Source organism: Rattus norvegicus, chromosome 8 (assembly GCF_021556685.1).
Source record: "Rattus norvegicus strain SHRSP/BbbUtx chromosome 8, alternate assembly SHRSP_T2T, whole genome shotgun sequence".
NCBI classification, from domain to species: domain Eukaryota; kingdom Metazoa; phylum Chordata; class Mammalia; order Rodentia; family Muridae; genus Rattus; species Rattus norvegicus.
The window spans coordinates 3,320,738-3,392,826 of record NC_141541.1 but is presented as its reverse complement, the minus strand read 5'-3'; positions in this window follow the sequence as shown (position 1 = coordinate 3,392,826).

Here is a 72,089-nt window from a genome sequence, read left to right as displayed (position 1 = left end):
ATATATCCCGAACAGTCTACTTATTACTACTGAGCCCTATTGGGAAAAAACTGAATTCACCAAGTATCTGAGATTCGGCTCAACAAATTTTGATAAATCTTTAAATGTATACATATTACAAGAGCCTGCTAGTGGGAACTAACTAAATTCAAAAAGAAACAGTGTTTGAGTTCGTTAAAACGTTGCTCTATCTTGAATAACAAGCTTATTACATGCGAATCCTATTGGGAACCTACTGAAATCACCATGATACTTAGATTCCGTTCGTTAAACTGTTGGTATATAATGAAAAGCACACTCATAGAAGCGAGTCCCATTGGGAACTCACTGAATTCGCCTAGAAATTTTGATTCCATTCTTGAAAATTTTTCTATATCAGGAACAGTTCTCTTATTACTACTGCGGCCTTTTTGGAACTACCCGAAATCACGAAGTTACTGAGATTCGGCTCACCAAATTGTGATAAATCTTTAAAAGTACACATATTACAAGAGCCTGATACTGGGAACTAACTGAATTCACAAAGAAACAGTGTTTCAGTTAGTTAAAAGGTTGCTCTATCTTGAATATCATGCTTATACATGCGTATACTATTGGGAACCTACTGAATTCACCATGATACTAAAAACCGTTCCTTTAAATGTTGCTACATATTGAAAAGCACACTCATTCAAGCATGTCCCATTGGGATCTCACTGAATTCGCCTAGAAATTTTAATTCCATTCGTGAAAATTTTTCTATATCCCGAACAGTTCTCTTATTACTACTGCGGCCTATTGGGAAATAACCGACTTCACCAACTTACTGAGATTCGGCTCAACACATTTTGATAAATCTTTAAAAGCACACAATTACAAGAGCCTGCTACTGGGAACTAACTGAATTCAGAAAGAAACAGTGTTTCAGTTCGTTAAAACGTTGCTCTATCTTGAATAACAAGCTTATTACTTGTGAATCCTAATGGGAACCTATTGAATTCACCATGATACTTAGATTCCGGTCCTTAAAATGTTGGTATATATCGAAAAGCACACTCATACAAGCATGTCCCATTGGGAACTCACTGAATTCGCTTAGAAATTTTGATTCCATTCGTGAAAATTTTTCTATATTCCGAACAGTCCACTTATTACTACTGCGGCTTGTGGGAACTAAGTGAATGCAACAAGTTCCTGATTCGGCTCACCAAATTTTGATAAATCTTTAGAGTACACATATTACAAGAGCCTGCTACTGGGAACTAACTGAAATCACAAAGAAACAGTGTTTCAGTTAGTTAAAACTTTGCTCTATCTTGAATAACAAACTTATTACTTGCGAATCCATTGGGACCTATTGAATTCACCATGATACTTAGATTCCGTTCCTTAAAATGTTGCTATATATTGAAAAGCACACTCATAAAAGCATGTCCCATTGGGAATTCACTGAATTAGCCTAGAAATTTTGATTCCATTCGTGAAAAATTTTCTATATCCCGAACAGTCCACTTATTACTACTGCGGCCTGTTTGGAACTACCGGTATTAACGCAGTTACTGAGATTCGGCTCATCATATTTTGATAAATCTTTAAAAGTACACATATTACAAGAGCCTGCTACTGGGAACTAACTGAATTCACAGAGAAACAGTGTTTCAGTTCGTTAAAACTTTGCTCTATCTTGAATAACAAGCTTATTACTTAAGAATCCTATTGGGAACTTATTGAATTCACCATGATACTTAGATTCCGTCCCATAAAGGGTTCCTATATATTTAAAAGCACACTCATACAAGCATATCCCATTGGGAACTCACTGAATTCGCTTAGAAATTTTGATTCCATTCCTGAAAAATTTTCTATATCCCGAAAGTCCACTTATTACTACTGCGGCCTATTGGGAACTAAGTGAATTCACCACGTTCCTGAGATTTATCTCACCAAATTTTGATAAATCTTTAAAAGTGCACATATTAGAAGAGCCTGCTACTGGGAACTAACTGAATTCACAAAGAAACAGTGTTTCAGTTCGTTAATATGTTGCTCTATCTTGAAAAACAAGCTTATTACATGCGAATCCTATTGGGAACCTATTGAATTCACCATGATACTTAGATTCTGTTGCTTAAAATGTTGCTATATATTGAAAAGCACACTCATACAAGCATGTCCCATTGGGAACTCACTGAATTAGCCTAGAAATTTTGATTCCATTCGTGAAAAATTTTCTATATCCCGAATAGTCCACTTATTACTACTGCGGCCTGTTTGGAACTACCCGAATTAACGCAGTTACTGAGATTCGGCTCACCAAATTTTGATAAATCTTTAAAAGTACACATATCACAAGAGCCTGCTTTTGGAACTAACTGAATTCACAGAGAAACAGTGTTTCAGTTCGTTAAATCTTTGCTCTATCTTGAATAACATGCTTATTACTTACGAATCCTATTGGGAACCTATTGAATTCACTATGATACTTAGATTCCATTCCGTAAAGTGTTGCTATATATTGAAAAGCACAATCATACAAGCACATCCCATTGGGAACTCACTGAATTCGCTTAGAAATTTTGATTCCATTCGTGAAAATTTTTCTATATTCCGAACAGTCCACTTATTACTACTGCGGATTATTGGGAATTAACTGAATTCACCAAGTTACTCAGTTTTGGCTCATCAAATTTTGATAAATCTTTAAAAGTACATTTATTAAAAGATCAGGCTACTGGGAACTAACTGAATTCACAAAGAAACAGTGTTCAAGTTCGTAAAACGTTGCTCTATCTTGAATAACTAGCTTATTACTCGCGAATCCTATTAGGACCTATTGAATTCACGATGATACTTAGATTCCGTTCCTTAAAATGTTGCTATATATTGAAAAGCACACTCATACAAGCATGTCCCATTGGGAACTCCCTGAATTCACCTAAAATTTTTATTCCATTCCTGAAAATTTTTCTATATCCCGAACAATCCACTTAATATAACTGAGGCCTATTGGGTACCAACTGAATTCACAAAGTTACTGAGATTCGGCTCAAAAAATTTTGATAAATATTTAAAAGTACACATATTACAAGAGCCTGCTACTGGGATCTATCTGAATTCACAAAGAAACAGTGTTTCAGTTCGTTAAAACGTTGCTCTATCTTGAATAACAAGCTTATTACTTGCGAATCCTATTGGGAACCTACTGAATTCACCATGATACTTAGATTCCGTACCTTAAAATGTTGCTCTATTTTGAAAAGCAAACTCATACAAGCATGTCCCAATGGGAACTCACTGAATTCGCCTAGAAATTTTGATTCAATTCGTGAAAATTTTTCTATATCCCAAACAGTCCACTTATTACTACTGCGGCCTACTGGGAACTACCCGAATTAACGCAGTTACTGAGATTCGGCTCATCAAATTTTGATAAATCTTTAAAAGTACACATATTACAAGAGCCTGCTACTGGGAACTCACAAAGAAACAGTGTTTCAGTTCGTTAAAACATTGCTCTATCTTGAATAACAAGCTTATTACTTGCGAATCCTTTTGGGAACTTATTGAATTCACCATGATACTTAGATTCCGTTCCTTAAAATGTTGCTATATATTGAAAAGCACACTCATACAAGCATGTCCCATTGGCAACTCACTGAATTCGCTTAGAAATTTTGATTCCATTCCTGAAAAATTTTCTATATTCCGAACAGTCCACTTATTACTACTGCGGCCTTTGGGAATTAACTGAATTCACCAAATTACTCAGATTGGTATCATCAAATTTTGATAAATCTTTAAAAGTACACATATTACAAGAGCCTGCTACTGGGAACTAACTGAATTCACAAAGAAACAGTGATTCAGTTCGTTAAAACGTTGGTCTATCTTGAATAACAAGCTTATTACTTGCGATCCTATTGGGAACCTATTGAATTCACCATGATTCTTAGATTCCGTTCCTTAAAATGTTGCTATATATTGAAAAGCACACTCATACAAACATGTCCCATTGGGAACTCACTGAATTCGCCTAGAAATTTTGATTCCAATCGTGAAAATTTTTCTATATCCCGAACAGTCCACTTATTACTACTGCGGCCTATTTGGAACTAAGTGAATTCACAAAGTTACTGAGATTCATCTCACCAAATTTTGATAAATCTTTAAAAGTACACATAGTACAAGAGCTTGCTACTGGGAACTAACTGAATTCACAGAGAAACAGTGTTTCAGTTCGTTAAAACTTTGCTCTATCTTGAATAACCAGCTTATTACTTACGAATCCTATTGGGAACCTACTGAATTCACAACTATACTTAGATTCCGTTCGTTAAAGTTTTGCTATATATTGAAAAGCACACTGATACAAGCATGTCACATTGGGAACTCACTGAATTCGCTTAGATTTTGATTCCATTCGTGAAAAATTTTCTATATTCCGAACAATCCACTTATCACTACTGCGGCCTATTGGGAACAAAATGAATACACAAACTTACTGACATTCGGCTCACCAAATTTTGATAAATCTTTAAAAGCACACAATTACAAGAGCCTGCTACTGGGAACTAATTGAATTCACACAGAAACAGTGTTTCCGTTCGTTAAAACGTTGCTCTATCTTGAATAACAAGCTTATTACTGGCGAATCCTATTGGGACTTATTGAATTCAACATGATACTTAGATTCCGTTCCTTAAAATGTTGCTATATATTGAAAAGCACACTCATACAAGCATGTCCCATTGGGAACTCACTGAATTCGCCTAGAAATTTTGATTACATTCGTGAAAATTATTATATATCCCGAAGAGTCCACTTATTACTACTGCGGCCTATTGGGAAGTAAGTGAATTCACAAATTTTGAGATTCATCTCACCAAATTTTGATAAATCTCTAAAAGTACACATATTACAAGAGCCTCCTACTTGGAACTAACTGAATTCACAAAGAAACAGTGTTTCAGTTACTTAAGACGTTGCTCTACTTGAATAACGAGCTTATTACTTGCGAATCCATTGGACCTATTGAATTCACCATGATACTTAGATTCCGTTCCTTAAAGTGTTGCTATATATTGAAAAGCATACTCATACAAGCATGTCCCATTGGGAACTCACTGAATTCGCTTAGAAATTTTGATTCCATTCGTAAAAAATTTTCTATATTCCGAACAGTCCACTTATTACTACTGCGGCCTTTTGGGAATTAACTGAATTCACCAAGTTACTCAGTTTTGGCTCACCAAATTTTGATAAATCTTTAAAAGTACATTTATTACAAGATCAGGCTACTGGGAACTAACTGAATTCACAAAGAATCTGTGTTTCAGTTCGTTAAAACGTTGCTCTATCTTGACATACATGCTTATTACTCGCGAATCCTATTGGGACCTATTGAATTCACCATGATACTTAGATTCTGCTCCTTAAAATGTTGCTATATATTGAAAAGCACACTCATACAAGCATGTCCCATTGGGAACTCACTGAATTCGCCTAGAAATTTTGATTCCATTCGAAACTTTTTCTATATCCCGAAGAGTCCACTTATTACTACTGCGGCCTATTGGGAACTAAGTGAATTCACCAAGTTCCTGAGATTCATCACACCAAATTTTGATAAATCTTTAAAAGTACACATATTACAAGAGCCTGCTACTGGGAACTAACTGAATTCACAAAGCAACAGTGTTTCAGTTGGTTAAAACTTTGCTCTATCTTGAATAACAAGCTTATTTCTTGCGAATCCTATTGGGACCTATTGAATTCAACATGATACTTAGATTCCGTTCCTTAAAATGTTGCTATATATTGAAAAGCACACTCATACAGCATGTCCCATTGGGAACTCACTGAATTCGCTTAGAAATTTTGATTCCATTCCTAAAAAATTTTCTATATCCCGAACAGTCCACTTATTACTACTGCGGCCTATTGGGAATTAACTGAATTCACCAAGTTACTCAGAATGGGATCACCAAATTTTGATAAATCTTTAAAAGTACACATATTACAAGAGCCTGCTACTGGGAACTAACTTAATTCACAAAGAAACAGTGTTTCAGTTGTTAAAACTTTGCTCTATCTTCAATAAAATGCTTATTACTCGCGAATCCTATTGGGAAATTGAATTCACCATGATACTTAGATTCCTTTCCTTAAAATGTTGCTACATATTGAAAGCACACTCATACAAGCATGTCCAATTGGGAACTCACTGAATTCGCCTAGAAATTTTGATTGCATTCCTGAAAATTTTTCTATATCCCGACCAGTCCACATATTTCTACTGCCGCCTATTGGGAACTAAGTGAATTCACCAAGTTCCTGAGATTCATCTCACCAAATTTTGATAAATCTTTAAAAGTACACATATTAGAAGAGCCTGCTTCTGGGAAATAACTGAATTCACAAAGAAACAGTGTTTCAGTTCGTTAATACGTTGCTCTATCTTGAAAAACAAGCTTATTACATGCGAATCCTATTGGGAATCTATTGAATTCACCATGATACTTAGATTCCGTTCCTTAAAATGGTGCTATATATTGAAAAGCACACTCATACAAGGATGTCCAATTGGGAACTCACTGAATTCGCCTAGAAATTTTGATTCCATTCCTGAAAATTTTTCTATATCCCGAACAGTCCACTTATTACTACTGAGGCCTTTAGGGACCTAACCGAATTCACTAAGTTACTGAGATTCGGCTCACCAAATTTTGATAAATCTTTAAAAGGATACAATTAGAAGAGCCTGCTACTGGGAACTAACTGAATTCACACAGAAACAGTGTTTCAGTTGGTTAAAACGTTGCTCTATCTTGAATAACAAGCTTATTACATGTGAATCCTATTGGGAACCGACTGAATTCACATGATACTTAGAATCCGTTCCTTAAAGTGTTGCTATATATTGAAAAGCACACTCATACAAGCATGTCCCATTAGGAACTCACGGAATTCGCCTAGAAATTTTGATTCCATTCGTGAAAATTATTATATACCGAACAGTCCACTTATTACTACTGCGGCCTGTTGCGAACTAACCGAATTCACCAAGTTACTGAGATTCGGCTCACCAAATTTTGATAAAACTTTAAAAGCACACAATTACAAGAGCCTGCTGCTGGGAACTAACTGAATTCACAAAGAAACAGTGTTTCATTTCGTTCAAACGTTGCTCTATCTTGAGTAACAAGGTTATTACATGCCAATCGTATTGGGAACCTACTGAATTCACCATGATACTTAGATACTGCTCCTTAAAATGTTGCTATATATTGAAAAATACACTCATACAAGCATGTCCCATTGGGAACTCACTGAATTCGCCTAGAAATTTTGACTCCATTCATGAAAATTTTTCTATATCACGAAAAGTCCACTTATTACTACTGAGGCCTATTGGGAACTAAGTGCATTCACCAAGTTACTGAGATTCGGCTCACCAAATTTTGATAAATCTTTAAAAGTATACATATTACAAGAGCCTGCTACTGGGAACTAACTGAATTTACAAAAAAACATTGTTTCAGTTCCTTAAAACTTTGCTCTATCTTGAATGACAAGCCTATACATGCGAATCCTATTGGGAACCTACTGAATTCGCCATGATACTCAGAAACCGTTCCTTAAAATGTTGCTATATATTGAAAAGCACACTCATACATGCATGTCCCATTGGGAACCCACTGAATTCGCCTAGAAATTTTCATTCCATTCGTGACAATATGTCTATATCAAGAACAGTCCACTTATTACTACTGCGGCATATTGGGAACTAATTGAATTCACCAAGTTCCTGAGATTCGGTTCACCAAATTTTGATAAATCTTTAAAAGTACACATATTACAAGAGCGTGCTACTGGGAACTGACTGAATTCACAAAGAAACAGTATTTCAGTTCGTTAATATGTTGCTCAATCTTGAAAAACAAGCTTATTACATGCGAATCCTATTGGGAACCTATTGAATAAACCATGATACTTAGATTCCGTTCCTTAAAATGTTGCTATATATTTAAAAGCACACTCATACAAGCATGTCCCATTAGGAACTCATGGAATTCGCCTAGAAATTTTGATTCCATTCGTGGAAATTTTTCTATATCCCGAACAGTCCACTTATTACTACTGCGGCCTATTGGGAACTAAGTGAATTCACCAAGTCCCTGAGATTCATCTCACCAAATTTTATTAAATCTTTAAAAGTACACATATTACAAGAGCCTGCTACTGGGAACTAACTGAATTCACAAAGAAAAAGTGTTTCAGTTCGTTAAACCTTTGCTCTATCTTGCATAACAAGCTTATTACTCGCGAATCCTATAGGGACCTATTGAATTCAACATGATACTAGATTCCGTGCCTTAAAATGTTGCTATATATTGAAAAGCACACTCATACAAGCATATCCCATTGGGAACTCACTCAATTCACCTAGAAATTTTGATTCCATTCGTGAAAATTTTTATATATCCTGAACAGTGCACATATTACTTCTGAAGCCTATTGGGAAGAAACTGAATTCAACAAGTTACTGAGATTAGGCTCAACAAATTTTGATAAATCTTTAAAAGTATAAATATTACAAGAGACTGCTACTGGGTACTAACTGAACTCACAAAGAAACAGTGTTTCAGTTCGTTAAAACGTTGCTCTATCTTGAAAAACAAGCTAATTACATGCGAATCCTATAGAGAACCTACTGAATTCACCATGATACTTAGATTCCGTCCCCTAAACTGTTGCTATATATTGAAAAGCACACTCATACAAGCATGTCCCATTGGCAACTCACTGAATTCGCCTAGAAATTTTGATTCCATTCGTGAAATTTTTCTATATCCCGAACAGTCCACATAATACTACTGAGGACTACTGGGAACTAACCGAATTCACCAACTTACTGACATTCGGCTCACCAATTTTTGATATTCTTTAAAAGCACACAATTACAAGAGCCTGCTACTGGAAACTAACTGAATTCACAAAGAAACATTGTTTCAGTTCGTTAAAACGTTGCCCTATCTTGAATAACAAGCTTATTACATGCGAATCCTATGGGGAACCTACTGAATTCACCATGATACTTAGATTCCGTTCCTTAAAATGTTGCTATATATTGAAAAGCACACTCATACAAGCATATCCCATTGGGAACTCACTGAATTCGCCTAGAAATTTTGATTCCATTCCTGAAAATCTTTATATATCCCGAACAGTCCACTTATTACTACTGAGCCCTATTTGGAATAAACTGAATTCACCAAGTTACTGAGATTCAGCTCAACAAATTTTGATAAATCTTTAAAAGTATAAATATTACAAGAGCCTGCTACTGGGTACTAACTGAATTCACAAAGAAACAGTGTTTCAGGTCGTTAAAACGTTGCTCTATCTTGAAGAACAAGTTTATCACATGCGAATCCTATAGGGAACCTACTGAATTCACCATGATACTTAGATTCCGTCCCCTAAACTGTTGCTATATATTGAAAAGCACACTCATACAAGCATGTCCCTTTGGGAAATACCTGAATTCGCCTAGAAATATTGATTCCAATCCTGAAAATTTTTCTATATCCCGAAGAGTCCACTTATTACTACTGAAGCCTTTTGGGAACTAACTGAATTCACCCAGTTACTGAGATTCGGCTCACCAAATTTTGATAAATCTTTAAAAGTACACATATTACAAGAGCCTGCTACTGGGAACTAACTGAATTCACAAAGAAACAGTGTTTCAGTTCGTTAAAACGTTGCTCTATCTTGAATAACAAGCTTATTACTTGCGAATCCTATTGGGAAACTAATGAATTCACGATGATACTTAGATTCCGTTCCTTTAAATGATGCTCTATATTGAAAAGCACACTCATACAAGCATGTCCCATTGGGAACTCACTGAATTCGCCTGGGAATTTTGATTCAATTCGTGAAAATTTTTCTATATCCCGAACAGTCCACTTAATACTACTGAGGACTATTGGGAACTAACAGAATTCACAAACTTACTGACATTCGGCACACCAATTTTTGATAAATCTTTAAAAGCACACAATTACAAGAGCCTGCTACTGGGAAATAACTGAATTCAAAAGAAACAGTGTTTCAGTTCGTTAAAACTTTGCTCTATCTTGCATAACAAGCTTATTACATGCGAATCCTATGGGGAACCTACTGAATTCACAATCATACTTAGAATCCGTTCCTTAAAATGTTGCTATATATTTAAAAGCACACTCATACAAGCATGTCAAATTAGGAACTCACGGAATTCGCCTAGAAATTTTGATTCCATTCGTGAAAATTTTTCTATATCCCGAACAGTCCACTTATAACTACTGCGGCCTATTGGGAACTAAGTGAATTCACCAAGTTCCTGAGATTCATCTTACCAAATTTTGATAAATCTTTAAAAGTACACATATTACAAGAGCCTGCTTCTGGGAACTAACTGAATTCAGAAAGAAACAGTGTTTCAGTTGGTTAAAATGTTGCTCTATCTTGAATAACGAGCTTATTACTCACGAAACCTATTGGGACTTATTGAATTCAATATGATACTTAGATTCCGTTCCTTAAAATGTTGCTATATATTTAAAAGCACACTCATACAAGCATGTCCCATTGGGAACTCCCTGAACTCGCCTACAAATTTTTATTCCATTCCTGAAAATTTTTCTATGTCCCGAACCGTCCACTTATTACTACTGAGGACTATTGGGAACTAACAGAATTCACCAACTTACTGAGATTCGGCTCACCAAATTTTGATAAATCTTTAAAAGCACACAATTACAAGAGCCTGCTACTGGGCCTTACTGAATTCACAAAGAAACAGTGTTTCAGTTCGTTAAAACTTTGCTCTATCTTCAATAACAAGCTTATTACATGCAAATCCTATTGGGAACCTATTGAATTTACCAAGATACTTAGATTCCGTTCCTTAATATGTTGCTATATATTGAAAAGCACACTCATACAAGCATGTCCCATTGGGAACTCCCTGAATTCGCCTTAGAAATTTTGATTTCATTCGTGAAAATTTTTCTATATCCCGAACAGTCCACTTATTACTACTGAGCCCTATTGGGAAGAAACTGAATTCACCAAGTATCTGAGATTCTGCTCACCAAATTTTGATAAATCTTTAAAAGAACAAAATTACAAGAGCCTGCTACTTGGAACTAACTGAATTCACACAGAAACAGTGTTTCAGTTCGTTAAAACGTTGCTCTATCTTGAATAACAAGCTTATTACATGTGAATCCTATTGGGAACCGACTGAATTCACATGATACTTAGAATCCGTTCCTTAAAGTGTTGCTATATATTGAAAAGCACACTCATACAAGCATGTCCCATTAGGAAATCACGGAATTCGCCTAGAAATTTTGATTCCATTCGTGAAAATTATTATATACCGAACAGTCCACTTATTACTACTGCGGCCTGTTGCGAACTAACCGAATTCACCAAGTTACTGAGATTCGGCTCACCAAATTTTGATAAAACTTTAAAAGCACACAATTACAAGAGCCTGCTGCTGGGAACTATCTGAATTCACAAAGAAACAGTGTTTCATTTCGTTCAAACGTTGCTCTATCTTGAGTAACAAGGTTATTACATGCCAATCCTATTGGGAACCTACTGAATTCACCATGATACTTAGATACTGCTCCTTAAAATGTTGCTATATATTGAAAAATACACTCATACAAGCATGTCCCATTGGGAACTCACTGAATTCGCCTAGAAATTTTGACTCCATTCATGAAAATTTTTCTATATCACGAAAAGTCCACTTATTACTACTGCGGCCTATTGGGAACTAAGTGCATTCACCAAGTTACTGAGATTCGGCTCAACAAATTTTGATAAATCTTTAAAAGTATACATATTACAAGAGCCTGCTACTGGGAACTAACTGAATTTACAAAAAAACAGTGTTTCAGTTCGTTAAAACTTTGCTCTATCTTGAATGACAAGCCTATACATGCGAATCCTATTGGGAACCTACTGAATTCGCCATGATACTCAGAAACCGTTCCTTAAAATGTTGCTATATATTGAAAAGCACACTCATACATGCATGTCCCATTGGGAACCCACTGAATTCGCCTAGAAATTTTCATTCCATTCGTGACAATATGTCTATATCAAGAACAGTCCACTTATTACTACTGCGGCATATTGGGAACTAAGTGAATTCACCAAGTTCCTGAGATTCGGTTCACCAAATTTTGATAAATCTTTAAAAGTACACATATTACAAGAGCGTGCTACTGGGAACTGACTGAATTCACAAAGAAACAGTATTTCAGTTCGTTAATATGTTGCTCAATCTTGAAAAACAAGCTTATTACATGCGAATCCTATTGGGAACCTATTGAATAAACCATGATACTTAGATTCCGTTCCTTAAAATGTTGCTATATATTTAAAAGCACACTCATACAAGCATGTCCCATTAGGAACTCACGGAATTCGCCTAGAAATTTTGATTCCATTCGTGGAAATTTTTCTATATCCCGAACAGTCCACTTATTACTACTGCGGCCTATTGGGAACTAAGTGAATTCACCAAGTCCCTGAGATTCATCTCACCAAATTTTGATAAATCTTTAAAAGTACACATATTACAAGAGCCTGCTACTGGGAACTAACTGAATTCACAAAGAAAAAGTGTTTCAGTTCGTTAAACCTTTGCTCTATCTTGCATAACAAGCTTATTACTCGCGAATCCTATAGGGACCTATTGAATTCAACATGATACTAGATTCCGTGCCTTAAAATGTTGCTATATATTGAAAAGCACACTCATACAAGCATATCCCATTGGGAACTCACTCAATTCACCTAGAAATTTTGATTCCATTCGTGAAAATTTTTATATATCCTGAACAGTGCACATATTACTTCTGAAGCCTATTGGGAAGAAACTGAATTCAACAAGTTACTGAGATTAGGCTCAACAAATTTTGATAAATCTTTAAAAGTATAAATATTACAAGAGACTGCTACTGGGTACTAACTGAACTCACAAAGAAACAGTGTTTCAGTTCGTTAAAACGTTGCTCTATCTTGAAAAACAAGCTAATTACATGCGAATCCTATAGAGAACCTACTGAATTCACCATGATACTTAGATTCCGTCCCCTAAACTGTTGCTATATATTGAAAAGCACACTCATACAAGCATGTCCCATTGGCAACTCACTGAATTCGCCTAGAAATTTTGATTCCATTCGTGAAATTTTTCTATATCCCGAACAGTCCACTTAATACTACTGAGGACTACTGGGAACTAACCGAATTCACCAACTTACTGACATTCGGCTCACCAATTTTTGATATTCTTTAAAAGCACACAATTACAAGAGCCTGCTACTGGAAACTAACTGAATTCACAAAGAAACATTGTTTCAGTTCGTTAAAACGTTGCCCTATCTTGAATAACAAGCTTATTACATGCGAATCCTATGGGGAACCTACTGAATTCACCATGATACTTAGATTCCGTTCCTTAAAATGTTGCTATATATTGAAAAGCACACTCATACAAGCATATCCCATTGGGAACTCACTGAATTCGCCTAGAAATTTTGATTCCATTCCTGAAAATCTTTATATATCCCGAACAGTCCACTTATTACTACTGAGCCCTATTTGGAATAAACTGAATTCACCAAGTTACTGAGATTCAGCTCAACAAATTTTGATAAATCTTTAAAAGTATAAATATTACAAGAGCCTGCTACTGGGTACTAACTGAATTCACAAAGAAACAGTGTTTCAGGTCGTTAAAACGTTGCTCTATCTTGAAGAACAAGTTTATCACATGCGAATCCTATAGGGAACCTACTGAATTCACCATGATACTTAGATTCCGTCCCCTAAACTGTTGCTATATAATGAAAAGCACACTCATACAAGCATGTCCCTTTGGGAAATACCTGAATTCGCCTAGAAATATTGATTCCAATCCTGAAAATTTTTCTATATCCCGAAGAGTCCACTTATTACTACTGAGGCCTTTTGGGAACTAACTGAATTCACCCAGTTACTGAGATTCGGCTCACCAAATTTTGATAAATCTTTAAAAGTACACATATTACAAGAGCCTGCTACTGGGAACTAACTGAATTCACAAAGAAACAGTGTTTCAGTTCGTTAAAACGTTGCTCTATCTTGAATAACAAGCTTATTACTTGCGAATCCTATTGGGAAACTAATGAATTCACGATGATACTTAGATTCCGTTCCTTTAAATGATGCTCTATATTGAAAAGCACACTCATACAAGCATGTCCCATTGGGAACTCACTGAATTCGCCTGGGAATTTTGATTCAATTCGTGAAAATTTTTCTATATCCCGAACAGTCCACTTAATACTACTGAGGACTATTGGGAACTAACAGAATTCACAAACTTACTGACATTCGGCACACCAATTTTTGATAAATCTTTAAAAGCACACAATTACAAGAGCCTGCTACTGGGAAATAACTGAATTCAAAAGAAACAGTGTTTCAGTTCGTTAAAACTTTGCTCTATCTTGCATAACAAGCTTATTACATGCGAATCCTATGGGGAACCTACTGAATTCACAATCATACTTAGATTCCGTTCCTTAAAATGTTGCTATATATTTAAAAGCACACTCATACAAGCATGTCCCATTGGGAACTCACTGAATTCGCCTGGGAATTTTGATTCAATTCCTGAAAATTTTTCTATGTCCCGAACCGTCCACTTATTACTACTGAGGACTATTGGGAACTAACAGAATTCACCAACTTACTGAGATTCGGCTCACCAAATTTTGATAAATCTTTAAAAGCACACAATTACAAGAGCCTGCTACTGGGCCTTACTGAATTCACAAAGAAACAGTGTTTCAGTTCGTTAAAACTTTGCTCTATCTTCAATAACAAGCTTATTACATGCAAATCCTATTGGGAACCTATTGAATTTACCAAGATACTTAGATTCCGTTCCTTAATATGTTGCTATATATTGAAAAGCACACTCATACAAGCATGTCCCATTGGGAACTCCCTGAATTCGCCTTAGAAATTTTGATTTCATTCGTGAAAATTTTTCTATATCCCGAACAGTCCACTTATTACTACTGAGCCCTATTGGGAAGAAACTGAATTCACCAAGTATCTGAGATTCTGCTCACCAAATTTTGATAAATCTTTAAAAGAACAAAATTACAAGAGCCTGCTACTTGGAACTAAATGAATTCACACAGAAACAGTATTTCAGTTCGTTAAAAAGTTGCTCTATCTTGAATAACAAGCTATTACATGCGAATCCTTTTGGTAACCTACTGAATTCAACATGATACTTAGAATCCGTTCCTTAAAATTTTGCTATATATTGAAAAGCACACTCATACAAGCATGTCCCATTGGGAACTCACTGAATTTGCCTAAAAATTTTGATTCCATTCGTGAAAATTTTATTATATACCGAACAGTCCACTTATTACTACTGCGGCCTATTTGGAACTACCCGAATTCACGAAGTTACTAAGATTCGGCTCAGTAAATTTTGATACATCTTTAAAAGTTCTCATTTTACAAGAGCCTGCTACTGGGAACTAACTAAATTCACAAAGAAACAGTGTTTGAGTACGTTAAAACGTTGCTCTATCTTGAATTCCAAGCTTATTATTTGTGTATCCTATTGGGACCTACTGAATTCACCATGATACTTAGATTCCGTTCCTTAAAATGTTGCTATATATTGAATAGCACACTCATACAAGCATGTCCCATTGGGAACTCACTGAATTCGCCTAGAAATTTTGATTCCATTCCTGAAAATTTTTCTATATCCCGAACAGTCCACTTATTACTACTGAGCCTTACTGGAAGAAACTGAATTCACGAAGTATATGAGATTCGGCTCAACAAATTTTGATAAATCTTTAAAGTATACATATTACAAGAGCCTGCTACTGGGAACTAACTGAATTCACAAAGAAACAGTGCTTCAGTTCGTTAAAACATTGCTCTATCTGAATAACAAGCTTGTTAAATGCGAATGCTATTGGGAACCTACTGAATTCACCATGATACTTAGCTTCCGTTCGTTAAACTGTTGCTATATATTGAAAAGCACACTCATACAAGCATGTCCCATTGGGAACTCACCGAATTCGCCTAGAAATTTTGATTCCATTCCTGAAAATTGTTCTATATCCCGAAAAGTCCACTTATTGCTACTGCGGCCTATTGGGAACTAACCAAATACACCATGTTACTCAGATTAGGCTCACCAAATTTTGATAAATCTTTAAAGGAAACATATTACAAGAGCCTGCTACTGGGAACTAACTGAATTCACAAAGAAACAGTGTTTCAGTTCCTTAAAACTTTGCTCTATCTTGAATAACAAGCTTATTATTGCGAATCCTATTGGAGATCTACTGAAATCACAATGATACTGAGATTCGGTTACTTAAAATGTTGCTATATATTGAAAAGCACACTCATAGAAGCATGTCCCATTGGGAACTCCCTGAATTCGCCTACAAATTTTGATTCCATTCCTGAAAATTTTTCTATATCCCGAACAGTCCACTTATTACTACTGCGGCCTATTGGGAACTAACCGAATTCACCAACTTACTGAGATTCGGCTCACCACATTTTGATAAATCTTTAAAAGCACACAATTACAATAGCCTGCTACTGGGAACTCACTGAATTCACAAAAAAACAGTGTTTCAGTTCGTTAAAACGTTGCTCTATCTTGAATAACAAGCTTATTACATGCGAATCCTATTGGGAAACTACTGAATTCACCATGATACTTAGAACTCGTTCCTTAAAATGTTGCTATATATTGAAAAGCACACTCATACAAGCATGTCCCATTGGGAACTCAGTGATTTCGCATAGAAATTTTCATTCCATTCGTGAAAATTTTTCGATATCCCGAACAGTCCACTTATTACTAATGCGACCTATTGGGAACTAGGAGAATTCACAAAGTTACTGAGATTCGGCACACCAAATTACGATAAATCTTTAAAAGTACACATATTACAAGAGCTTGCTATTGGGAACTAACTGAATTTACAAAAAAACAGTGTTTCAATTCGTTAAAACATTGCTCTATCTTGAATAACAAGCTTATTACTTGCGAATCCTATTGGGACCTATTGAATTCACCATGATACTTAGATTCCGTTCCTTAAAATGTTGCTATATATTGAAAAGAACACTCATACAAGCATGTCCCATTGGAAACTCACTGAATTCGCCTAGAAATTTTGATTCCATTCCTGAAAATTTTTCTATATCCCGAACAGTCCACTTATTACTACTGAGCCCTATTGATAAGAAACTGAATTCAGGTAGTATGTGAGATTCGGCTCAACAAATTTTGATAAATCTTTAAAAGTATACATATTAAGGAGCCTGCTACTGGGAACTAACTGAGTTCACAAAGAAACAGTGCTTCAGTTCGTTAAAACGTTGCTCTTTCTTGAATAACAAGCTTATTACCTGCGAATCCAATTGGGAACCTACTGAATTCACCAGGATACTTAGATTCCGTTCGTTAAACTGTTGCTATATATTGAAAAGCACACTCATAAAAGCATGTCCCATTGGGAACTCACTGAATTCGCCTAGAAATTTTGATTCGATTCGTGATAATTTTTCTATATACCGAAGAGTCCACTTTTTACTACAGCGGCCTATTGGGTACTAACCGAATTCACCATGTTACTCAGATTCGGCTCACCAAATTTTGATAAATCTTTAAAAGTATACATATTACAAGAGCCTGGTACTGGGAGCTGACTGAATTCACAAAGAAACAGTGTTACAGTTCGTTAAAACGTTGCTCTGTCTTGAATAACAAGCTTATTACATGCGAATCCTATGGGGAACCTACTGAATTCACCATGATACTTAGATTCCGTTCCTTAAAATGTTGCTATATATTGAAAAGCACACTCATACAAGCATATCCCATTGGGAACTCACTGAATTCGCCTAGAAATTTTGATTCCATTCCTGAAAATCTTTATATATCCCGAACAGTCCACTTATTACTACTGAGCCCTATTTGGAATAAACTGAATTCACCAAGTTACTGAGATTCAGCTCAACAAATTTTGATAAATCTTTAAAAGTATAAATATTACAAGAGCCTGCTACTGGGTACTAACTGAATTCACAAAGAAACAGTGTTTCAGGTCGTTAAAACGTTGCTCTATCTTGAAGAACAAGTTTATCACATGCGAATCCTATAGGGAACCTACTGAATTCACCATGATACTTAGATTCCGTCCCCTAAACTGTTGCTATATATTGAAAAGCACAGTCATACAAGCATGTCCCTTTGGGAAATACCTGAATTCGCCTAGAAATATTGATTCCAATCCTGAAAATTTTTCTATATCCCGAAGAGTCCACTTATTACTACTGAGGCCTTTTGGGAACTAACTGAATTCACCCAGTTACTGAGATTCGGCTCACCAAATTTTGATAAATCTTTAAAAGTACACATATTACAAGAGCCTGCTACTGGGAACTAACTGAATTCACAAAGAAACAGTGTTTCAGTTCGTTAAAACGTTGCTCTATCTTGAATAACAAGCTTATTACTTGCGAATCCTATTGGGAAACTAATGAATTCACGATGATACTTAGATTCCTTTCCTTTAAATGATGCTCTATATTGAAAAGCACACTCATACAAGCATGTCCCATTGGGAACTCACTGAATTCGCCTGGGAATTTTGATTCAATTCGTGAAAATTTTTCTATATCCCGAACAGTCCACTTAATACTACTGAGGACTATTGGGAACTAACAGAATTCACAAACTTACTGACATTCGGCACACCAATTTTTGATAAATCTTTAAAAGCACACAATTACAAGAGCCTGCTACTGGGAAATAACTGAATTCAAAAGAAACAGTGTTTCAGTTCGTTAAAACTTTGCTCTATCTTGCATAACAAGCTTATTACATGCGAATCCTATGGGGAACCTACTGAATTCACAATCATACTTAGAATCCGTTCCTTAAAATGTTGCTATATATTTAAAAGCACACTCATACAAGCATGTCAAATTAGGAACTCACGGAATTCGCCTAGAAATTTTGATTCCATTCGTGAAAATTTTTCTATATCCCGAACAGTCCACTTATAACTACTGCGGCCTATTGGGAACTAAGTGAATTCACCAAGTTCCTGAGATTCATCTTACCAAATTTTGATAAATCTTTAAAAGTACACATATTACAAGAGCCTGCTTCTGGGAACTAACTGAATTCAGAAAGAAACAGTGTTTCAGTTGGTTAAAATGTTGCTCTATCTTGAATAACGAGCTTATTACTCACGAAACCTATTGGGACTTATTGAATTCAATATGATACTTAGATTCCGTTCCTTAAAATGTTGCTATATATTTAAAAGCACACTCATACAAGCATGTCCCATTGGGAACTCACTGAATTCGCCTGGGAATTTTGATTCAATTCCTGAAAATTTTTCTATGTCCCGAACCGTCCACTTATTACTACTGAGGACTATTGGGAACTAACAGAATTCACCAACTTACTGAGATTCGGCTCACCAAATTTTGATAAATCTTTAAAAGCACACAATTACAAGAGCCTGCTACTGGGCCTTACTGAATTCACAAAGAAACAGTGTTTCAGTTCGTTAAAACTTTGCTCTATCTTCAATAACAAGCTTATTACATGCAAATCCTATTGGGAACCTATTGAATTTACCAAGATACTTAGATTCCGTTCCTTAATATGTTGCTATATATTGAAAAGCACACTCATACAAGCATGTCCCATTGGGAACTCCCTGAATTCGCCTTAGAAATTTTGATTTCATTCGTGAAAATTTTTCTATATCCCGAACAGTCCACTTATTACTACTGAGCCCTATTGGGAAGAAACTGAATTCACCAAGTATCTGAGATTCTGCTCACCAAATTTTGATAAATCTTTAAAAGAACAAAATTACAAGAGCCTGCTACTTGGAACTAACTGAATTCACAAAGAAACAGTATTTCAGTTCGTTAAAACGTTGCTCTATCTTGAATAACAAGCTATTACATGCGAATCCTTTTGGTAACCTACTGAATTCAACATGATACTTAGAATCCGTTCCTTAAAATTTTGCTATATATTGAAAAGCACACTCATACAAGCATGTCCCATTGGGAACTCACTGAATTTGCCTAAAAATTTTGATTCCATTCGTGAAAATTTTATTATATACCGAACAGTCCACTTATTACTACTGCGGCCTATTTGGAACTACCCGAATTCACGAAGTTACTAAGATTCGGCTCAGTAAATTTTGATAAATCTTTAAAAGTACTCATTTTACAAGAGCCTGCTACTGGGAACTAACTAAATTCACAAAGAAACAGTGTTTGAGTACGTTAAAACGTTGCTCTATCTTGAATTCCAAGCTTATTATTTGTGTATCCTATTGGGACCTACTGAATTCACCATGATACTTAGATTCCGTTCCTTAAAATGTTGCTATATATTGAATAGCACACTCATACAAGCATGTCCCATTGGGAACTCACTGAATTCGCCTAGAAATTTTGATTCCATTCCTGAAAATTTTTCTATATCCCGAACAGTCCACTTATTACTACTGAGCCTTACTGGAAGAAACTGAATTCACGAAGTATATGAGATTCGGCTCAACAAATTTTGATAAATCTTTAAAGTATACATATTACAAGAGCCTGCTACTGGGAACTAACTGAATTCACAAAGAAACAGTGCTTCAGTTCGTTAAAACATTGCTCTATCTGAATAACAAGCTTGTTAAATGCGAATCCTATTGGGAACCTACTGAATTCACCATGATACTTAGATTCCGTTCCTTAAAATGTTGCTATATATTGAATAGCACACTCATACAAGCATGTCCCATTGGGAACTCACTGAATTCGCCTAGAAATTTTGATTCCATTCCTGAAAATTGTTCTATATCCCGAAAAGTCCACTTATTGCTACTGCGGCCTATTGGGAACTAACCAAATACACCATGTTACTCAGATTAGGCTCACCAAATTTTGATAAATCTTTAAAGGAAACATATTACAAGAGCCTGCTACTGGGAACTAACTGAATTCACAAAGAAACAGTGTTTCAGTTCCTTAAAACTTTGCTCTATCTTGAATAACAAGCTTATTATTGCGAATCCTATTGGAGATCTACTGAAATCACAATGATACTGAGATTCGGTTACTTAAAATGTTGCTATATATTGAAAAGCACACTCATAGAAGCATGTCCCATTGGGAACTCCCTGAATTCGCCTACAAATTTTGATTCCATTCCTGAAAATTTTTCTATATCCCGAACAGTCCACTTATTACTACTGCGGCCTATTGGGAACTAACCGAATTCACCAACTTACTGAGATTCGGCTCACCACATTTTAATAAATCTTTAAAAGCACACAATTACAATAGCCTGCTACTGGGAACTCACTGAATTCACAAAAAAAACAGTGTTTCAGTTCGTTAAAACGTTGCTCTATCTTGAATAACAAGCTTATTACATGCGAATCCTATTGGGAAACTACTGAATTCACCATGATACTTAGAACTCGTTCCTTAAAATGTTGCTATATATTGAAAAGCACACTCATACAAGCATGTCCCATTGGGAACTCAGTGATTTCGCATAGAAATTTTCATTCCATTCGTGAAAATTTTTCGATATCCCGAACAGTCCACTTATTACTAATGCGACCTATTGGGAACTAGGAGAATTCACAAAGTTACTGAGATTCGGCACACCAAATTACGATAAATCTTTAAAAGTACACATATTACAAGAGCTTGCTATTGGGAACTAACTGAATTTACAAAAAAACAGTGTTTCAATTCGTTAAAACATTGCTCTATCTTGAATAACAAGCTTATTACTTGCGAATCCTATTGGGACCTATTGAATTCACCATGATACTTAGATTCCGTTCCTTAAAATGTTGCTATATATTGAAAAGAACACTCATACAAGCATGTCCCATTGGAAACTCACTGAATTCGCCTAGAAATTTTGATTCCATTCCTGAAAATTTTTCTATATCCCGAACAGTCCACTTATTACTACTGAGCCCTATTGATAAGAAACTGAATTCAGGTAGTATGTGAGATTCGGCTCAACAAATTTTGATAAATCTTTAAAAGTATACATATTAAGGAGCCTGCTACTGGGAACTAACTGAGTTCACAAAGAAACAGTGCTTCAGTTCGTTAAAACGTTGCTCTTTCTTGAATAACAAGCTTATTACCTGCGAATCCAATTGGGAACCTACTGAATTCACCAGGATACTTAGATTCCGTTCGTTAAACTGTTGCTATATATTGAAAAGCACACTCATAAAAGCATGTCCCATTGGGAACTCACTGAATTCGCCTAGAAATTTTGATTCGATTCGTGATAATTTTTCTATATACCGAAGAGTCCACTTTTTACTACAGCGGCCTATTGGGTACTAACCGAATTCACCATGTTACTCAGATTCGGCTCACCAAATTTTGATAAATCTTTAAAAGTATACATATTACAAGAGCCTGGTACTGGGAGCTGACTGAATTCACAAAGAAACAGTGTTACAGTTCGTTAAAACGTTGCTCTGTCTTGAATAACAAGCTTATTACATGCGAATCCTATGGGGAACCTACTGAATTCACCATGATACTTAGATTCCGTTCCTTAAAATGTTGCTATATATTGAAAAGCACACTCATACAAGCATATCCCATTGGGAACTCACTGAATTCGCCTAGAAATTTTGATTCCATTCCTGAAAATCTTTATATATCCCGAACAGTCCACTTATTACTACTGAGCCCTATTTGGAATAAACTGAATTCACCAAGTTACTGAGATTCAGCTCAACAAATTTTGATAAATCTTTAAAAGTATAAATATTACAAGAGCCTGCTACTGGGTACTAACTGAATTCACAAAGAAACAGTGTTTCAGGTCGTTAAAACGTTGCTCTATCTTGAAGAACAAGTTTATCACATGCGAATCCTATAGGGAACCTACTGAATTCACCATGATACTTAGATTCCGTCCCCTAAACTGTTGCTATATATTGAAAAGCACAGTCATACAAGCATGTCCCTTTGGGAAATACCTGAATTCGCCTAGAAATATTGATTCCAATCCTGAAAATTTTTCTATATCCCGAAGAGTCCACTTATTACTACTGAGGCCTTTTGGGAACTAACTGAATTCACCCAGTTACTGAGATTCGGCTCACCAAATTTTGATAAATCTTTAAAAGTACACATATTACAAGAGCCTGCTACTGGGAACTAACTGAATTCACAAAGAAACAGTGTTTCAGTTCGTTAAAACGTTGCTCTATCTTGAATAACAAGCTTATTACTTGCGAATCCTATTGGGAAACTAATGAATTCACGATGATACTTAGATTCCTTTCCTTTAAATGATGCTCTATATTGAAAAGCACACTCATACAAGCATGTCCCATTGGGAACTCACTGAATTCGCCTGGGAATTTTGATTCAATTCGTGAAAATTTTTCTATATCCCGAACAGTCCACTTAATACTACTGAGGACTATTGGGAACTAACAGAATTCACAAACTTACTGACATTCGGCACACCAATTTTTGATAAATCTTTAAAAGCACACAATTACAAGAGCCTGCTACTGGGAAATAACTGAATTCAAAAGAAACAGTGTTTCAGTTCGTTAAAACTTTGCTCTATCTTGCATAACAAGCTTATTACATGCGAATCCTATGGGGAACCTACTGAATTCACAATCATACTTAGAATCCGTTCCTTAAAATGTTGCTATATATTTAAAAGCACACTCATACAAGCATGTCAAATTAGGAACTCACGGAATTCGCCTAGAAATTTTGATTCCATTCGTGAAAATTTTTCTATATCCCGAACAGTCCACTTATAACTACTGCGGCCTATTGGGAACTAAGTGAATTCACCAAGTTCCTGAGATTCATCTTACCAAATTTTGATAAATCTTTAAAAGTACACATATTACAAGAGCCTGCTTCTGGGAACTAACTGAATTCAGAAAGAAACAGTGTTTCAGTTGGTTAAAATGTTGCTCTATCTTGAATAACGAGCTTATTACTCACGAAACCTATTGGGACTTATTGAATTCAATATGATACTTAGATTCCGTTCCTTAAAATGTTGCTATATATTTAAAAGCACACTCATACAAGCATGTCCCATTGGGAACTCCCTGAACTCGCCTACAAATTTTTATTCCATTCCTGAAAATTTTTCTATGTCCCGAACCGTCCACTTATTACTACTGAGGACTATTGGGAACTAACAGAATTCACCAACTTACTGAGATTCGGCTCACCAAATTTTGATAAATCTTTAAAAGCACACAATTACAAGAGCCTGCTACTGGGCCTTACTGAATTCACAAAGAAACAGTGTTTCAGTTCGTTAAAACTTTGCTCTATCTTCAATAACAAGCTTATTACATGCAAATCCTATTGGGAACCTATTGAATTTACCAAGATACTTAGATTCCGTTCCTTAATATGTTGCTATATATTGAAAAGCACACTCATACAAGCATGTCCCATTGGGAACTCCCTGAATTCGCCTTAGAAATTTTGATTTCATTCGTGAAAATTTTTCTATATCCCGAACAGTCCACTTATTACTACTGAGCCCTATTGGGAAGAAACTGAATTCACCAAGTATCTGAGATTCTGCTCACCAAATTTTGATAAATCTTTAAAAGAACAAAATTACAAGAGCCTGCTACTTGGAACTAACTGAATTCACAAAGAAACAGTATTTCAGTTCGTTAAAACGTTGCTCTATCTTGAATAACAAGCTATTACATGCGAATCCTTTTGGTAACCTACTGAATTCAACATGATACTTAGAATCCGTTCCTTAAAATTTTGCTATATATTGAAAAGCACACTCATACAAGCATGTCCCATTGGGAACTCACTGAATTTGCCTAGAAATTTTGATTCCATTCGTGAAAATTTTATTATATACCGAACAGTCCACTTATTACTTCTGCGGCCTATTTGGAACTACCCGAATTCACGAAGTTACTAAGATTCGGCTCAGTAAATTTTGATAAATCTTTAAAAGTACTCATTTTACAAGAGCCTGCTACTGGGAACTAACTAAATTCACAAAGAAACAGTGTTTGAGTACGTTAAAACGTTGCTCTATCTTGAATTCCAAGCTTATTATTTGTGTATCCTATTGGGACCTACTGAATTCACCATGATACTTAGATTCCGTTCCTTAAAATGTTGCTATATATTGAATAGCACACTCATACAAGCATGTCCCATTGGGAACTCACTGAATTCGCCTAGAAATTTTGATTCCATTCCTGAAAATTTTTCTATATCCCGAACAGTCCACTTATTACTACTGAGCCTTACTGGAAGAAACTGAATTCACGAAGTATATGAGATTCGGCTCAACAAATTTTGATAAATCTTTAAAAGTATACATATTACAAGAGCCTGCTACTGGGAACTAACTGAATTCACAAAGAAACAGTGTTTCAGTTCCTTAAAACTTTGCTCTATCTTGAATAACAAGCTTATTATTGCGAATCCTATTGGAGATCTACTGAAATCACAATGATACTGAGATTCGGTTACTTAAAAAGGTTGCTATATATTGAAAAGCACACTCATACAAGCATGTCCCATTGGGAACTCCCTGAATTCGCCTACAAATTTTGATTCCATTCCTGAAAATTTTTCTATATCCCGAACAGTCCACTTATTACTACTGCGGCCTATTGGGAACTAACCGAATTCACCAACTTACTGAGATTCGGCTCACCAAATTTTGATAAATCTTTAAAAGCACACAATTACAATAGCCTGCTACTGGGAACTCACTGAATTCACAAAAAAAACAGTGTTTCAGTTCGTTAAAACGTTGCTCTATCTTGAATAACAAGCTTATTACATGCGAATCCTATTGGGAAACTACTGAATTCACCATGATACTTAGAATTCGTTCCTTAAAATGTTGCTATATATTGAAAAGCACACTCATACAAGCATGTCCCATTGGGAACTCACTGATTTCGCATAGAAATTTTCATTCCATTCGTGAAAATTTTTCGATATCCCGAACAGTCCACTTATTACTAATGCGGCCTATTGGGAACTAAGTGAATTCACAAAGTTACTGAGATTCGGCACACCAAATTACGATAAATCTTTAAAAGTACACATATTACAAGAGCTTGCTATTGGGAACTAACTGAATTTACAAAAAAACAGTGTTTCAATTCGTTAAAACATTGCTCTATCTCGAATAACATTCTTATTACTTGCGAATCCTATTGGGACCTATTGAATTCACCATGATACTTAGATTCCTTTCCTTAAAATGTTGCTATATATTGAAAAACACACTCATACAAGCATATCCCATTGGGAACTAACTCAATTCGCCCAGTCATTTTGATTCCATTCCTGAAAATTTTTATATATCCCGAACAGTCCACTTATTACTACTGAGCCTTATTGGGAAAAAACTGAATTCACCAAGTATCTGAGATTCGGCTCAACAAATTTTGATAAATCTTTAAAAGTACTAATATTACAAGAGCCTGCTACTGGGATCTAACTGAATTCACAAAGAAACAGTGTTTCAGTTCGTTAAAACGTTGCTCTATCTTGAAATACAAGCTTATTACTTGCGAATCCTATTGGGAACCTACTGAATTCACCATGATACTTAGATTCCGTTCGTTAAAGTGTTTCTATATATTGAAAAGCACACTCTTAGAAGCAAGCCCCATTGGGAACTCACTGAATTCGCCCAGAAATTTTGATTCTATTCTTGAAAATTATTCTATATCCCGAACACTCCACTTATTACTACTGCGGCCTTAATGGAACTACCCGAAATCACGAAGTTACTGAGATTCGGCTCACCAAATTTTGATAAATCTTTAAAAGTACATATATTACAAGAGCCTGCTACTGGGAACTAACTGAATTTTCAAAGAAACAGTGTTTCAGTTCTTAAAAACGTTGCTCTATATTGAATAAAAAGCTTATTACATGCGAATCCTATTGTAGATCTACTGAATTCACAATGATACTTAGATTCCGTTCCTTAAAATGTTGCTATAGTTTGAAAAGCACACTCATACAAGCATGTCCCATTGGGAACTCACTGAATTCGCCTGGAAATTTTCATTCCCTTCGTGAAAATTTTTCTATATCCCGAACAGTCCACTTATTTCTACTGAGGCATATTGGGAACTAAGTGACTTCAAAAAGTTACTGAGATTCGACTCACCAAATTTTCATAAATTTTAAAGTACACATATTACAAGAGACTGCTACTGGGAACTAACTGAATTCACAAAGAAACAGTGTTTCAGTTCGTTAAAACGTTGCTCTATCTTGAAGAACAAGCTTATTACTCGCGAATCCTATTGAGAACCTACTGAATTCAACATGATACTTAAATTCCGTTCCTTAAAATGTTGCTATATATTGAAAAGCAAACTCATACAAACATGTCCCATTGGGAACTCACGGAATTCGCCTAGAAATTTTGATTCCATTCGTGAAAATTTTTGATATCCCGAACAGTCCACTTATTACAACTGCGGCCTATTTGGAACTACCCGAATTCACGAAGTTACTGAGATTCGGCTCAACAAATTTTGATAAATCTTTAAAAGCACACAATCACAAGAGCCTGCTACTGGGAACTAACTGAATTCACAAAGAAACAGTATTTCAGTTCGTTAAAACGTTGCTCTATCTTGAATAACAAGCTTATTACATGTGAATCCTATTGGGAACCTACTGAATTCAACATGATACTTAGATTCCGTTCCTTAAAATGTTGCTATATATTGAAAATCACAGTCATACAAGCATGTCCCATTGGGAACTCACTGAATTCGCCTAGAAATTTTGATTCCATTCGTGAAAATTTTTCTATATCCCCAACAGTCCACTTATTACTACTGCGGCCTATTGGTAACTAAGTGAATTCACCAAGTTCCTGACATTCGGCTCACCAAATTTTGAGAAATCTTTAAAAGTACACATATTACAAGAGCCTGCTACTTGGAACTAAATGAATTCACAAAGAAACAGTGTTTCAGTTCGTAAAAACGTTGCTCTATCTTGAATAACAAGCTTATTACATGCGAATCCTATTGGGAACCTATTGAATTCACCATTTTACTTAGGTTCCGTTCCTTAAAATATTGCTATATATTGAAAAGCACACTCATACCTGCATGTCCCATTGGGAACTCCCTGAATTCGCCTACAAATTTTGATTCCATTCCTGAAAATATTTCTATATCCCGAACAGTCCACTTATTACTACTGCGGCCTATTGGGAACTAACCGAATTCACCAACTTACTGAGATTCGGCTCACCAAATTTTGATGAATCTTTAAAAGCACACAATTACAAGAGCCTACTACTGGGCCTTACTGAATTCACAAAGAAACAGTATTTCAGTTCGTAAAAACGTTGCTCTAATTTGAATAACAAGCTTATTACATCGAATCCTATTGGGAACCTACTGAATTCACCATGATACTTAGATTCCGTTCCTTAAAATGTTGCTATATATTGAAAAGCACACTCATACAAGCATATCCCATTGGGAACTCACTGAATTCGCCTAGAAATTTTGATTCCATTCCTGAAAATTTTTATATATCCCGAACAGTCCACTTATTACTACTGAGCCCTATTGGGAAAAAACTGAATTCACCAAGTATCTGAGATTCGGCTCAACAAATTTTGATAAATCTTTAAAAGTATATATTACAAGAGCCTGCTAGTGGGAACTAACTAAATTCAAAAAGAAACAGTGTTTGAGTTCGTTAAAACGTTGCTCTATCTTGAATAAAAAGCTTATTACATGCGAATCCTATTGGGAACCTACGGAATTCACCATGATACTAGATTCCGTTCGTTAAACTGTTGCTATATATTGAAAAGCACACTCATAGAAGCGAGTCCCATTAGGAACTCACTGAATTCGCCTAGAAATTTTGATTCCATTCTTGAAAATTTTTCTATATCCCGAACAGTCCACTTATTACTACTGCGGCCTTTTTGGAACTACCCGAAATCACGAAGTTACTGAGATTCGGCTCACCAAATTGTGATAAATCTTTAAAAGTACACATATTACAAGAGCCTTCTCCCGGGAACTAACTGAATTCACAAAGAAACAGTGTTTCAGTTTGTAAAAACGTTGCGCTATATTGAATAACAAGCTTATTACATGCGAATCCTATTGGAGATCTACTGAATTCACCATGATACTTAGATTCCGTTCCTTAAAATGTTGCTATATATTGAAAAGCACACTTATACAAGCATGTCCCTTTGGGAACTCACTGAATTCGCCTAGAAATTTTGATTTCAATCGTGAAAATTTTTCTATATCCCGAACAATCCACTTATTACTACTGAGGCCTATTGGGAACTAAGTGACTTCAAAAAGTTACTGAGATTCAGCTCACCAAATTTTGATAAACCTTTAAAAGTACACATATTACAAGAGCCTGCTACTGGGAACTAACTGAATTCACAAAGAAACAGTGTTTCAGTTCGTTAAAACGTTGCTCTATCTTGAATAACAAGCTTGTTACTTGCGAATCCTATAGGGAACCTATTGAATTCACCCTGATACTTAGATTCCGTTCCTTAAAATGTTGCTATATATTGAAAAGCACACTCATACAAGCATGTCCCATTGGGAACTCACTGAATTCGCATAGAAATTTTCATTCCATTCGTTAAAAATTTTTCGACATCCGGAACAGTCCACTTATTACTACTGAGTCCTATTGGGAAGAAACTGAATTCACCAAGTATCTGAGTTTCGGCTCAACAAATTTTGATAAATCTTTAAAAGTATACATATTACAAGAGCCTGCTACTGGGAACTAACAGAATTCACAAAGAAACAGTGTTTCAGTTCGTTAAAACTTTGCTCTTTCTTGAATAACAAGCTTATTACATGCGAAACCTATTGGGAACCTACTGATTTCACCATGATACTTAGGTTCCGTTCTATAATATGTTTCTCTATATTGAAAAGCACACTCATACAGGCATGTCCCATTGGGAACTCACTGAATTTGCCTAGAAATTATGATTCCATTCCTGAAAATTTTTCTAATTTCTGAACAGTCCACTTATTATTACTGCGGCATATTGGGAACTAACTGAATTCACAAATTTACTGAGGTTCAGCTCACCAAATTTTGATAAATCTTTAAAAGTACACATATTACAAGAGCCTGCTACTGGGAACTAACTGAATTCCCAATGAAACAGTGTTTCAGTTCGTCAAAACGTTGCTCTATCTTGAATAACATGCTTATTACATGCGAATCCTATAGGGAACCTACTGAATTCACAATGATACTTAGATTCCTTCCCTTAAAATGTTGCTATGTATTGAAAAGCACACTCATACAAACATGTCCCATTGGGAACTCACTGAATTCCCCTAGAAATTTTGATTCCATCCGTGAAAATTTTTCTATATCCCGAACAGTCCACTTAATACTACTGCGGCCTATTGGGAACTAACCAAATTCAGCAATTTACTGAGATTCGGCTCACCAAATTTTGATAAATCTTTAAAAGTTTACAATTACAAGAGCCTGCTACTGGGAACTAACTGAATTCAAAAAGAAACAGTGTTTCAGTTCTTTAAAACGTTGCTCTCTCTTGAATATCAAGCTTATTACTTGCGAAACCTATTGGGAACCTACTGAATTCACCATGATACTTACATTCCGTTCCTTAAATGTTGCTATATAATGAAAATCACACTCATACAAGCATGTCCCATTGGGAACTCACTGAATTCGCCAAGAAATTTTGATTCCATTCGTGAAAATTTTTCTGTATCCCGAGAGTCCACTTATTACTACTGAGGCCTATTGGGAATAAATGAATTCACCACGTTAGTAAGATTGGGCTCACCAAATTTTGATAAATCTTTAAAAGTACACATATTACAAGAGCCTGCTACTGGAAACAGACTGAATTCACAAAGAAACAGTGTTTCAGTTAGTTAAAACGTTGCTCTATCTTGAATATCATGCTCATACATGCGTATCCTATTGGGAACCTACTGAATTCACCATGATACTTAAAAACCGTTCCTTTAAATGTTGCTATATATTGAAAAGGACACTCATTCAAGCATGTCACATTGGGATCTCACTGAATTCGCCTAGAAATTTTAATTCTGTTCGTGAAAATTTTTCTATATCCCGAACAGTTCTCTTATTACTACTCCTGCCTATTGGGAATTAAACGACTTCACCAACTTACTGAGATTCGGCTCAACAAATTTTGATAAATCTTTAAAAGCAAACAATTACAAGAGCCTGCTACTGGGAACTAACTTAATTCAGAAAGAACCAGTGTTTCAGTTAGTTAAAACGTTGCTCTATCTTGAATAACAAGCTTATTACTTGTGAATCCTATTGGGAACCTATTGAATTCACCATGATACTTAGATTCCGTTCCTTAAAATGTTGCTATATATCGAAGAGCACACTCATACAAGCATGTCCCATTGGGAACTCACTGAATTCGCCTAGAAATTTTAATTATGTTCGTGAAAATTTTTCTATATCCCGAACAGTTCTCTTATTACTACTGCGGCCTATTGGGAATTAACCGACTTCACCAACTTACTGAGATTCGGCTCAACAAATTTTGATAAATCTTTAAAAGCACAAAATTACAAGACCCTGCTACTGGGAACTAACTGAATTCAGAAAGAAACAGTGTTTCAGTTCGTTAAAACGTTGCTCTATCTTGAATAACAAGCTTATTACTTGTGAATCCTATTGGGAACCTATTGAATTCAGCATGATACTTAGATTCCGTTCCTTAAAATGTTGCTATATATCGAAAAGTACACTCATACAAGCATGTCCCATTGGGAACTCACTGAATTCGCTTAGAAATTTTGATTTATGCGTGAAAATTTTTCTATATTCTGAACAGTCCACTTATTACTACTGCGGCTTGTGGGAACTAAGTGAATTCAACAAGTTCCTGATTCGGCTCACCAAATTTTGATAAATCTTTAGAGTACACATATTACAAGAGCCTGCTACTAGGAACTAACTGAAATCACAAAGAAACATTGTTTCAGTTAGTTAAAACGTTGCTCTATCTTGAATAACAAACTTATTACTTGCGAATCCATTGGGACCTATTGAATTCACCATGATACTTAGATTCCGTTCCTTAAAATGTTGCTATATATTGAAAAGCACGCTCATACAGGCATGTCCCATTGGGAATTCACTGGATTTGCCTAGAAATTTTGATTCCATTCCTGAAAAATTTTCAATATCCCGAACAGTCCACTTATTACTACTGCGGCCTACTGGGAATTAGCTGAATTCACCAATTACTCAGATTTGGATCACCAAATTTTGATAAATCTTTAATAGTACACATATTACAAGAGATTGCTACTGGGAACTAACTTAATTCACAAAGAAACAGTGTTTCAGTTGTTAAAACGTTGCTCTATCTTGAATAACAAGCTTATTACTCGCGAAACCTATTGGGACCTATTGAATTCACCATGAAACTTAGATTCCGTTCCTTAAAATGTTGCTATATATTGAAAAGCACACTCATACATGCATGTCCCATTGGGAACTCACTGAATTCGCATAGAAATTTTCATTCCATTCGTGAAAATTTTTTTATATCCCGACAAGTCCACATATTACTACTGCGGCCTATTGGGAACTAAGTGAATTCACCAAGTTCCTGAGATTCATGTCACCAAATTTTGATAATTCTTTAAAAGTGCACATATTAGAAGAGCCTGCTACTTGGAACTATCTGAATTCACAAAGAAACAGTGTTTCAGTTCGTTAATACGTTGCTCTATCTTGAAAAACAAGCTTATTACATGTGAAACCTATTGGGAACCTATTGAATTCACCATGATACTTAGATTCCGTTCCTTAAAATGTTGCTATATATTGAAAAGCACACTCATAAAAGCATGTCCCATTGGGAACTCACTGTATTAGCTTAGAAATTTTGATTCCATTCGTGAAAAATTTTCTATATCCCGAATAGTCCACTTATTACTACTGCGGCCTGTTTGGAACTACCCGAATTAACGCAGTTACTGAGATTCGGCTCACCAAATTTTGATAAATCTTTAAAAGTACACATATCACAAGAGCCTGCTTTTGGAACTAACTGAATTCACAGAGAAACAGTGTTTCAGTTCGTTAAAACTTTGCTCTATCTTGAATAACAAGCTTAATACTTACGAATCCTATTGGGAACCTATTGAGTTCACCATGACACTTAGATTCCATTCCGTAAAGTGTTGCTATATTTTGAAAAGCACACTCATACAAGCATATCCCATTGGGAACTCACTGAATTCGCTTAGAAATTTTGATTCCATTCGTGAAAATTTTTCTATATTCCGAACAGTCCACTTATTACTACTGCGGATTATTGGGAATTAACTGAATTCACCAAGTTACTCAGTTTTGGCTCACCAAATTTTGATAAATCTTTAAAAGTATATTTATTACAAGATCAGGCTACTGGGAACTAACTGAATTCACAAAGAAACAGTGTTTCAGTTCGTTAAAACGTTGCTCTATCTTTAATATCTAGTTTATTACTCGCGAAACCTATTAGGACCTATTGAATTCACCATGATACTTAGATTCCGTTCCTTAAAATGTTGCTATATATTGAAAAGCACACTGATACAAGCATCTCCCATTGGTATCTCCCTGAATTCACCTAGAAATTTTGATTCCAATCGTGAAAATTTTATTATATCCCGAACAGTCCACTTATTACTACTGCGTCCTATTGGGAACTAAGTGAATTCACAGAGTTACTGAGATTCATCTCACCAAATTTTGATAAATCTTTAAAAGTACACATATTACAAGAACCTCCTACTTGGAACTAACTGAATTCACAAAGAAACAGTGTTTCAGTTAGTTAAAACGTTGCTCTATCTTGAATAAGAAGCTTATTACTTGCGAATCCATTGGACCTATTGAATTCACCATGATACTTAGATTCTGTTCCTTAAAGTGTTGCTATATATAGAAAAGCACACTCATACAAGCATGTCACATTGGGAACTCACTGAATTCACTTCGAAATTTTGATTCCATTCGTAAAAAATTTTCTATATTCCAAACAGTCCACTTTTTACTACTGCGGCCTATGGGGAATTAACTGAATTCACCAAGTTATTCAGTTTTGGCTCACCAAATTTTGATAAATCTTTAAAAATACATTTATTACAAGATCAGGCTACTGGGAACTAACTGAATTCACAAAGAAACAGTGTTTCAGTTCGTTAAAACGTTGCTCTATCTTGAATTACAAGCTTATTAATCGCGAATCCTATTGGGACCTACTGAATTCACCATGATACTTAGATTCCGTTCCTTAAAATGTTGCTATATATTGAAAAGCACACTCATACAAGCATGTCCCATTGGGAACTCACTGAATTCGCCTAGAAATTTTGATTCCATTCGAAAATTTTTCTATATCCCGAACAGTCCACTTATTACTACTGCGGCCTATTGGGAACTAAGTTAATTCACCAAGTTCCTGAGATTCATCACACCAAACTTTGATAAATCTTTAAAAGTACACATATTACAAGAGACTGCTACTGGTTACTAACTGAAATCACGAAGAAACAGTGTTTTAGTTGTTAAAACGTTGCTCTATCTTCAATAACAAGCTTATTACTCGCGAATCCTATTGGGACCTATTGAATTCACCATGATACTTAGATTCCTTTCCTTAAAATGTTGCTATATATTGAAAAGCACACTCATACAAGCATGTCCCATTGGGAACTCACTGAATTCGCCTAGAAATTTTGATTCCATTCGTGAAAAATTTTCTATATCCCGACCAGTCCACATATTACTACTGCGGCCTATTGGGAACTAAGTGAATTCACCAAGTTCCTGAGATTCATCTCAACAAATTTTGATAAATCTTTAAAAGTACACATATTAGAAGAGCCTGCTACTGGGAACTAACTGAATTCACAACGAAACAGTGTTTAAGTTCGTTAATGCGTTGCTCTATCTTGAAAAACAAGCTTATGACTTGCAAAACCTATTGGGAACCTATTGAATTCACCATGATACTTAGATTCCGTTCCTGAAAATGTTGCTATATATTGAATAGCACACTCATACTAGCATGTCCCAATGGGAACTCGCTGAATTCGCCTAGTTATTTTGATTCCGTTCCTGAAAATTTTTCTTTATCCCAAACAGTCCACTTATTACTACTGCGGCCTATTGGGAACTAAGTTATTTCAAAAAGTTACTGAGATTCATCTCACCAAATTTTGATAAATCTTTAAAAGTACACATATTACAAGAGCCTGCTACTGGGAACTCACTGAATTCACAAAGAAACAGTGTTTCAGTTAGTTAAAACGTTGCTCTATCTTGAAGAACAAGCTTATTACATGCGAATCCTATTGGGAACCTATTGAATTCACCATGATACTTAGATTCCGTTCCTTAAAATGTTGCTATATATTGAAAGCACACTCATACAAGCATGTCCAATTGGGAACTCACTGAATTCGCCTAGAAATTTTGATTCCATTCCCGAAAATTTTTCTTTATCCCGAACAGTCCACTTATTACTACTGAGGCCTATTGGGAACAAACTGAATACACCCAGTTACTGAGATTCGGTTCACTAAATTTTGATAAATCTTTAAAAGTACACATATTACAAGACCCTGCTACTGGGTACTAACTGAATTCACAAAGAAACAGTGTTTCTATTCGTTAAAACGTTGCTCTATCTTGAATAACAAGCTTATTACATGCGAATCCTATTGGGAACCTACTGAATTCACGATGATACTTAGATTCCGTTCCTTAAAATGTTGCTATAAAATGAGAAGCACACTCATGCAAGCATGTTCCGTTGGGATCTCAATGAATTCGCCTAGAAAATTTGATTCTATTCGTGAAAATTTTTCTATATCCCGAACAGTCCACTTAATACTACTGAGGCCTATAGGGAACTAACAGAATTCACTAAGTTACTGAGATTCGGCTCACCAAATTTTGATAAATCTTTAAAAGGACAAAATTACAAGAGCCTGCTACTGGGAACTAACTGAATTCACACAGAAACAGTGTTTCAGTTCGTTAAAACGTTGCCCAATCTTGAATAACAAGCTTATTACATGCGAATCCTATTGGGAACCTACTGAATTCACATGATACTTAGAATCCGTTCCTTAAAGTGTTGCTATATATTGAAAAGCACACTCATACAAGCATGTCCCGTTAGGTACTCACGGAATTCGCTTAGAAATTTTGATTCCATTCGTGAAAATTTTTATATATCCCGAACAGTCCACTTATTACTACTGCGGCAGTTGCGAACTAACCGAATTCACCAAGTTACTGAGATTCGGCTCACCAAATTTTGATAAATCTTTAAAAGCACACAATTACAAGAGCCTTCTACTGGGAACTAACTGAATTCACAAAGAAACAGTGTTTCATTTCGTTCAAACGTTGCTCTATCTTGAATAACAAGCTTATTACATGCCAATCCTATTAGGAACCTACTGAATTCACCATGATACTTAGATACCGCTCCTTAAAATGTTGCTATATATTGAAAAACACACTCATACAAGCATGTCCCATTGGGAACTCACTGAATTGGCCTAGAAATTTTGATTCCATTCATGAAAATTTTTCTATATACCGAAAAGTACACTTATTACTACTGCGGCCTTTTGGGAACTAAGTGAATTCACCAAGTTACTGATATTCGGCTCTACAAATTTTGATAAATCTTAAAAAGTATACATATTACAAGAGCCTGCTACTGGGAACTAACTGAATTCACAAAAAAACAGTGTTTCAGTTCGTTAAAACTTTGCTCTATCTTGAATGACAAGCCTATACATGCGAAACCTATTGGGAACCTACTGAATTCGCCATGATACTTAGAATCCGTTCCTTAAAATGTTGCTATATATTGAAAAGCACACTCATACAAGCATGTCCCATTGGGAACCCACTGAATTCGCCTAGAAATTTTCATTCCATTCGTGCCAATATGTCTATATCAAGAACAGTCCACTTATTACTACTGCGGCCCTTTGGAAACTAAGTGAATTCACCAAGTTCCTGAGATTCGGTTCACCAAATTTTGATAAATCTTTAAAAGTACACATATTACAAGAGCGTGCTACTGGGAACTGACTGAATTCACAAAGAAAGAGTATTTCCGTTCGTTAATACGTTGCTCAATCTTGAAAAACAAGCTTATTACATGCGAATCCTATTGGGAACATATTGAATTCACCACGATACTTAGATTCCCTTCCTTAAAATGTTGCTATATATTCTGAAAAGCACACTCATACAAGCATGTCCCATTGGGAACTCCCTGAATTCGCCTAGAAATTTTGATTCCATTCCTGAAAATGTTTCTATATCCCAAACAGTCCACTTATTACTACTACGGCCTATTGGGAACAAAATGAATTCACCCAGTTACTGAGATTCGGCAGACCAAATTTTGATAAATCTTTAAAAGTACACATATTACAACAGCCTGTTACTGGAACTACCTGAATTCACAAAGAAACAGTGTTTCAGTTCGTTAAAACGTTGCTCTATCCTGAATAACAAGCTTAGTACACGCGAATCCTATTGGGAACCTACTGAATTCACCATGATACTTAGAATCCGTTCCTTAAAGTGTTGCTATATATTGAAAAGCACACTCATACAAACATGTCCCATTAGGAACTCATGGAATTCGCCTACAAATTTTGATTCCATTAGTGAAAATTTTTCTATATCCCGAACAGTCCATTATTACTACTGCGGCCTATTCCGAACTAACCGAATTCACCAAGTTACTGAGATTCGGCTCACCAAATTTTGATAAATCTTTAAAAGTATACATATTACAAGAGCCTGCTACTGGGAACTAACTGAATTCACAAAGAAACAGTGTTTCAGTTCGTTAAAACTTTGCTCCATCTTGAACAACAAGCCTATACATGCGAATCCTATTGGAACCTACTGAATTCGCCATGATACTTAGAATCCGTTCCTTAAAATGTTGTTATATATTGAAAATCACACTCATACAAGCATGTCCCATTGGGAACCCACTGAATTCGCCTAGAAATTTTCATTCCATTCGTGACAATACTTCAATATCCCGAACAGTCCACTTATTACGATTGCGGCCTATTGGGAACTAAGTGAATTCACAAAGTTACTGATATTCGGCTCACCAAATTTTGATAAATCTTTAAAAGTACACATATTACAAGAGCCTGCTACTGGGAACTAAGTGAATTCACAAAGAAACAGTGTTTCAGTTCGTTAAAACTTTGTTGTATCTTGAATAACAAGCTTATTACATGCGAATCCTATTGGGAACCTACTGTATTCACCATGATACTTAGATTCCGTTCCTGAAAATGTTGCTATATATTGAAAAGCACACTCATACAAGATTGTCCCATTGGGAACTCGGTGAATTTGCCTAGGTATTTTGATTCCGTTCCTGAAAATTTTTCTCTATCCCGAACAGTCCACTTATTACTACTGGAGCCTATTGGGAACTAAGTAAATTCAAAAAGTTACTGAGATTCGGCTCACCAAATTTTGATAAATCTTTAAAAGTACACATATTACAAGAGCCTGCTACTGGGAACTCACTGAATTCACAAAGAAACAGTGTTTCAGTTCGTTAAAACATTGCTCTATCTTGAATAACAAGCTTATTACTTGCGAATCCTATTGGGAACTTATTGAATTCACCATGATACTTAGATTCCGTTCGTTAAAATGTTGCTATATATTGAAAAGCACACTCATACAAGCATGTCCCATTGGGAATTCACTGAATTCGCTTAGAAATTTTGATTCCATTCGTGAAAATTGTTCTATATTCCGAACAGTCCACTTATTACTACTGCGGCCTTTGGGAATTAACTGAATTCACCAAATTACTCAGATTGGGATCACCAAATTTTGATAAATCTTTAAAAGTACACATATTACAAGAGCCTGCTACTGGAAACTAACTGAATTCACAAAGAAACAGTGATTCAGTTCGTTAAAACTTTGGTCTATCTTGAATAACAAGCTTATTACTTGCAAATCCTATTGGGAACCTATTGAATTCACCATGATACTTAGATTCCGTTCCTTAAAATGTTGCTATATATTGAAAAGCACACTCATACAAGCATGTCCCAAGGGTAAATCACTGAATTCGCCTAGAAATTTTGATTCCATTCGTGAAAATTTTTCTATATTCCGAACAGTCCACTTATTACTACTGTGGATTATTGGGAATTAACTGAATTCACCAAGTTACTCAGTTTTGGCTCACCAAATTTTGATAACTCTTTAAAAGTACATTTATTACAAGATCAGGTTACTGGGAACTAACTGAATTCACAAAGAAACAGTGTTTCAGTTCGTGAAAACGTTGCTCTATCTTGAATAACTAGCTTATTACTCGCGAATCCTATTAGGACCTATTGAATTCACCATGATACTTAGATTCCGTTCCTTAAAATGTTGCTATATATTGAAAAGCACACTCATACAAGCATGCCCCATTGGGAACTCTTTGAATTCACCTAGAAATTTTTATTCCATTCCTGAAAATGTTTTCTATATCCCGAACAATCCACTTAATATTCTGAGGCCTATTGGGAACCAACTGAATTCACAAAGTTACTGAGATTCGGCTCAACAAATTTTGAAACAGTGTTTCAGTTCATTAAAACGTTGCTCTATCTCGAATAACAAGCTTATTACATGCGAATCCTATTGGGAACTACCGAAATCACCATGATACTTAGATTCCGTTCCTGAAAATGTTGCTATATATTGAAAAGCACACTCATACAAGATTGTCCCATTGGGAACTCGCTGAATTTGCCTAGGTATTTTGATTCCGTTCCTGAAAATTTTTCTCTATCCCGAACAGTCCACTTATTACTACTGCGGCCTATTGGGAACTAAGTGAATTCACCAAGTTCCTGAGATTCATCACACCAAATTTTGATAAATCTTTAAAAGTACACATATTACAAGAGCCTGCTACTGGGAACTAACTGAATTCACAAAGAAACAGTGTTTCAGTTGGTTAAAACGTTGCTCTATCTTGAATAACAAGCTTATTTCCTGCGAATCCTATTGGGAACTTATTGAATTCACCATGATACTTAGATTCCGTTCGTTAAAATGTTGCTATATATTGAAAAGCACACTCATACAAGCATGTCCCAAGGGTAAATCACTGAATTCGCCTAGAAATTTTGATTCCAATCGTGAAAATTGTTCTATATTCCGAACAGTCCACTTATTACTACTGCGGCCTTTGGGAATTAACTGAATTCACCAAATTACTCAGATTGGGATCACCAAATTTTGATAAATCTTTAAAAGTACACATATTACAAGAGCCTGCTACTGGGAACTAACTGAATTCACAAAGAAACAGTGATTCAGTTCGTTAAAACGTTGGTCTATCTTGAATAACAAGCTTATTACTTGCAAATCCTATTGGGAACCTATTGAATTCACCATGATACTTAGATTCCGTTCCTTAAAATGTTGCTATATATTGAAAAGCACACTCATACAAGCATGTCCCAAGGGTAAATCACTGAATTCGCCTAGAAATTTTGATTCCAATCGTGAAAATATTTCTATATCCCGAACAGTCCACGTATTACTACAGCGGCCTATTTGGAACTAAGTGAATTCACAAAGTTACTGAGATTCATCTCACCAAATTTTGATAAATCTTTAAAAGTACACATATTACAAGAGCCTGCTACTGGGAACTAACTGAATTCACAAAGAAACAGTGTTTCAGTTCGTTAAAACTTTGCTCCATCTTGAACAACAAGCCTATACATGCGAATCCTATTGGAACCTATTGAATTCGCCATGATACTTAGAATCCGTTCCTTAAAATGTTGTTATATATTGAAAAGCACACTCATACAAGCATGTCCCATTGGGAACCCACTGAATTCGCCTAGAAATTTTCATTCCATTCGTGACAATACTTCAATATCCCGAACAGTCCACTTATTACGATTGCGGCCTATTGGGAACTAAGTGAATTCACAAAGTTACTGATATTCGGCTCACCAAATTTTGATAAATCTTTAAAAGTACACATATTACAAGAGCCTGCTACTGGGAACTAAGTGAATTCACAAAGAAACAGTGTTTCAGTTCGTTAAAACTTTGTTGTATCTTGAATAACAAGCTTATTACATGCGAATCCTATTGGGAACCTACTGTATTCACCATGATACTTAGATTCCGTTCCTGAAAATGTTGCTACATATTGAAAAGCACACTCATACAAGATTGTCCCATTGGGAACTCGGTGAATTTGCCTAGGTATTTTGATTCCGTTCCTGAAAATTTTTCTCTATCCCGAACAGTCCACTTATTACTACTGGAGCCTATTGGGAACTAAGTAAATTCAAAAAGTTACTGAGATTCGGCTCACCAAATTTTGATAAATCTTTAAAAGTACACATATTACAAGAGCCTGCTACTGGGAACTCACTGAATTCACAAAGAAACAGTGTTTCAGTTCGTTAAAACATTGCTCTATCTTGAATAACAAGCTTATTACTTGCGAATCCTATTGGGAACTTATTGAATTCACCATGATACTTAGATTCCGTTCGTTAAAATGTTGCTATATATTGAAAAGCACACTCATACAAGCATGTCCCATTGGGAATTCACTGAATTCGCTTAGAAATTTTGATTCCATTCGTGAAAATTGTTCTATATTCCGAACAGTCCACTTATTACTACTGCGGCCTTTGGGAATTAACTGAATTCACCAAATTACTCAGATTGGGATCACCAAATTTTGATAAATCTTTAAAAGTACACATATTACAAGAGCCTGCTACTGGAAACTAACTGAATTCACAAAGAAACAGTGATTCAGTTCGTTAAAACTTTGGTCTATCTTGAATAACAAGCTTATTACTTGCAAATCCTATTGGGAACCTATTGAATTCACCATGATACTTAGATTCCGTTCCTTAAAATGTTGCTATATATTGAAAAGCACACTCATACAAGCATGTCCCAAGGGTAAATCACTGAATTCGCCTAGAAATTTTGATTCCATTCGTGAAAATTTTTCTATATTCCGAACAGTCCACTTATTACTACTGTGGATTATTGGGAATTAACTGAATTCACCAAGTTACTCAGTTTTGGCTCACCAAATTTTGATAACTCTTTAAAAGTACATTTATTACAAGATCAGGTTACTGGGAACTAACTGAATTCACAAAGAAACAGTGTTTCAGTTCGTGAAAACGTTGCTCTATCTTGAATAACTAGCTTATTACTCGCGAATCCTATTAGGACCTATTGAATTCACCATGATACTTAGATTCCGTTCCTTAAAATGTTGCTATATATTGAAAAGCACACTCATACAAGCATGCCCCATTGGGAACTCTTTGAATTCACCTAGAAATTCTTATTCCATTCCTGAAAATGTTTTCTATATCCCGAACAATCCACTTAATATTCTGAGGCCTATTGGGAACCAACTGAATTCACAAAGTTACTGAGATTCGGCTCAACAAATTTTGAAACAGTGTTTCAGTTCATTAAAACGTTGGTCTATCTCGAATAACAAGCTTATTACATGCGAATCCTATTGGGAACTACCGAAATCACCATGATACTTAGATTCCGTTCCTGAAAATGTTGCTATATATTGAAAAGCACACTCATACAAGATTGTCCCATTGGGAACTCGCTGAATTTGCCTAGGTATTTTGATTCCGTTCCTGAAAATTTTTCTCTATCCCGAACAGTCCACTTATTACTACTGCGGCCTATTGGGAACTAAGTGAATTCACCAAGTTCCTGAGATTCATCACACCAAATTTTGATAAATCTTTAAAAGTACACATATTACAAGAGCCTGCTACTGGGAACTAACTGAATTCACAAAGAAACAGTGTTTCAGTTGGTTAAAACGTTGCTCTATCTTGAATAACAAGCTTATTTCCTGCGAATCCTAATGGGAACTTATTGAATTCACCATGATACTTAGATTCCGTTCGTTAAAATGTTGCTATATATTGAAAAGCACACTCATACAAGCTAGTCCCAAGGGTAAATCACTGAATTCGCCTAGAAATTTTGATTCCAATCGTGAAAATTGTTCTATATTCCGAACAGTCCACTTATTACTACTGCGGCCTTTGGGAATTAACTGAATTCACCAAATTACTCAGATTGGGATCACCAAATTTTGATAAATCTTTAAAAGTACACATATTACAAGAGCCTGCTACTGGGAACTAACTGAATTCACAAAGAAACAGTGATTCAGTTCGTTAAAACGTTGGTCTATCTTGAATAACAAGCTTATTACTTGCAAATCCTATTGGGAACCTATTGAATTCACCATGATACTTAGATTCCGTTCCTTAAAATGTTGCTATATATTGAAAAGCACACTCATACAAGCATGTCCCAAGGGTAAATCACTGAATTCGCCTAGAAATTTTGATTCCAATCGTGAAAATATTTCTATATCCCGAACAGTCCACGTATTACTACAGCGGCCTATTTGGAACTAAGTGAATTCACAAAGTTACTGAGATTCATCTCACCAAATTTTGATAAATCTTTAAAAGTACACATATTACAAGAGCCTGCTACTTGGAACTAACTGAATTCAAAAAGAAACAGTGTTTCAGTTCGTTAAAACTTTGCTCTATCTTGAATTACAAGCTTATTACTTGCGAATCCTATTGGGACCTATTGAATTCACCAGGATACTTAGATTCCGTTCCTTAAAATCCTGCTATATATTGAAAAACACGCTCATAAAAGCATGTCCCATTGGGAACCCACTGAATTAGCCTAGAAATTTTGATTCCATTCGTGAAAAATTTTCTATATCCCGAACAGTCCACTTATTGCTACTGCGGCCTGTTGGGAACTACCCGAATTAACGCAGTTACTGAGATTCGGCTCACCAAATTTTGATAAATCTTTAAAAGTACACATATTACAAGAGCCTGCTACTGGGAACTAACTAAATTCACAGAGAAACAGTGTTTCAGTTCGTTAAAACGTTGCTCTATCTTGAATAACATGCTTATTACTTACGAATCCTATTGGGAACCTTTGAATTCACCATGATACTTAGATTCCATTCCGTAAAGTGTTGCTATATATTGAAAAGCACCCTCATACAAGCATGTCCCATTGGGAACTCACTGAATTCGCTTAGAAATTTTGATTCCATACGTGAAAATTTTTCTATATTCCGAACAGTCCACTTATTACTACTGTGGATTATTGGGAATTAACTGAATTCACCAAGTTACTCAGTTTTGGCTCACCAAATTTTGATAACTCTTTAAAAGTACATTTATTACAAGATCAGGTTACTGGGAACTTCTGAATTCACAAAGAAACAGTGTTTCAGTTCGTTAAAACGTTGCTCTATCTTGAATAACTAGCTTATTACTCGCGAATCCTATTAGGACCTATTGAATTCACCATAATACTTAGATTCCGTTCCTTAAAATGTTGCTATATATTGAAAAGCACACTCATACAAGCATGTCCCATTGGGAACTACCTGAATTCACCTAGAAATTTTTATTCCATTCCTGAAAATGTTTTCTATATCCCGAACAATCCACTTAATATTCTGAGGCCTATTGGGAACCAACTGAATTCACAAAGTTACTGAGATTCGGCTCAACAAATTTTGATAAATCTTAAAAGTACACATATTACAAGAGCCTGCTACTGAGACCTATCCGAATTCACAAAGAAACAGTGTTTCAGTTCATTAAAACGTTGCTCTATCTTGAATTACAAGCTTATTACTTGCGAATCCTACTGGGACATATTGAATTCACCATGATACTTTGATTCTGTTCCTTTAATAGTTGCTATATATTGAAAAGCACACTCATACAAGCATGTCCCATTGGGAACTCACTGAATTCGCCTAGAAATTATGATTCCATTCGAAACTTTTTCTATATCCCGAACAGTCCACTTATTACTACTGCGGCCTATTGGGAACTAAGTGAATTCACCAAGTTCCTGAGATTCATCACACCAAATTTTGATAAATCTTTAAAAGTACACATATTACAAGAGCCTGCTACTGGAAACTAACTGAATTCACAAAGAAACAGTGTTTCAGTTGGTTAAAACGTTACTCTATCTTGAATAACAAGCTTATTTCTTGCGAATCCTATTGGGACCTATTGAATTCAACATGATACTAAGATTCCATTCCTTAAAATGTTGCTATATATTGAAAAGCACACTCATACAAGCATGTCCCATTGGGAACTTACTGAATTCGCTTAGAAATTTTGATTCCATTCCTGAAAATTTTTCTATATCCCGAACAGTCCACTTATTACTACTGCGGCCTATTGGGAATTAACTGAATTCACCAAGTTACTCAGATTGGGATCACCAAATTTTGATAAATCTTTAAAAGTACACATATTACAAAAGACTGCTACTGGGAACTAACTTAATTCACAAAGAAACAGTGTTTAAGTTGTTAAAACGTTGCTCTATCTTCAATAACAAACTTATTACTCGCGAATCCTATTGGGACCTATTGAATTCACCATGATACTTAGATTCCGTTCCTTAAAATGTTGCTATATATTGAAAAGCACACTCATACAAGCATGTCCCATTGGGAACTCACTGAATTCGCCTAGAAATTTTGATTACATTCGTGAAAATTTTTCTATATACCGACCAGTCCACATATTACTACTGCCGCCTATTGGGAACTAAGTGAATTCACCAAGTTCCTGAGATTCATCTCACCAAATTTTTATAAATCTTTAAAAGTACACATATTACAAGAGCCTGCTACTGGGAACTAACTGAATTCACAAAGAAACAGTGTTTCAGTTCGTTAAAACTTTGCTCCATCTTGAATAACAAGCTTATTACATGTGAATCCTATAGGGAACCTATTGAATTCACCATGATTCTTAGATTCCGTTCCTCAAAATGTTGCTATATATTGAAAAGCACACTCATACAAGCATGTCCAATTGGGAACTCACTGAATTCGCCTAGAAATTTTGATTCCATTCCTGAAAATTTGTTTATATCCCGAAAAGTCCACTTATTACTACTACGGCCTATTGGGAACAAACTGAATTCACTCAGTTACTGAGATTCGCCAGACCAAATTTTGATAAATCTTTAAAAGTACACATATTACAAGAGCCTGCTACTGGGAACTACCTGAATTCACAAAGAAACAGTGTTTCAGTTCGTTAAAACGTTGCTCTATATTGAATAACAAGCTTAGTACATGCGAATCCTATTGGGAACCTACTGAATTCACCATGATACTTAGAATCCGTTCCTTAAAGTGTTGCTATATATTGAAAAGCACACTCATACAAACATGTCCCATTAGCAACTCATGGAATTCGCCTACAAATTTTGATTCCGTTTGTAAAAATTTTTCTATATCCCGAACAGTCCATTATTACTACTGCGGCCTATTCCGAACTAACCGTATTCACCAAGTTACTGAGATTCGGCTCACCAAATTTTGGTAAATCTTAAAAAGTATACATATTACAAGAGCCTGCTACTGGGAACTAACTGAATTCACAAAGAAACAGTGTTTCAGTTCGTTAAAACTTTGCTCCATCTTGAATAACAAGCCTATACATGCGAATCCTATTGGAACCTACTGAATTCGCCATGATAATTAGAATCCGTTCCTTAAAATGTTGTTATATATTGAAAAGCACACTCATACAAGCATGTCCCATTGGGAACCCACTGAATTCGCCTAGAAATTTTCATTCCATTCGTGACAATATTTCAATATCCCGAACAGTCCACTTATTACGACTGCGGCCTATTGGGAACTAAGTGAATTCACAAAGTTACTGATATTCGGCTCACCAAATTTTGATAAATCTTTAAAAGTACACATATTACAAGAGCCTGCTACTGGGAACTAACTAAATTCACAGAGAAACAGTGTTTCAGTTCGTTAAAACGTTGCTCTATCTTGAATAACATGCTTATTACTTACGAATCCTATTGGGAACCTTTGAATTCACCATGATACTTAGATTCCATTCCGTAAAGTGTTGCTATATATTGAAAAGCACCCTCATACAAGCATGTCCCATTGGGAACTCACTGAATTCGCTTAGAAATTTTGATTCCATACGTGAAAATTTTTCTATATTCCGAACAGTCCACTTATTACTACTGTGGATTATTGGGAATTAACTGAATTCACCAAGTTACTCAGTTTTGGCTCACCAAATTTTGATAACTCTTTAAAAGTACATTTATTACAAGATCAGGTTACTGGCAACTTCTGAATTCACAAAGAAACAGTGTTTCAGTTCGTTAAAACGTTGCTCTATCTTGAATAACTAGCTTATTACTCGCGAATCCTATTAGGACCTATTGAATTCACCATAATACTTAGATTCCGTTCCTTAAAATGTTGCTATATATTGAAAAGCACACTCATACAAGCATGTCCCATTGGGAACTACCTGAATTCACCTAGAAATTTTTATTCCATTCCTGAAAATGTTTTCTATATCCCGAACAATCCACTTAATATTCTGAGGCCTATTGGGAACCAACTGAATTCACAAAGTTACTGAGATTCGGCTCAACAAATTTTGATAAATCTTAAAAGTACACATATTACAAGAGCCTGCTACTGAGACCTATCCGAATTCACAAAGAAACAGTGTTTCAGTTCATTAAAACGTTGCTCTATCTTGAATTACAAGCTTATTACTTGCGAATCCTACTGGGACATATTGAATTCACCATGATACTTTGATTCTGTTCCTTTAATAGTTGCTATATATTGAAAAGCACACTCATACAAGCATGTCCCATTGGGAACTCACTGAATTCGCCTAGAAATTATGATTCCATTCGAAACTTTTTCTATATCCCGAACAGTCCACTTATTACTACTGCGGCCTATTGGGAACTAAGTGAATTCACCAAGTTCCTGAGATTCATCACACCAAATTTTGATAAATCTTTAAAAGTACACATATTACAAGAGCCTGCTACTGGAAACTAACTGAATTCACAAAGAAACAGTGTTTCAGTTGGTTAAAACGTTACTCTATCTTGAATAACAAGCTTATTTCTTGCGAATCCTATTGGGACCTATTGAATTCAACATGATACTAAGATTCCATTCCTTAAAATGTTGCTATATATTGAAAAGCACACTCATACAAGCATGTCCCATTGGGAACTTACTGAATTCGCTTAGAAATTTTGATTCCATTCCTGAAAAATTTTCTATATCCCGAACAGTCCACTTATTACTACTGCGGCCTATTGGGAATTAACTGAATTCACCAAGTTACTCAGATTGGGATCACCAAATTTTGATAAATCTTTAAAAGTACACATATTACAAAAGACTGCTACTGGGAACTAACTTAATTCACAAAGAAACAGTGTTTAAGTTGTTAAAACGTTGCTCTATCTTCAATAACAAACTTATTACTCGCGAATCCTATTGGGACCTATTGAATTCACCATGATACTTAGATTCCGTTCCTTAAAATGTTGCTATATATTGAAAAGCACACTCATACAAGCATGTCCCATTGGGAACTCACTGAATTCGCCTAGAAATTTTGATTACATTCGTGAAAATTTTTCTATATACCGACCAGTCCACATATTACTACTGCCGCCTATTGGGAACTAAGTGAATTCACCAAGTTCCTGAGATTCATCTCACCAAATTTTTATAAATCTTTAAAAGTACACATATTACAAGAGCCTGCTACTGGGAACTAACTGAATTCACAAAGAAACAGTGTTTCAGTTCGTTAAAACTTTGCTCCATCTTGAATAACAAGCTTATTACATGTGAATCCTATAGGGAACCTATTGAATTCACCATGATTCTTAGATTCCGTTCCTCAAAATGTTGCTATATATTGAAAAGCACACTCATACAAGCATGTCCAATTGGGAACTCACTGAATTCGCCTAGAAATTTTGATTCCATTCCTGAAAATTTGTTTATATCCCGAAAAGTCCACTTATTACTACTACGCCCTATTGGGAACAAACTGAATTCACTCAGTTACTGAGATTCGCCAGACCAAATTTTGATAAATCTTTAAAAGTACACATATTACAAGAGCCTGCTACTGGGAACTACCTGAATTCACAAAGAAACAGTGTTTCAGTTCGTTAAAACGTTGCTCTATCTTGAATAACAAGCTTAGTACATGCGAATCCTATTGGGAACCTACTGAATTCACCATGATACTTAGAATCCGTTCCTTAAAGTGTTGCTATATATTGAAAAGCACACTCATACAAACATGTCCCATTAGCAACTCATGGAATTCGCCTACAAATTTTGATTCCGTTTGTAAAAATTTTTCTATATCCCGAACAGTCCATTATTACTACTGCGGCCTATTCCGAACTAACCGTATTCACCAAGTTACTGAGATTCGGCTCACCAAATTTTGGTAAATCTTAAAAAGTATACATATTACAAGAGCCTGCTACTGGGAACTAACTGAATTCACAAAGAAACAGTGTTTCAGTTCGTTAAAACTTTGCTCCATCTTGAATAACAAGCCTATACATGCGAATCCTATTGGAACCTACTGAATTCGCCATGATAATTAGAATCCGTTCCTTAAAATGTTGTTATATATTGAAAAGCACACTCATACAAGCATGTCCCATTGGGAACCCACTGAATTCGCCTAGAAATTTTCATTCCATTCGTGACAATATTTCAATATCCCGAACAGTCCACTTATTACGACTGCGGCCTATTGGGAACTAAGTGAATTCACAAAGTTACTGATATTCGGCTCACCAAATTTTGATAAATCTTTAAAAGTACACATATTACAAGAGCCTGCCTCTGGGAACTAAGTGAATTCACAAAGAAACAGTGTTTCAGTTCGTTAAAACTTTGTTGTATCTTGAATAACAAGCTTATTACATGCGAATCCTATTGGGAACCTACTGTATTCACCATGATACTTAGATTCCGTTCCTGAAAATGTTGCTATATATTGAAAAGCACACTCATACAAGATTGTCCCATTGGGAACTCGCTGAATTTGCCTAGGTATTTTGATTCCGTTCCTGAAAATTTTTCTCTATCCCGAACAGTCCACTTATTACTACTGCAGCCTATTGGGAACTAAGTAAATTTAAAAAGTTACTGAGATTCGGCTCACCAAATTTTGATAAATCTTTAAAAGTACACATATTACAAGAGCCTGCTACTGGGAACTAACTGAATTCACAAAGAAACAGTGTTTCAGTTCGTTAAAACATTGCTCTATCTTGAATAACAAGCTTATTACTTGCGAATCCTATTGGGAACTTATTGAATTTACCATGATACTTAGATTCCGTTCGTTAAAATGTTGCTATATATTGAAAAGCACACTCATACAAGCATGTCCCATTGGGAATTCACTGAATTCGCTTAGAAATTTTGATTCCATTCGTGAAAATTGTTCTATATTCCGAACAGTCCACTTATTACTACTGCGGCCTTTGGGAATTAACTGAATTCACCAAATTACTCAGATTGGGATCACCAAATTTTGATAAATCTATAAAAGTACACATATTACAAGAGCCTGCTACTGGAAACTAACTGAATTCACAAAGAAACAGTGATTCAGTTCGTTAAAACTTTGGTCTATCTTGAATAACAAGCTTATTACTTGCGAATCCTATTGGGAACCTATTGAATTCACCATGATACTTAGATTCCGTTCCTTAAAATGTTGCTATATATTGAAAAGCACACTCATACAATCATGTCCCAAGGGTAAATGACTGAATTCGCCTAGAAATTTTGATTCCAATCGTGAAAATATTTCTATATCCCGAACAGTCCACTTATTACTACAGCGGCCTATTGGGAACTAAGTGAATTCACAAAGTTACTGAGATTCATCTCACCAAATTTTGATAAATCTTTAAAAGTACACATATTACAAGAGCCTGCTACTTGGAACTAACTGAATTCACAAAGAAACAGTGTTTCAGTTCGTTAAAACTTTGCTCTATCTTGAATAACAAGCTTATTACTTGCGAATCCTATTGGGACCTATTGAATTCACCATGATACTTAGATTCCGTTCCTTAAAATCCTGCTATATAATGAAACCACGCTCATAAAAGCATGTCCCATTGGGAACTCACTGAATTAGCCTAGAAATTTTGATTCCATTCGTGAAAAATTTTCTATATCCCGAACAGTCCACTTATTACTACTGCGGCCTATTGGGAAATAAGTGAATTCACCAAGTTACTCACTTTTGGCTCAACAAATTTTGATAAATCTTTAATAGTACATTTATTACAAGATCAGGCTACTGGGAACTAACTGAATTCACAAAGAAACAGTGTTTCAGTTCGTTAAAACGTTGCTCAATCCTGAATTACAAGCTTATTACTTGCGAATCCTATTGGGACCTATTGAATTCACCATGATACTTAGATTCTGTTCCTTAAATAGTTGCTATATATTGAAAAGCACACTCATACAAGCATGTCCCATTGGGAACTCACTGAATTCGCCTAGAAATTTTGATTCCATTCGAAACTTTTTCTATATCCCGAACAGTCCACTTATTACTACTGCGGCCTATTGGGAACCAAGTGAATTCACCAAGTTCCTGAGATTCATCACACCAAATTTTGATAAATCTTTAAAAGTACACATATTACAAGAGCCTGCTACTGGAAACTAACTGAATTCACAAAGAAACAGTGTTTCAGTTGGTTAAAACGTTGCTCTATCTTGAATAACAAGTTTATTTCTTGCGAATTTTATTGGGACCTATTGAATTCAACATGATACTTAGATTCCGTTCCACAAAATGTTGCTATATATTGAAAAGCACACTCATACAAGCATGTCCCATTGGGAACTTACTGAATTCGCTTAGAAATTTTGATTCCACTCCTGAAATATTTTCTATATCCTGAACAGTCCACTTATTACTACTGCGGCCTATTGGGAATTAACTGAATTCACCAAGTTACTCAGATTGGGATCACCAAATTTTGATAAATCTTTAAAAGTACACATATTACAAAAGACTGCTACTGGGAACTAACTTAATTCACAAAGAAACAGTGTTTAAGTTGTTAAAACGTTGCTCTATCTTCAATAACAAGCTTATTACTTGCGAATCCTATTGGGACCTATTGAATTCACCATGATACTTAGATTCCGTTCCTTAAAATATTGCTATATATTGATAAGCACACTCATACAAGCATGTCCCATTGGGAACTCACTGAATACGCCTAGAAATTTTGATTACATTCGTGAAAATTTTTCTATATACCGACCAGTCCACATATTACTACTGCCGCCTATTGGGAACTAAGTGAATTCACCAAGTTCCTGGGATTCATCTCACCAAATTTTGATAAATCTTTAAAAGTACACATATTAGAAGAGCCTGCTGCTGGGAACTAACTGAATTCACAAAGAAACAGTGTTTCAGTTCGTTAAAACTTTGCTCCATCTTGAATAACAAGCTTATTACATGCGAATCCTATAGGGAACCTATTGAATTCACCATGATACTTAGATTCCGTTCCTTAAAATGTTGCTATATATTGAAAAGCACACTCATACAAGCATGTCCAATTGGGAACTCACTGAATTCGCCTAGAAATTTTGATTCCATTCCTGAAAATTTTTCTATATCCCGAACAGTCCACTTATTACTACTGAGGCCTATTGGGAACAAACTGAATACACCCAATTACTGAGATTCGGCTCACTAAATTTTGATAAATCTTTAAAAGTACACATATTACAAGAGCCTGCTACTGGGAACTAACTGAACTCACAAAGATACAGTGTTTCTATTCGTTAAAACGTTGCTCTATCTTGAATAACAAGCTTATTACATGCGAATCCTATTGGGAACCTACTGAATTCACATGATACTTAGAATCCGTTCCTTAAAATGTTGCTAGATAGTGAAAAGCACACTCATACAAACATGTCCCATTAGGAACTCACGGAATTCGCCTAGAAATTTTGATTCCATTCCTGAAAATTTTTACATATACCGAACAGTCCACTTATTACTACTACGGCCTGTTGCGAACTAACCGAATTCACCAAGTTACTGAGATTCGGCTCACCAAATTTTGATAAATCTTTAAAAGTACACATATTACAAGAGCCTGCTACTGGGAACTATGTGAATTCACAAAGAAACAGTGTTTCAGTTCGTTAAAACTTTGTTGTATCTTGAATAACAAGCTTATTACATGCGAATCCTATAGGGAACCTATTGAATTCACCATGATTCTTAGATTCCGTTCCTCAAAATGTTTCTATATATTGAAAAGCACACTATACAAGCATGTCCCATTGGGAACTCACTGAATTCGCCTAGAAATTTTGATTCAATTCCTGAAAATTTTTCTATATCCCGAAAAGTACAATTATTACTACTGCGGCCTATTGGGAACTGAGTGAATTCACCAAGTTACCGAGATTCGGCTCAACAAATTTTGATAAATCTTTAAAAGTATACATATTACAAGAGCCTGCTACTGGGAACTAACTGAATTCACAAAAAAACAGTGTTTCCTTTCGTTAAATCTATGCTCTATCTTGAATGACAAGCCTATACATGCGAATCCTATTGGGAACCTACTGATTTCGCCGTGATACTTAGAATCCGTTCCTTAAAATGTTGCTATATATTGAAAAGCACACTCATACAAGCATATCTCATTGGGACCTCACTGAATTCGCCGAGAAATTTTGAATCCATTCATGAAAATTTTTCTATATCCCGAACAGTCCACTTATTACTACTGAGCCCTATTGGGAAGAAACTGAATTCACCAAGTTACTGAGATTCGGCTCAACAAATTTTGATAAATCTTTAAAAGTATACATATTACAAGTGCCTGCTACTGGGAACTAACTGAATTCACAAAGAAACAGTGTTTCAGTTCGTTAAAACTTTGCTCCATCTTGAATGACAAGCCTATACATGCGAATCCTATTGGAACCTACTGAATTCGCCATGATACTTAGAATCCGTTCCTTAAAATGTTGTTATATATTGAAAAGCACACTCATACAATCATGTCCCATTGGGAACCCACTGAATTCGCCTAGAAATTTTCATTCCATTCTTGACAATATTTCAATATCCCGAACAGTCCACTTATTACGACTACGGCCTATTTGGAACTAAGTGAATTCACAAAGTTACTGACATTCGGCTCACCAAATTTTGATAAATCTTTAAAAGTACTCATATTACAAGAGCCTGCTACTGGGAACTAACTGAATTCACAAAGAAACAGTGATTCAGTTCGTAAAAACGTTGGTCTATCTTGAATAACAAGCTTATTACATGCGAATCCATTGGGACCCATTGAATTCACCATGATACTTAGATTCCGTTCCTTAAAATGTTGCTATATATTGAAAAGCACACTCATACAAGCATGTCCCATTGGGAACTCACTGAATTGGCCTAGAAATTTTTATTCTAATCGTGAAAATTTTTCTATATCCTGAACAGTCCACTTATTACTACTGCGGCCTATTGGGAACTAAGTGAATTCACAAAGTTACTGAGATTCATCTCACTAAATTTTGATAAATCTTTAAAAGTACACATATTACAAGAGCCTGCTACTTGGAACTAACTGAATTCACAAAGAAACAGTGTTTCAGTTCGTTAAAACTTTGCTCTATCTTGAAAAAAAACTTATTACTTGCGAATCCATTGGGACCTATTGAATTCACCATGATACTTAGATTCCGTTCCTTAAAATGTTGCTATATATTGAAAAGCACGCTCATAAAAGCATGTCCCATTGGGAACTCACTGAATTAGACTAGAAATTTTGATTCCATTCCTGAAAATTTTTCTATATCCCGAACAGACCACTTATTACTACCTCGGCCTATTTGGAACTACCGGAATTAACGAAGTTACGGAGATTTGGCTCACCAAATTTTGATAAATCTTTAAAAGTACACATATTACAAGAGCTTGCTACTGGGAACTAACTGAATTCACAGAGAAACCGTGTTTCAGTTCGTTAAAACTTTGCTCTATCTTGAATATCCAGCTTATTACTTACGAATCCTATTGGGAACCTACTGAATTCACCATGATACTTAGATTCCGTTCGTTAAAGTGTTGCTATATATTGACAAGCATACTGATACAAGCATGTCACATTGGGAACTCACTGAATTCGCTTAGAAATTTTGATTCCATTCGTGAAAAATTTTCTATATTCCGAACAATCCACTTATGACTACTGCGGCCTATTGGGAACAAAATGAATACACCAACTTACTGACATTCGGCTCACCAAATTTTGATAAATCTTTAAAAGCACACAATTACAAGAGCCTGCTACTGGGAACTAACTGATTTCACACAGAAACAGTGTTTCAATTCGTTAAAACGTTGCTCTATCTTGAATAACAAGCTTATTTCGTGCCAATCCTATTGGGAACCTACTGAATTCACCATGATACTTAGAATCCGTTTCTTAAAGTGTTGCTATATATTGAAAAGCACACTAATACAAGCTAGTCCCATTAGGAACTCACGGAATTCGCCTAGAAATTTTGATTCCATTCGTGAAAATTTTTCTATATCCACAGCAGTCCACCTATTACTACTGCGGCCTATTGCAAACTACACGAATTCACCAAGTTACTGAGATTCGGCTCACCAAATTTTGATAAATCTTTAAAAGCACACAATTACAAGAGCCTGCTACTGGGAACTAAGTGAATTCACAAAGAAACAGTGTTTCAGTTCGTTCAAACATTGCTCTATCTTGAATAACAAGTTTATTACATGCCAAACCTATTGGGAACCTACTGAATTCACAATGATACTTAGATACCGTTCCTTAAAATGTTGCTATATATTGAAAAACACACTCATACAAGCATGTCCAATTGGGAACTCACTGAATTCCCCTAGAAATTTTCAATCCATTCGTGACAATATTTCTATAATCCCGAACAGTCCACTTATTACGACTGCGGCCTATTGGGAACTAAGTGAATTCACAAAGTTACTGACATTCAGCTCACCAAATTTTGATAAATCTTTAAAAGTACACTTATTACCAGAGCCTGCTACTGGGAACTAATTGAATTCACCAAGAAACATTGTTTCGGTTAGTTAAAACGTTGCTCTATCTTTAATAACAAGCTTATTACTTGCGAAATCTATTGGGATCCTACTGAATTCACCATGATACTTAGATTTCGTTCCTGTAAATGTTGCTATATATTGAAAAGCACACTCATACAAACATGTCCCATTGGGAACTCACTGAATTTGCCTAGAAATTTTGATTCCATTCCTGAAAATTTTTCTATATCCCGAACAGTCCACTTATTACTACTGCGGCCTATTGGGCACTAAGTGAATTCACAAAGTTACTGAGATTCATCTCACCAAATTTTGATAAATCTTTAAAAGTACACATATTACAAGAGCCTGCTACTTGGAACTAACTGAATTCACAAAGAAACAGTGTTTCAGTTCGTTAAAACTTTGCTCTATCTTGAATAACAAGCTTATTACTTGCGAATCCATTGGGACCTATTGAATTAACCATATTACTTAGTCTCCGTTCGTTAAAATGTTGCTATATATTGAAAAGCACACTCATAAAAGCATTTCCCATTGGGTACTCACTGAATTAGCCTAGAAATTTTCATTCCAATCGTGAAAATTTTTCTATATCCCGAACAGTCCACGTATTACTACCTCAGCCTATTTGGAACTACCTGAATTAACGAAGTTACGGAGATTCGGCTCTCCAAATTTTGATAAATCTTTTAAAGTACACATATTACAAGAGCCTGCTACTTGGAACTAACTGAATTCACAAAGAAACAGTGTTTCAGTTCGTTAAATCTTTGCTCTATCTTGAATAACAAGCTTATTACTTGCGAATCCATTGGGACCTATTGAATTCACCATATTACTTAGTCTCCGTTCGTTAAAGTGCTGCTATATATTGAAAAGCACACTCATACAATCATGTCCCATTGGGAACTCACTGAATTTGCCTAGAAATTTTGATTCCATTCGTGAAATTTTTTCTATATCCCGAACAGTCCACTTATTACTACTGAGGCCTATTGGGAACAAACTGAATACACCCAGTTACTGAGAATCGGCTCACTTAATTTTGATAAATCTTTAAAAGTACACATATTACAAGAGCCTGCTACTGGGAACTAACTGAATTCACAGAGAAACAGTGTTTCAGTTCGTTAAAACGTTGCTATATGTTGAATGACAAGCCTATACATGCGAATCCTACTGGGAACCTACTGAATTCGCCTTGATACTTAGAATCCGTTCCTTAAAATGTTGCTACATATTGAGAAGCACACTCATAAAACATTTCCCATTAGGAACTCACGGAATTCGCCTAGAAATTTTGATTCGATTCGTGAAAATTTTTCTATATCCCGAAGATTCCACTTATTACTACTGAGCCCTATTGGGAAGAAACTGAATTCACCAAGTTACTGAGATTCGGCTCACCAAATTTTGATAAATCTTTAAAGTATACATATTACAAAAGCCTGCTACTGGGAACTAACTGAATTCACAAAGAAACAGTGTTTCAGTTCGTTAAAACTTTGCTCTATCTTGAAGGACAAGCCTATACATGCGAATCCTATTGAAACCTACTGAATTCGCCATGATACTTAGAATCCGTTCCTTAAAATGTTGCTATATATTGAAAAGAACACTCATACAAGCATGTCCCATTGGGAACCCACTGAATTCGCCTAGAAATTTTCATTCCATTAGTGACAATATTTCTATATCCCGAACAGTCCACTTATTACGACTGCGGCCTATTTGGAACTAAGTGAATTCACAAAGTTACTGACATTCGGCTCACCAAATTTTGATAAATCTTTAAAAGTACACATATTACAAGAGCCTGCCTCTGGGAACTAAGTTAATTCTCAAAGAAACAGTGTTTCAGTTGGTTAAAACGTTGTTGTATCTTTAATAACAAGCTTATTTCTTGTGAATCCTATTGGGAACCTACTGAATTCACCATGATACTTAAATTCCGTTCCTGAAAATGTTACTATATTTTGAAAAGCACACACACACAAGCATATCCCATTGGGAACTCACTGAATTCGCCTAGTTATTTTGATTCCGTTCCTGAAAATTTTTCTTTATCCCGAAAGTCCACTTATTAGTACTGCGGCCTATTGGGAACTAAGTGAATTCACGAAGTTACTGAGATTCATCAAACCAAATTTGGATAAATCTTTGAAAGTACACATATTACAAGAGCCTGCTACTGGGAACTCACTGAATTCACAAAGAAACAGTGTTTCAGTTCGTTAAAACGTTGCTCTATCTTGAATAACAAGCTTATTACTTGCGAATCCTATTGGGAACCTATTGAATTCACCATGATACTTATATTCTGTTCCTTAAAATTTTGCTATATAATGAAAAGCACACTCATACAAGCATGTCCCATTGGGAAATCCCTGAATTCGCCTAGAAATTTTGATTCCATTCCTGAAAATTTTTCTATGTCCCGAAAAGTCCACTTATTACTACTGAGGCCTATTGGGAACTAACTGAATTCACCCAGTTACTGAGATTCTTCTCACCAAATTTTGATAATTCTTTAAAAGTACACATATTACAAGAGCCTGCTACTGGGAACTAACTGAATTCACAAAAAAACAGTGCTTCAGTTCGTTAAAACGTTGCTCTATCTTGAAAAACAATCTTATTACATGCGAATACTATTCAGAACCTATTGAATTCACCATGATACTTAGATTCTGTTCCTTCAAATGTTGCTATATAATGAAAAGCACACTCATACAATCATGTCCCATTGGGAACACACTGAATTCGCCTAGAAATTTTCATTCCATTCTTGACAATATTTCAATATCCCGAACAGTCCACTTATTACGACTACGGCCTATTTGGAACTAAGTGAATTCACAAAGTTACTGACATTCGGCTCACCAAATTTTGATAAATCTTTAAAAGTACACATATTACAAGAGCCTGCTACTGGGAACTAACTGAATTCACAAAGAAACAGTGATTCAGTTCGTTAAAACGTTGGTCTATCTTGAATAACAAGCTTATTACATGCGAATCCATTGGGACCTATTGAATTCAGCATGATACTTAGATTCAGTTCTTTAAATTTTGCTATATATTGAAAAGCACACTCATACAAGCATGTCCCATTGGGAACTCACTGAATTGGCCTAGAAATTTTGATTCTAATCGTGAAAATTTTTCTATATCCCGAACAGTCCACTTATTACTACTGCGGCCTATTGGGAACTAAGTGAATTCACAAAGTTACTGAGATTCATCTCACCAAATTTTGATAAATCTTTAAAAGTACACATATTACAAGAGCCTGCTACTTGGAACTAACTGAATTCACAAAGAAACAGTGTTTCAGTTCGTTAAAACTTTGCTCTATCTTGAATAACAAGCTTATTACTTGCGAATCCTATTGGGAACCTATTGAATTTACCATGATACTTATATTCTGTTCCTTAAAATTTTGCTATATAATGAAAAGCACACTCATACAAGCATGTCCCATTGGGAAATCCCTGAATTCGCCTAGAAATTTTGATTCCATTCCTGAAAATTTTTCTATGTCCCGAAAAGTCCACTTATTACTACTGAGGCCTGTTGGGAACTAAATGAATTCACTCAGTTACTGAGATTCGGCTCACCAAATTTTGATAAATCTTTAAAAGTACACATATTACAAGAGCCTGCTACTGGGAACTAACTGAATTCACAAAGTAAAGTGTTTCAGTTCGTTAAAACGTTGCTCTATCTTGAATAACAAGCTTATTACATGCGAATCCTATTGGGAACCTGCTGAATTCACCATGATACTTAGATTCCTTTCCTTAAAATATTGCTATATATTGAAAAGCACACTCATACAAGCATGTCCCATTGGGAACTCACTGAATTCGCCTAGAAATTTTCATTCCATTCGTGACAATATTTCTATATCCCGATCAGTACACTTATTACAACTGCGGCCTATAGGGGACTAAGTGAATTCACAAAGTTACTGAGATTCATCTCACCAAATTTTGATAATTCTTTAAAAGTACACATATTACAAGAGCCTGCTACTGGGAACTAACTGAATTCACAAAAAAATCAGTGCTTCAGTTCGTTAGAACGTTGCTCTATCTTGAAAAACAATCTTATTACCTGCTAATACTATTCAGAACCTATTGAATTCACCATGATACTTAGATTCTGTTCCTTCAAATGTTGCTATATAATGAAAAGCACACTCATACAAGCACGTCCCGTTGGGAACTCCCTGAATTTGCCTAGAAATTTTCATTCCATTCCTGAAAATTTTTCTATATCCCGAACAGTCCACTTATTACTACTGAGGCCTAAAAGGAACTAACTGAATTAACCCAGTTACTGAGATTCGGCTCTCCAAATTTTGATAAATCTTTAAAAGTACACATATTACAAGAGCGTGCTACTGGGAACTAACTGAATTCACAAAGAAACAGTGTTTCAGTTCGTTAAAACGTTGCTCTATCTTGAATAACAAGCTTATTACTCGCGAATCCTATTGGGACCTATTGAATTCATCATGATACTTAGATTCCGTTCCTTAAAATGTTGCTATATATTGATAAGCACACTCTTACAAGCATGTCCCATTGGGAACTCACTGAATTCGCCTAGAAATTTTGATTGCATTCGTGAACATTTTTCTATATCCCGACCAGTCCACTTATTACTATTGAGCCCTATTGGGAAGAAACTGAAATCACCAAGTTACTGAGGTTCGGCTCAACAAATTTTGATAAATCTTTAAAAGTACACATATTACAAGAGCCTGCTACTGGGAACTAAGTGAATTCACAAAGAAACAGTGTTTCAGTTCGTTAAAACTTTGTTGTATCTTGAATAACAAGCTTATTACATGCGAATCCTATAGGGAACCTATTGAATTCACCATGATTCTTAGATTCCGTTCCTCAAAATGTTTCTATATATTGAAAAGCACACTATACAAGCATGTCCCATTGGGAACTCACTGAATTCGCCTAGAAATTTTGATTCCATTCGTGAAAATTTTTCTATATCCACAGCAGTCCACCTATTACTACTGCGGCCTATTGCAAACTACACGAATTCACCAAGTTACTGAGATTCGGCTCACCAAATTTTGATAAATCTTTAAAAGCACACAATTACAAGAGCCTGCTACTGGGAACTAAGTGAATTCACAAAGAAATAGTGTTTCAGTTCGTTCAAACATTGCTCTATCTTGAATAACAAGTTTATTACATGCCAAACCTATTGGGAACCTACTGAATTCACAATGATACTTAGATACCGTTCCTTAAAATGTTGCTATATATTGAAAAACACACTCATACAAGCATGTCCAATTGGGAACTCACTGAATTCGCCTAGATATTTTCAATCCATTCGTGACAATATTTCTATAATCCCGAACAGTCCACTTATTACGACTGCGGCCTATTGGGAACTAAGTGAATTCACAAAGTTACTGACATTCAGCTCACCAAATTTGATAAATCTTTAAAAGTACACTTATTACAAGAGCCTGCTACTGGGAACTAACTGAATTCACAGAGAAACAGTGTTTCAGTTCGTTAATACATTGCTCTATCTTGAAAAACAAGCTTATTACATGCGAATCCTATTGGAAACCTATTGAATTCACCATGATACTTAGATTCCGTTCCTTAAAATGTTGCTATACATTGAAAAGCACAGTCATACAATCATGTCCCATTGGGAACTCACTGAATTTGCCTAGATTTTTGATTCCATTCGTGAAAATTTTTCTATATCCCGAACCGTCCACTTATTACTACTGAGGCCTATTGGGAACAAACTGAATAAACCCAGTTACTGAGATTCGGCTCACTTAATTTTGATAAATCTTTAAAAGTACACATATTACAAGAGCCTGCTACTGGGAACTAACTGAATTCACAGAGAAACAGTGTTTCAGTTCGTTAAAACGTTGCTATATTTTGAGTGACAAGCCTATACATGCGAATCCTACTGGGAACCTACTGAATTTGCCATGATACTTAGAATCCGTTCCTTCAAATGTTGCTATATATTGAGAAGCACACTCATAAAGCATTTCCCATTAGGAACTCATGGAATTCGCCTAGAAATTTTGATTCCATTCGTGAAAAATTTTATATATCCCGAACAGTCCACTTATAACTACTGCGGCCTATTGGGAACTAAGTGAATTCACCAACTTCCTGAGATTCATCTCACCAAATTTTGATAAATCTTTAAAAGTACACATATTACAAAAGCCTGCTACTGGGAACTAACTGAATTCACAAAGAAACAGTGTTTCAGTTCGTTAAAACGTTGCTGTATCTTGAATAACAAGCTTATTACATGCGAATCCTATTGGGAACCTTCTGAATTCACCATGAAACTTAGATTCCGTTCCTTAAAATGTTGCTATATATTGAAAAGCACACTAATGCAAGCATGTCCCATTGGGAACTCACTGAATTCGCCTAGAAATTTTGATTCTATTTCTGAAAATTTTTCTATATCCCGAACAGTCTTCTTATTACTACCTCGGCCTATTTGGAACTACCCCAATTAACGAAGTTACAGAGATTCGGCTCACTAATTTTGATAAATCTTTAAAAGTACACATATTACAAGAGCTTTCTACTGGGAACTAGCTGAATTCACAGAGAAACAGTGTTTCAGTTCGTTAAAACATTGCTCTATCTTGAATAACCAGCTTATTACTTACGAATCCTATTGGGAACCTATTGAATTCAACATGATACTTATATTCCGTTCCTTAAAGTGTTGCTATATATTGAAAAGCACACTCATACAAGCATGTCCCATTGGGAACTCACTGAATTCGCTTAGAAATTTTGATTCCATTCGTGATAAATTTTCTATATTCCGAACAGTCCACTTATCACTACTGCGGCCTATTGGGAATTAACTGAATTCACAAAGTTACTCAGACTGGGATCACCAAATTTGGATAAATCTTTAAAAGTACACATATTACAAGAGCCTGCTACTAGGAACTAACTGAATTCACAAAGAAACAGTGTTTCAGTTCGTTAAAACGTTGCTGTATCTTGAATAACAAGCTTATTACTTGCGAATCCTATTGGGACCTATTGAATTCACCATGATACTTAGATTCCGTTCCTTAAAATGTTGCTGCATATTGAAAAGCACACTCATACAAGCATATCCCATTGGGACCTCACTGATTTCGCCTAGAAATTTTGATTCGATTCGTGAAAATTTTTCTATATCCCGAACAGTCCACTTATTACTACTGAGCCCTATTGGGAAGAAACTGAATTCACCAAGTTACTGAGATTCGGCTCAACAAATTTTGATAAATCTTTAAAAGTATACATATTACACGAGCCTGCTACTGGGAACTAACTGAATTCACAAAGAAACAGTGTTTCAGTTCGTTAAAACTTTGCATTATCTTGAATGACAAGCCTATACATGCGAATCCTATTGAAACCTACTGAATTCGCCATGATACTTAGAATCCGTTCCTTAAAATGTTGCTATATATTGAAAAGAACACTCATACAAGCATGTCCCATTGGAAACTCACGGAATTCGCCTCGAAATTTTCATTCCATTCGTGACAATATTTCTATATCCCGAACAGTCCACTGATTACGACTGCGGCCTATTGGGAACTAAGTGAATTCACAGAGTTACTGACATTCGGCTCACCAAATTTTGATAAATCTTTAAAAGTACACATATTACACGAGCCTGCTACTGGGAACTAACTGAATTCACAGAGACACAGTGTTTCAGTTCGTTAAAACTTTGCTCTATCTTTAATAACAAGCTTATTACATGCGAATCCTATTGGGAACCTATTGAATTCACCATGATACTTAGATTTCGTTCCTTAAAATGTTGCTATATATTGAAAAGCACACTCATACAAGCATTTCCCATTAGGAACTCTTGGAATTCGCCTCGAAATTTTGATTCCATTCGTGAAAATTTTTCTATATCCCGAACAGTCCACTTATTACTACTGCGGCCTATTGGGAACTAAGTGAATTCACCTACTTCCTGAGATTCATCTCAACAAATTTTGATAAATCTTTAAAAGTACACATATTACAAGAGCCTGCTACTGGGAACTAACTGAATTCACAAAGAAACAGTGTTTCAGTTCGTTAATACATTGCTCTATCTTGAAAAACAAGCTTATTACATGCGAATCCTATTGGGAACCTATTGAATTCACCATGATACTTAGATTCCGTTCCTTAAAATGTTGCTATATATTGAAAAGCACACTCATACAAGCTAGTCCCATTAGGAACTCACGGAATTCGCCTAGAAATTTTGATTCCATTCGTGAAAATTTTTCTATATCCCCAGCAGTCCACCTATTACTACTGCGGCCTATTGCAAACTAACCGAATTCACCAAGTTACTGAGATTCGGCTCACCAAATTTTGATAAATCTTTAAAAGCACACAATTACAAGAGCCTGCTAATGGGAACTAAGTGAATTCACAAAGAAACAGTGTTTCAGTTCGTTCAAACGTTGCTCTATCTTGAATAACATGTTTATTACATGCCAAACCTATTGGGAACCTACTGAAATCACAATGATACTTAGATTCCGTTCCTTAAAATATTGCTATATATTGAAAAAGACACTCATACAAGCATGTCCAATTGGGAACTCACTGAATTCGCCTAGAAATTTTCATTCCATTCGTGACAATATTTCTATATCCCGAACAGTCCACTGATTACGACTGCGGCCTATTGGGAACTAAGTGAATTCACAAAGTTACTGACATTTGGCTCACCAAATTTTGATAAATCTTTAAAAGTACACATATTACAAGAGCCTGCTACTGGGAACTAACTGAATTCACAGAGAAACAGTGTTTCAGTTCGTTAAAACGTTGCTCTATCTTGAAAAACAAGCTTATTACATGCGAATCCTATTGGGAACCTATTGAATTCACCATGATACTTAGATTCCGTTCCTTAAAATGTTGCTATATATTGAAAAGCACACTCATACAATCATGTCCCATTGGGAACTCACTGAATTTGCCTAGAAATTTTGATTCCATTCGTGAATATTTTTCTATATCCCGAACAGTCCACTTATTACTACTGAGGCCTATTGGGAACAAACTGAATACACACAGTTACTGAGATTCGGCTCACTAAATTTTGATAAATCTTTAAAAGTACACATATTACAAGAGCCTGCTACTGGGAACTAATTGAGTTCACAAAGAAACAGTGTTTCAGTTCGTTAAAACGTTGCTGTATCTTGAATAACAAGCTTATTACATGCGAATCCTATTGGGAACCTCTGAATTCACCATGATACTTAGATTCCGTTCCTTAAAATGTTGCTCTATATTGAAAATCACACTCATGCAAGCATCTCCCATTGGGAATTCACTGAATTCGATTAGAAATTTTGATTCTATTCGTGAAAATTTTTCTATATCCCGAACAGTCTTCTTATTACTCCCTCGGCCTATTTGGAACTACCCGAATTAACGAAGTTACTGAGATTCGGCTCACCAAATTTTGATAAATCTTTAAAAGTACACATAGTACAAGAGCTTGCTACTGGGAACTAACTGACTTCAGAGAGGAACAGTGTTTCAGTTCGTTAAAACATTGCTCTATCTTGAATAACAAGCTTATTACTTACGAATCCTATTGGGAACCTATTGATTTCACTATGATACTTACATTTCGTTCCTTAAAGTGTTGCTATATATTGAAAAGCACACTCATACAAGCATGTCCCATTGGGAACTCACTGAATTCGCTTAGAAATTTTGATTCCATTTGTGAAAAATTTTCTATATTCCGAACAGTCCACTTATCACTACTGCGGCCTATTGGGAATTAACTGAATTCACAAAGTTACTCAGACTGGGATCACCAAATTTTGATAAATCTTTAAAGTCCACATTTTACAAGAGACTGCTACTGGGAACTACCTGAATTCACAAAGAAACAGTGTTTCAGTTCGTTAAAACATTGCTCTATCTTGAATAACAAGCTTATTACCCGCGAATCCTATTGGGACCTATTGAATTCACCATGATACTTAGATTCCGTTCCTTAAAATGTTGCTATATATTGAAAAGCACACTCATACAAGCATGTCCCATTGGGAACTCACTGAATTCGCCTAGAAATTTTGATTGCATTCGTGAACATTTTTCTAAATCCCGACCAGTCCACTTATTACTATTGAGCCCTATTGGGAAGAAACTGAAATCACCAAGTTACTGAGGTTCGGCTCAACAAATTTTGATAAATCTTTAAAAGTATAAATATTACAAGAGTCTGCTACTGGGAACTAACTGAATACACAAAAAAACAGTGTTTCAGTTCGTTAAAACTTTGCTCTATTTTGATTGACAAGCCTATACATGCGAATCCTACTGGGAACCTACTGAATTCGCCATGATACTTAGAATCCGTTCCTTAAAATGTTGCTATATATTGAGAAGCACACTCATACAAGCATTTCCCATTAGGAACTCACGGAATTCACCTAGAAATTTTGATTCCATTCGTGAAAATTTTTCTATATCCTGAACAGTCCACTTATTACTACTGCGGCCTATTTGGAACTAAGTGAATTCACCAACTTCCTGAAATTCATCTCAACAAATTTTGATAAATCTTTAAAAGTACACATATTACAAGAGCCTGCCTCTGGGAACTAACTGAATACACAAAGAAGCAGTGTTTCAGTTCGTTAATACATTGCTCCATCTTGAAAAACAAGCTTATTACATGCGAATCCTATTGGGAACCTATTGAATTCACCATGATACTTAGATTCCGTTCGTTAAAATGTTGCTATATATTGAAAAGCACACTCATACAATCATGTCCCATTGGGAACTCACTGAATTTGCCTAGAAATTTTGATTCAGTTCGTGAAAATTTTTCTATATCCCGAACAGTCCACTTATTACTACTGAGGCCTATTGGGAACAAACTGAATACACCAAGTTACTGAGATTCGGCTCTCTAAATTTTGATAAATCTTTAAAAGTACACATATTATAAGAGCCAGCTACTGGGAACTAACTGAATTCACAAAGAAACAGTCTTTCAGTTCGTTAAAACGTTGCTGTATCTTGAATAACAAGCTTATTACATGCGAATCCTATTGGGAACCTTCTGAATTCACCATGATACTTAGATTCCGTTCCTTAAATGTTGCTATATATTGAAAAGCACACTCATGCAAGCCTGTCCCATTGGGAACTCACTGAATTCGCCTAGAAATTTTGATTCTATTCGTGAAAATTTTTCTATATCCCGAACAGTCTTCTTATTACTACCTCGGCCTATTTGGAACTACCCCAATTAACGATGTTACTGAGATTCGGCTCACTAATTTTGATAAATCTTTAAAAGTACACATATTACAAGAGCTTGCTACTGGGAACTAAATGAATTCACAGAGAAACAGTGTTTCGGTTCGTTAAAACATTGCTCTCTCTTGAATAACAAGCTTATTACTTATGAATCCTATTGGGAACCTATTGAATTCAACATGATACTTACATTCCGTTCCTTAAAGTGTTGCTATATATTGAAAAGCACACTCATACAAGCATGTCCCATTGGGAACTCACTGAATTCGCCGAGAAATTTTGATTCCATTCATGAAAATTTTTCTATATCCCGAAAAGTCCACTTATTACTATTGCGGTCTATTGGGAACTAAGTGAATTCACAAAGTTACTGAGATTCTTCTCACCAAATTTTGATAAATTTTTAAAAGTACACATATTACAAGAGCCTGCTACTGGGAACTAACTGAATTCACAAAGAAACAGTGTTTCAGTTCGTTAAAACGTTGCTGTGTCTTGAATAACAAGCTTATTACTTGCGAATCCTATTGGGACCTATTGAATTCACAATGATACTTAGATTCCGTTCCTTAAAATGTTGCTACATATTGAAAAGCACACTCATACAAGCATATCCCATTGGGACCTCACTGAATTCGCCTAGAAATTTTGATTCGATTCGTGAAAATTTTTCTATATCCCGAAAAGTCCACTTATTACTACTGAGCCCTATTGGGAAGAAACTGAATACACCAAGTTACTGAGATTCGGCTCAACAAATTTTGATAAATCTTTAAAAGTATACATATTACAAGAGCCTGCTACTGGGAACTAACTGAATTCACAAAGAAACAGTGTTTCAGTTCGTTAAAACTTTGCTCTATCTTGAATGACAAGCCTATACATGCGAATCCTTTTGAAACCTACTGAATTCGCCATGATACTTAGAATCCGTTCTTTAAAATGTTGCTATATATTGACAAGCACACTCATACAAGCATGTCCCATTGGGAACCCCCTGAATTCGCATAGAAATTTTCATTCCATTCGTGACAATATTTCTATATCCCGAACAGTCCACTTATTAGTACTGCGGCCTATTTGGAACTACCCGAATTCACGAACTTACTGAGATTCGGCTCAGGAAATTTTGCTAAATCTTTAAAAGTACACATAGTACAAGAGCCTGCTACTTGGAACTAACTAAATTCACAAAGAAACAGTGTTTGAGTACGTTAAAACGTTGCTCTATCTTGAATAACAAGATTATTACTTGTGAATCCTGTTGGGAACCTACTGAATTCACCATGATACTTAGATTCCGTTCGTTAAACTGTTACTATATATTGAAAAGCACACTCATACAAGCATGTCCCATTGGGAACTCACTGAATTTGCCTAGAAATTTTGATTCCATTGGTGAAAAATTTTCTATATTCCGAACAGTCCACTTATCACTACTGCGGCCTATTGGGAATTAACTGAATTCACAAAGTTACTCAGACTGGGATCACCATATTTTGATAAATCTTTAAAAGTACACATATTACAAGAGACTGCTACTGGGAACTACCTGAATTCACAAAGAAACAGTGTTTCAGTTCGTTAAAACGTTGCTCTATCTTGAATAACAAGCTTATTACTCGCGAATCCTATTGGGACCTATTGAATTCATCATGATACTTAGATTCCGTTCCTTAAAATGTTGCTATATATTGATAAGCACACTCTTACAAGCATGTCCCAATGGGAACTCACTGAATTCGCCTAGAAATTTTGATTGCATTCGTGAACATTTTTCTATATCCCGACCAGTCCACTTATTACTATTGAGCCCTATTCGGAAGAAACTGAAATCACCAAGTTACTGAGGTTCGGCTCACCAAATTTTGATAAATCTTTAAAAGCACACAATTACAAGAGCCTGCTAATGGGAACTAAGTTAATTCACAAAGAAACAGTGTTTCAGTTCGTTCAAACGTTGCTCTATCTTGAATAACATATTTATTACATGCCAAACCTATTGGGAACCTACTGAAATCACAATGATACTTAGATTCCGTTACTTAAAATGTTGCTATATATTGAAAAACACACTCATACAAGCATGTCCCATTGGGAACTCACTGAATTCGCCTAGAAATTTTCATTCCATTCGTGACAATATTTCTATATCCCGAACAGTCCACTGATTACGACTGCGGCCTATTGGGAACTAAGTGAATTCACAAAGTTACTGACATTCGGCTCACCAAATTTTGACAAATCTTTAAAAGTACACATATTACAAGAGCCTGCTACTGGGAACTAACTGAATTAACAGAGAAACAGTGTTTTAGATCGTTAAAACTTTGCTCTATATTGAAAAACAAGCTTATTACATGCGAATCCTATTGGGAACCTATTGAATTCACCATGATACTTAGATTCCGTTCCTTAAAATGTTGCTATATATTGAAAAGCACACTCATACAATCATGTCCCATTGGGAACTCACTGAATTTGCCTAGAAATTTTGATTCCATTCGTGAATATTTTTCTATATCCCGACCAGTCCACTTATTACTATTGAGCCCTATTGGGAAGAAACTGAAATCACCAAGTTACTGAGGTTCGGCTCAACAAATTTTGATAAATCTTTAAAAGTATAAATATTACAAGAGTCTGCTACTGGGAACTAACTGAATTCACAAAAAAACAGTGTTTCAGTTCGTTAAAACGTTGCTCTATTTTGAATGACAAGCCTATACATGCGAATCCTATTGGGAACTTTCTGAATTCACCATGATACTTAGATTCCGTTCCTTAAATGTTGCTATATATTGAGAAGCACACTCATACAAGCATTTCCCATTAGGAACTCACGGAATTCGCCTCGAAATTTTGATTCCATTCGTGAAAATTTTTCTATATCCCGAACAGTCCACTTATTACTACTGCGGCCTATTGGGAACTAAGTGAATTCACCAACTTCCTGAGATTCATCTCAACAAATTTTGATAAATCTTTAAAAGTACACATATTACAAGAGCCTGCTACTGGGAACTAACTGAATTCACAAAGAAACAGTGTTTCAGTTCGTTAATACATTGCTCTATCTTGAAAAACAAGCTTATTACATGCGAATCCTATTGGGAACCTATTGAATTCACCATGATACTTAGATTCCGTTCCTTAAAATGTTGCTATATATTGAAAAGCACACTCATACAAGCTAGTCCCATTAGGAACTCACGGAATTCGCCTAGAAATTTTGATTCCATTCGTGAAAATTTTTCTATATCCCCAGCAGTCCACCTATTACTACTGCGGCCTATTGCAAACTAACCGAATTCACCAAGTTACTGAGATTCGGCTCACCAAATTTTGATAAATCTTTAAAAGCACACAATTACAAGAGCCTGCTAATGGGAACTAAGTGAATTCACAAAGAAACAGTGTTTCAGTTCGTTAATACATTGCTCTATCTTGAAAAACAAGCTTATTACATGCGAATCCTATTGGGAACCTATTGAATTCACCATGATACTTAGATTCCGTTCCTTAAAATGTAGCTCTATATTGAAAATCACACTCATGCAAGCATCTCCCATTGGGAACTCACTGATTTCGATTAGAAATTTCGATTCTATTCGTGAAAATTTTTCTATATCCCGAACAGTCTTCTTATTACTCCCTCGGCCTATTTGGAACTACCCGAATTAACGGAGTTACTGAGATTCGCCTCAACAAATTTTGATAAATCTTTAAAAGTACACATATTACAAGAGCTTGCTACTGGGAACTAACTGACTTCACAGAGGAACAGTGTTTCAGTTCGTTAAAACATTGCTCTATCTTGAATAACAAGCTTATTACTTACGAATCCTATTGGGAACCTACTGATTTCACTATGATACTTACATTTCGTTCCTTAAAGTGTTGCTATATATTGAAAAGCACACTCATACAAGCATGTCCCATTGGGAACTCACTGAATTCGCTCAGAAATTTTGATTCCATTCGTGAAAAATTTTCTATATTCCGAACAGTCCACTTATCACTACTGCGGCCTATTGGGAATTAACTGAATTCACAAAGTTACTCAGACTTGGATCACCAAATTTTGATAAATCTTTAAAAGTACACATATTACAAGAGACTGCTACTGGGAACTACCTGAATTCACAAAGAAACAGTGTTTCAGTTCGTTAAAACATTGCTCTATCTTGAATAACAAGCTTATTACTCGCGAATCCTATTGGGACCTATTGAATTCACCATGATACTTAGATTCCGATCCTTAAAATGTTGCTATATATTGAAAAGCACACTCATACAAGCATGTCCC